This window comes from Bos javanicus, chromosome 18 (genome assembly GCF_032452875.1).
Source record: "Bos javanicus breed banteng chromosome 18, ARS-OSU_banteng_1.0, whole genome shotgun sequence".
NCBI classification, from domain to species: domain Eukaryota; kingdom Metazoa; phylum Chordata; class Mammalia; order Artiodactyla; family Bovidae; genus Bos; species Bos javanicus.
In genome coordinates, this window is record NC_083885.1 from 50,357,001 (window position 1) to 50,428,901 (window position 71,901).

The 71,901-nt window shown below is 45.7% G+C and overlaps 1 protein-coding gene and 1 long non-coding RNA gene across 2 annotated transcripts; both read right to left on the minus strand.

Moving 5' to 3' along the window:
- Positions 1-992: 992 nt before the first annotated feature.
- On the minus strand, positions 993-9,031 carry LOC133230631 (uncharacterized). The gene is made up of 3 exons (XR_009730907.1): positions 6,578-9,031; positions 6,340-6,488; positions 993-1,789 (listed from the first exon to the last, which is right to left on the minus strand). It is a non-coding gene; the product is annotated as an uncharacterized LOC133230631 (long non-coding RNA).
- A 1,750-nt stretch (positions 9,032-10,781) lies between these two features.
- Positions 10,782-27,898, minus strand: LOC133230630 (cytochrome P450 2B4). The gene is made up of 9 exons (XM_061388354.1): positions 27,622-27,898; positions 21,918-22,080; positions 21,620-21,769; positions 20,138-20,298; positions 18,509-18,685; positions 17,888-18,029; positions 16,167-16,354; positions 15,853-15,994; positions 10,782-11,875 (listed from the first exon to the last, which is right to left on the minus strand). The coding sequence occupies exons 1-9, from the start codon at positions 27,790-27,792 to the stop codon at positions 11,685-11,687; spliced, it is 1,485 nt and encodes a 494-aa protein (XP_061244338.1). The 5' UTR covers positions 27,793-27,898; the 3' UTR covers positions 10,782-11,684.
- Positions 27,899-71,901: the final 44,003 nt, after the last annotated feature.

The window sequence follows — 71,901 nt, forward strand, 5'->3', positions numbered from 1 at the left end:
CTAATAGGTCAGGTTTAGTGATGAATTATGGACGATTTTCACTTTTACTTCATACCTCATTTTTTGTATAAAAATGAGAGAAATGTCATTATTTAATTTTGAAAGAAAAATTATAAACACCTTTCCCCATTCTTGCCACATAGGAGGTGCTCAATATTGGATCATTTATTTGTCTGTTCTCTGTGTGCAAGTATGTTTCTCTGCCTCTCACTTTATCTCTATCACTGACTGAGTCTCCATCTTCCTTCCCCATCATACGTCATCCCTATCCTTCCCCCTCACACTATTCTTATCTCTGAAGATGTCTTGCTTTCTCTTCCCTTTAGACTCCTCATCTTCTCCCAAACTGTTCACACAGGGTTTGGAGTTGGATCAAGAGAGTCACATACAGAGTGGGAGTGAGCAGACATTCCCATGGGGGAGAAAGAACATGACTTACTTATGGAGAATGGAATGAAGACTTGTGGCTTCTTGAACTTCCCCTGAGCATCCAGGAAGTGGCCAGGGTAGAAGGCATCTGGCTTCTCAAAGTGGCGTGGGTCATGGACGGCGGAACTCAGGATGGGGTACACAGTAATGCCCTAAGAGGACGTCAAAGACAAATGGGCCCACATGGCCATCAACAAAGAGCGGCTGGATTTTCAGCAGATAAGGAGCTTCACTTACTGTGTGGCTCTATAGTTGGTGGCAGGAATGTTGAAATAATTCTGCCCTATTTGGTCAATAGTGTCCCATCCCTCCAGGTATCCTCACCAACCACCCTGATTCCTTATCCCCAAGACCCCTGGGTCTTCTTTATGATCTGTCGACTGAAAGGTTCACATCTGACTCAACAGAGCCCTGTAAGAAGCTGTCTCCAGGACTTCAGACTGGGGCCTGAATATAATCAGATGGGTGCTGTTCATTGGGCAATTTGATACTGTTCATTGGGCAAATTGATACATTATATCAACTTGATACACAAATATCAGGTGTATCTAGATGCACCTGATCACCTAGATATCTAGGTGATACACCTAGAAACACCAATACTCAGTAACATAATCAAGGATGAAGATAAGAGTTAGAACATAGGCATTGACCTGAAAAATATATCTACAGAGTATGGTTATATTTCAAAATGAAAGCCACACACACAAATTGCAAATTACATTGGTATGGACATAAAGACCAGAGGGGAAGGTGACATGAACGCTGGACACATAAATTGCATAGTAACAGATGCAGTAGGAACCAATCATTGTGTTTATAGGTATATATAAACATATGGGTTCATATAAAGGAGAGATTATAACACAGATTATAAAACCAGTCAACTGTATCAGAGCAGATCAGATCAGTCGCTCAGTCGTGTCTGACTCTTTGCGACCCCATGAATCGCAGCACGCCAGGTCTCCCTGTCCATCACCAACTCCCGGAGTTCACTCAGACTCAAGTCCATCGAGTCAGTGATGCCATCCAGCCATCTCATCCTCTGTTGTCCCCTTCTCCTCCTGCCCCCAATCCCTCCCAGCATCAGAGTCTTTTCCAATGAGTCAACTCTTCACATGAGGTGGCCAAAGTACTGCAGTTTCAGCTTTAGCATCATTCCTTCCAAAGAAATCCCAGGGCTGATCTCCTTCAGAATGGACTGGTTGGATCTCCTTGCAGTCCAAGGGACCCTCAAGAGTCTTCTCCAACACCACAGTTCAAAAGCATCAATTCTTCGGCGCTCAGCCTTCTTCACAGTCCAACTCTCACATCCATACATGACCACAGTCATAAGAAACGCTGGACTGGAAGAAACAAGCTGGAATCAAGATTGCCAGGAGAAATATCAATAACCTCAGATATGCAGATGACACCACCCTTATGGCAGAAACTGAAGAGGAACTAAGAAGCCTCTTGATGAAAGTGCAAGTGGAGAGTGAAAAAGTTGGCTTAAAGCTCAACATTCAGAAAACGAAGATCATGGCATCCGGTCCCATCACTTCATGGCGAATAGATGGGGAAACAGTGCAAACAGTGTCAGACTTTATTTTGGGGGGCTCCAAAATCACTGCAGATGGTGACTGCAGCCATGAAATTAAAATATGATTACTCCTTGGAAGGAAAGTTATGATCAACCTAGATAGCATATTCAAAAGCAGAGACGTACTTTGCCAACAAAGGTTCGTCTAGTCAAGGCTATGGTTTTTCCTGTGGTCAACTGTATAACAAGTTTCAATAAGTACATGGTACTTTTTTCAGCAAACATAACATCTTGTAAAGGTAAAAAAAGAAAAAAAATACAACAGAGCAAAAGGGAGAGGACTTTTCTCTTTCTAAAATCTCCCTCCCTCCCACAAAAATCTGGAAATAAGAATTCTTCTTGTAGTCACGAACCTGACACAAACCATAAGACTGGAGGTGGCCAACACCTTCCAACCAATAGTCTGTGGCCCTCTGGTTTCACATTATTATTTGAGACCAGATTATATAATATATATAATGAGAGATAATAATTATCTCTCATTATTTGGGAAATAATATCCCCGGAAGTGAGTGTCCCTGATGACAGAGTAGGGTAGGCCAAGTGGGACAGAGTCAATGAATCTGAATCTCATGGATGACAGCATCTGTATAAGGCATGTTTACCCGATCTTCCAGTGCTGGGAGATGGTGTGCACCAATTACTCTGTCGATTTCTGCCTGGACTTCCTCTAAGGATTGTTAGGATGGGAGGAGGGTATGTCAATAAATATCCATAACAGTGGACTCAACCAAGTGACCTAAATATGACCTGCAGCCTGATGGGAGGATCTTGTAAATTCTTTACTAAAGATGTTAGGCTACCATTCCTTCTTAATGAAAGCATCAAAAAGGAAGTTAGAAGCTTCTTTGAGGGAAGTCTTGTGTGATGTTTCCACTCTAGTTACAACATAAGGATAACTTGGATAAAGATGGGTGGGTGGAAATTCATTCAACACTTCAGGATGTGTTTTTTTCTTTTCAGCTAAAAATGAGTTGCAGGTAAAACTGGTGTCATCTCTTTTTGTCCCACTCACATGCTATGTAATTTTATATACGTCATTCCCCACTCTGGCCTTAAATTCATTCTTGTGAAATAACGGTGTCTGATCAGGTGAGAGCATCTCCAAGTCTGATCTGCAGACCATTAACTTGAATGGAGGGGCTCTTTAATTAATTGTAAATGGGCAATATACTTCAGAAAGTCAAGTTTTTTTGTCAAACTCAAAGAGTAGCTGTCAAAAACCATGTACTTTCGTAAACTGGCGTAATCCACTTCAAATGCTTTGTGCTTTTATTATAAGCCCAAATAGCAGTGATTTTTTATTTTTCAGACTACTCAGGACAAAACTTATTTGTCTTAGTTCATCAGACAACCACCTTCCAGTATGGCCTCAGGGACACTCAACCCTCCATCGTCCCCACCTCCCATAAGCCCAGCTCACCTAAAGACATCAGGATTTTTAAGGAGTAGAAACCCATAGCTGAGAGTGGCACTGGAGGTCTCTGTGCCAGCAATGAACAGTGAGAGCACTGTGTTAAGGAGATTTTTCTGGTGAAACTCACTCTCAGGATCTGAGTGCTCCTAGAGACAGTGATGGATGCTTCTTAATGTCTCGCCTTGCAAAGATTTCACTTTTTAGAGTCTTCTTCCCTCTCTACCAGCACCACATTCCTCTGTGCCCATCATTCTTTTTCCTGATCTGTTTTTCTCTAGCCAAGGCCAATAAGATACTAAAAGGGTGAGCTCTGGAGCCAAAGCTCTGGATTTAAAACACAGGTCCTACTGTGTGCCTTTATGCAAGAAATAAAAATTCTATGTGCTTAGTTTATCAGGTGGGTTGTCATGATATAATGTATAATAAGCTCAATGGGCTTCCCTAGTAGCTCAGATGGCAAAAAATCTGCCTGCAATGCAGAAGACCCAGGTTTGATCCCTGGGTCAGGAAGATCCTCTGGAGAAGGAAGTGGCAACCACTCCAGTATTCTTGCCTGGAGAATTCCAATCTGAGGAGCCTGGCAGGTTACAGTCCATGGGCTCACAAAGAGTTGGACACAACTGAACGACTAACACTTTTACTTTTCAAGCTCAATGAATGTAGAGTTTAAATTGTTGATATTGTTGTTCTCGTGTTGTTGTTTTTCTGTCTTTGGATGTCATTGCACTCCTGTTTGGCCCTTGCAGCTGACATTCCAAAGATGCGAATGAAGACATTTAACAACTGCCAAGCTTCCCTGGTAGCTCAGCTGGTAAAGAATCTGCCTGCAATGCAGGAGGCCCCACTTGGATTCCTGGGTAGGGAAGATTCCCTGGAGAAGGGATAGGTTCCCTAATCCAGTATTCTTGGGCTTTCATGGTGGCTCAGTCAGTAAAGAATCTGCCTGCAATGCTGGAGACCTGGGTTGGGAAGATTCCCGCTGGAGGAGGGCATGGCAACCCACCCCAGTATTCTTGCCTGGAGAAGCCCCATGGACAGAGGACCCTGGTGGGCTGCAGTCCATGGGGTCACAAAGGGTTGGATACCACAGAGCCACTAAACACAGCACAGCACACGGCACATGCCAGACCAAGCAGAACAGCCACTGGTCTCTATCAATCTGCATATACGTGGAGCCTGACCAATCAGAACAGACTTGACTCTGTCAGAACTGGGGAAGGAGTGAGCTGTGTCTCAGAGAGAGCTTACTGGACACATGTTAACTGCTTAATTACCAGCTCTTTAAAGGCTGCTGGGAGGAAGGCTTGGGGAGGCATAGGAAAAAATGGTGGGAGATTATGGACCTTGGCTTTCTTGCTAATCCTTAGGGAAATATTTCAACATTTAAAAAACATGTAATCACATCCAAAGATATTAGTTCAATGTCAGTACAGTTTCCATCACTCCGTTTCCCATCCCCAATGCCCATCTGGGGCAGGTCTTGTTTTGTCCATGCAAAGCAGGATGGAATCCTTGAAGTCCTTAGGGCCACTGGGATCCAGCATCTTCTGGTGCCTCTCCCTGTTCTCAGTGATAAAATATATCACTTCTTGAATCATGCTGTACAAGCACGTGTGTGTGCCAGGAAAGTGCTTTAAAATGCCCAGGGAGATTTCCAACACCTACAGGGTGCAGACAAGGTCCCAGAACCCATTATACTCGCTGGACTGGTTCTGTGAGTGTTGATGTTCTGAGCTGCACATGTAGCAACAACAACAAAGGCTATTATTTACCCTGCAGACTTGGAAGGTGTGCCTCCCACCTGAGCATACTCACTCACACACATACACTGACACTCACACACACATTCATACACACACAACAGTGCTGCATGGACATCTGCATCCAGCCCCAGTCACTGTCTCATCTGCTGAGGTTTCTTCTCTCGAAGCCCATCCTTGTCCAAGGCCTGATTCTGACACCCAGACTGACGGATGGCTTCACCTGGGAGGGGTCAGGGCTTGGAGTGTGCACATAAAACTGATCTCTCAATGCCTTCTGCCTTTGGTGATCAGGACAGAAAGCATCTGACCTCTTCCCAGGGTCTACCCACCCTGATTCCTGGCCCACCGTGGAATCTTTAGCCTCACCTGGCTATGGAAGGAGCTGATAATGACAGAGCCTTCATTCATTAAATGTAGGAGCTGTAATAATTGAGGGGCCTGGTAATTAAAGTGCTTGCCAAAGACAATGGAGGAGATGATGTTCGCAGGGATGGAGTTCAAGAAGAAGTGGGGATCCAGGTAGGTCCCTGAGGAGAAGAAGTCTGTCATGGGGGTGCCCTGTATTGTCCTTCCAGGAGACTGACCTGACTGGTGCCAGCCTAGCTTGTTTGATGGTTTTCCTCTTTTTTTCTTTGCTTTCATTGTTCCTCTCTGTCTCCTATTTTTCTTTCTGGGAATGTCCACATCTGTGTCTCTTGTCGTTTTTCTTGCTCTCTGTCTTGGGCCGACTTTCTCTGGTCTTATCTTTGACTCTTTATTTCAGGCTCACCCCTTCTTCTCCGTTCTCTCTCCAACTCCCCATCTACCCTTGACCTCACTGACACTCCATGTTCTTCTGACTCTGTATCTCTCTTTACCTTTATCTTTGTATGGCTTTTTCTTGCAGTTTCTGCTCCCAGATTCATTTTGCCAGTGTCCTCAGTATCTCTGTCTTTTGTTTTCTCTCTGTCTCTGGTCTCTTGTGCTTCTGGCTGCTTTCTCTGCCTGTTTCTCTCTCTGTCTCTGCTAGTCTCACTTTGTCTCTCTCTCTACCATTTTCTGTTTTTCTGTCTATGTCTCCTTCTCTCTATTCCTGAACCTGTCTCCGCATTTCTCTCTTCTTCTTTCTGTCCCCATCTCACCCCCACCTCCACCCAGCCTGCACTCACCCTGGGATTTCCGAAGCTCCTCCACCAGACACTGAGACTCCTCCTTGATTCATTCCTCAATACTGTGCTTCCCCATCCCAAAGTCCTTCATGGTGGTTACAGAGAATCACTGTAGAACCTTCCAAGACTTTCCATTGGCAAACCCACACCTGATGGTGGGGCATGAAAGAAAGGTTTTGAAGGCGCATGGGATGTTCCCTCCTCCCCTCCCTAATCCTCACCCTCGTCCCCCACTCACCTGATCCCTGGAAGACAGGGTCAAGGATGATGACTTGCACTCGGCCAGAGAACGCCTTGGCCTGATCCACCAGGGCCTCCCTCATCGCCTCGTACCCCTACAGGATGACAGCAGGCCGAAACCCCAGGTGAACGGTAAAGACATCCCCGTATTTCTCCTGGAGCTGTGAGGGCAGAGTCCAGAGTCCACTCTCTAACTCAAGAGACGGATCTCCACCTAACCCCTGGATCACACCTCCCAGTTAGCCTACCCTGCAGGCTGCAGCCCCATCAGGGAAGAGCAGAGACTGGAACTCTGTGGTCTCCTCTGAGCCTCACATATATTACCTGACCCCGAGTATCCTCCTCTCTTGGCTTTTCCAAGAGCCCTCCTAGCTTTGCTTTTAAGAATTACAGAGACTCCTACATCCAAGCTATAGAATCTCTCCTTCTCAACCCACACAGGACCACAGCTCAATGTCTCAAGTCTATCAGAATCTCTCTCTTCAAAGGAAACCCTCCTACACTGCTGATGTAGCCACTATGGTGCAGCCACTGTAGAGAACAGAATGGATGTTCCTCAGAAATACTAAAAATAGAGTTTCCATATGACCCCGCCATCCCACTCCTAGGCATATGTCTGGAGAAAACCATAATTCAAAAAGATACATGCAGTCCAGTGTTTACTGCGGCACTATTTACAATAGCCAGGCCACGGAAGCAATGTCCATCCATAGAGGAGTGGATAAAAAAAGTGTGGCACATATATTCAATGGACAATTACTCAGCCATAAAAGAGAATGAAGTAATGCCATTTGCACTGACACAGATGAACCTGGGATTGTCAAACTGAGTGAAGTAAGGCAGATAGAAAAGGCAAATATATGGTGTCACATATACGTGGAATCTAAAAAAAATGGTGCTAAAACACCTAGACACAGTAACTGAGTCACAGATGTAGAAAACAAACTTATGGTTACCTAGAGGGAAAGTGGGGAAGGATAACGTGGGAGACTGGTTTGACATATACTCAGGATAATATACAAAATAGGTAACTGATACGAACTTCCTGCATAACACAGAGAAGTCTACTCAGTTCTCTGTAATGACCTATATGGGAATGGAGTCTAAAAGAGAGTGGATATATATGTGTGTGTGTGTGTGGCTGATTCACTTTGCTGCACCAGAGACCAACACGCCATTAGAAATCAACTATTCTCCAATAAAAAATTAATTAAAATTGTGAAACAGAAATTGTCACACAAAAAACATACTTACAGTAACCAAGGATAAAAGAAGGGAGGGATTACTTGGGAGATTGGGATTAACACATATACATTAATAGACATAAAATAGATAACTAATAAGAATTTACTGTACAGCACAGGGAACTCTACTTAATACTCTATAGTGACTTATATGAGAAAAGATTCTTAAAAAGAGTGTGTGTGTGTTAGTCACTGAGTCGTGTCCAACTGTGATCCCATGGACTGTAGCCCACCAGGCTCCTCTGCCTGTGGGATTTTCCAGGCAAGAATATTGGAGTGGATTGCCATTCCCTTCTCCAGGGGATCTCTCAACCCAGAGATTAAACCTAGGTCTCCCACACTGCAGGCAGATTCTTTACTGTGTGAGCCATTAGGGAAGACCATAAGAAGAGTGGATGTATCTACATGTATAATTGATTCACTTTGCTAGACAGCAGAAACTAACAAAACATTCTAAATCAACTATACTCCAATATAAAGTGAATTAGAGAAATGATACAGGACTTCTCTGTGGTACAGTGGGTAAGAATCCTCCTGCCACTGCAGGGGACACGGGTTTGATCCCTGGCCCGAGAGGATTCCACGCGCTACAGAGTAGCTAAGTCCATGTACCACAACTACTGAAGTCCGTGTGCCTAGAGCCCGTTCTCCTCAACAAGAGAAGCCACCACAATGCGAAGCCCACACCCTCAACTAGAGAGTAGCCCCTGCTCTCTGCAACTAAAGAGAGCCCACAAGCAGCCTCAAAGACTCAGCTCGACCAAAAATTTTAAAAATTTTGTTTAAAAAAGAAGGCCTTAAGAAGCAACTCTTCCACTGCACCTTCCAAAGTACTAATGATCATTATCTATCCTTACTATGACTACTTTTTGAAAACCCATTTGGCACTTGTTATTAAACTGTACAGGGAACTGTGTTAAAAGTTTGTGTTTTTTTTTAAAGAAAAGATTCTGGCACCCTAATGTTGACTGCAGCACTCTTCACAATAAGGAAGAAACAGAAGCAAAGTACATGTCCATTGACAGAGGCTTGGGTAAGAAGATGTGGTGTATGTATACAGTGAAATATTACTTAGCCATAAAAAAGAACAAAATAATGCCATTTGCAGCAACGTGGATGGACCTAGATTATCAAATGAAGTGAAGTAAGAAAGAGAACAAGTGTCTTATGATGTTGTTAATATGTGGAATACAATTTTTTAAAATGATATAAATGAACTTATTTCCAAAATAGAAGAAACAGAGTCACAAATGTAGAAACAAATTTATGGTTACTGAAGAGAAAATATAAGGCAGAGAGGCAGGACAGGATAAATTAGGAGTTTGGGGTTAACATACACACCCATCTATGTATTAATATAAAACAGGTAATCAACAAGGACCTCTATATAGCAGGGAACTCTACTCAATATTCTGTAATAACCTATATGGGCAAAGAATTTGAAAAGAATGAATATATGTATATGTTTAACTGAATCACTTCTCTGTACATCTGAAACTAGCACAAGAGTGTAAATCCACTATACTCCAATAAACTATTTTAATTAAAAAAAACAAAGATACTTCTTTCTTAACTCAACCCATCCTCCACTCCTTCTCGTAGGAATTCTGGTAGCTTCTCTATCCCATATCTAGGGCCAGCTCATGGCTGGAAGAAGACAGCTCCCAAGGGAGTCTGGGGAACCCCATCCAAAGTTGACCTGCCTCCCTGAGCTCCCTTGCTAACTGGGAGCTCTTTCCCATTCATCCACCTCTTGCTTTCCACCCCCTGGTGCCCCTTCCATCTCACTGCCTACAATGACTTGAGTAAATCCTTGGGGTTCATTTGCAAAATGTTTCCCAGGACGGGCAGAGGCCAGGGTCCAGTGGGGAGGTGGCCCCGGGAGGCAGGGCAGCCCAAGAGGAGCAGGAGGCCAGTGAAGAGAATGAGAAGCAGGATGGCAGAGAGAGCCATAGTCCATGCCTACCTTCCATCCGACGTTCCTCTAAAAATGTAGATGTCTCTGTTCTTTGTTATTTTGCCCAATGGGTGTGGAGGTTGTGCCAGGATCCTGCCTTGGCAGAACTCCTGCTAACTCTCCAGAGACAAGATAGAGCCCAAAATTTGCAGGGGTTGCAGAGGCCATGAAGTTTTATCATCTCAGCAGATCCCAAGCCAGCTCCCCACGGGCCTTTGATGGGCTGGAGTTGTGGCCTGGTGGGCGATGCCATTGAACAGAGAGCACGTCCCCCACGGAAGAGGGGTGGTGCCAGCTGAAGGAATTTGTAGGGGCTGCACTTAGGGTGGTGGCCCTGCAAGGGTGGCTCTCAGACATTTTATCTGTGAGTTGCATTGGAACATAAGAGATTAAGCTTAGCTGGCCAGCAGAAGCGGGCCTCCTGTGCCCACTGGGGACAGGGGGTGTGTCTGCGCATCTGTGGAGCATGAGGTGTAGAGGAGGAGGCGGGGTCTGATGGAAGACCTAACTCCGTGTGGTCTGGGTTTAGGGGTTCATTGCTTTTTTCATTCATCCATCAGCAAATATTGTAGATACCTGTCTCTTACCACACACTGCCTCAAGTGCTGACGGTGGAGTGTTAAACAAGACAATAGGTTTTCCCTCAAGGAACAGGCATTGAGATGAAGCAGTTCTCACCTTCTGGAATGATCTCCAGTGATCTGACAATCAATGAGTCATCTTTAAGCTGGCAGGGATCACCACCAGACCCAGGGATGTCAGGCTTCTGATGTTTATTTGCAACTTGGGGCATTGGAGGGGGGATGTCAGGGAGTCCAAGACTCCTGTATAGAGCCACACAGCTCAGGGGCCGTGGGCTGAGGTCCTTCATGGGAGGAAGGGGGTGGAAGAAGCAGGAAGATAAATAAGAAGGAGGACCACTCTGTGTAATCCATGGTCTACAACATGGGTGTACCTCAAAAACACCACACTAAGTGAAAGAATCCAGACACGAAAGAACACACATTGCATGATCCATTTATATGAAATGTGCAGAATAGCAAATTCATGGAGACAGCAAGCATTTGATTTTGCCAGGGGTTGAGCACAAGGGAAAATGGGGAATGACTACTAAAGGGTACCAGGCTTTCCTCTGGGTGATGAAAATGTTTGAAACTAGATGATGGTGATGGCCAGGATTGTGAATGAACTAAGTGCCACCTTGTTACACACTTGAGATTGGTTAGTTACAAGATATGAACTTCATCTTCATTTTAAACTCTATCTCAGGGACAGAGAGGAGCTGTGTAAAGAGTTTGGGTTCAAGAGCCAGGGACCCAGAGTGTGAATCTCGCTTCTCCACTCATTAGCCAGGTCACCTCAGACTATGCTGGTCATTGCATGGCCTCTGTTTACTCATCTGTACAATGGGCATGATCATTGTACTCACTGCATAGGGCTACTGGAAGGACTCAAGTGAGCTCATGGATGCACAGATCATGGAGCCCAAGGTGTGGACAAAGGGAGGCTGTGGTTATTCTCAAGATGGGAATAGTCACTTGGGTAAGCTCTGGCCTCAGAGGCAGAAATGCCGAGAGATACTGAGGCAAGTTTTCATTCTTTGCCTCATTTATTTAGCCAAATATATATATATATATATATATATATGTATATGTATACATCACTTGTGTAATTCTATTAATAGGTGAAAGGAAGACACCTCCTTGAGTTTAGAAGAGCTGCAGAAGGACGGAAGGAGGTGAGATGCAGATGCGACTTTCCCATGGAGGTGGCATCCATGGAGGGGAGGGATGCTCGCTCAGAGCACAGCCTGTCCAGAGGCAGAAAGACAGAGAGAGAGTTCAGGAGCCACTCTCTCCAAAGGTGGGGACACACGTGACCCTGGTATCCTTGATCACCTTCCCTCAGCCTCTTTGACGGGGCAGGAACTGGATCCGATAGTTTGGGGGCACGTTGCCCACTCCACTCTCCTGGGGAGTAAGGTCGATGTCCTCAGGGGCCATGGGGCTGGCCACGGAGAAGTTCTGGAGGATGGTGGTGAAGAAGAGGAATAATTCGATGCGGGCAATGCCTTCACCAAGACAGATACGCTTCCCTGTGAGGACAGAACAGAGGTTCACAATGTGGACACAAGGCACAGAATCTCGGATCACAGTGTACATCGGGAGCAGATACACATACTTTGCCTTGTCACACCCCAAAGCCCAGACACCTGTGTTCATTGCAACAAAGTTGTGTGGGATTAGCCTTTAACCTGTAGTCACGGTAGACTCTTAAGGGATTTCAAAACTCTCTGAAAGCCAGTGACAACTGTGGGGTGAATGTACCTTGCTCATTTTTCTGGGACAGAGTTTGTAAGCTTCTGTTCAATTTCCGGAGAGTTCTGTGGCTCCAGAGAATGGAAGGATGCTTGACTGTATGTGTGTGTTCATCTGCCTGCACATACAGACTGGTGCATATTTCTGACTTAATATTTTTCATGTCTGTCATACCTAATATGGGAAGAATGGTACCTATCTAGTAGGGCTCTTTTGAAGATAAAGAAGTTAGTGTTTTCTAAAATTTTTAGAAGACCTGACCAGTTCAGTTCAGTTCAGTTCAGTCGCTCAGTCGTGTCCAGCTCTTTGCAACCCATAGACTGCAGCACGCCAGGCCTCCCTGTCCATCACCAAGTCCCGGAGTTTACCCAAACTCATGTCCATCGAGTCAGTGATGCAATCCAACCATCTCATCTTCTGTCATCCCCTTCTCCTCCCACCTTCAATCTTTCCCAGCATCAGGGTCTTTTCATATTAGTCAGTTCTTCTCATCATGTGGCCAAAGTATTGGAACTTCAGCTTCAGCATCACTCCTTCCAATGAATATTCAGGACTGATCTCCTTTAGGATGGACTGTTACTAAAGGCAAATGTAGTGAGTACCTGTGTTGGTTTCTGGGTGTGTGTAGTGGGGAGTTTGTATGCCAGGTGTGTCTCTGGCCCTATGTATATTTACATGTCTCTGTGTTTTCTCCTTATCTCAGCCTGGGAGCCATGGGCTCCAGGAGTTCTAAAAAAAAAAAAAAAGTATGTAACATTGTGTGCAGGACTGATGGTCATGGGATGTGAGTGGACAGCTTCCACGAGATTCTCAGAGGGATATGGATCCCCCCCACCACAGTCCTAAACCATGAACTTGGAGGGAAGTGAGAACGGAAGGAGCCAGAAGAAAGGCTGAGACCCTGACAGCCTCTCTCTTTTTAAAAAAATTTAATTTGATTTGATTTTTTTTGGCTGCACCGAGCGGCCTTTGAGAACCTCAGTTCCCTGACCAATGATCGAACCTTTAGTCCCTGCTGTGGAAGCCCAGAGTCAACCTCTGGATGACCAAGGAATTCCCCCTCAAGTCTTCCAAGTGGTTAGACTTTATGCCCATTGGAGGTAACTGGAGAAGGGTCTACATCTTCTAGGCTCATTTAGAAGTTAAGACACAGGAGCATAACAATACTCAGAGTGGTGCTCCCAGCTGATTCTTCTCCTGTAACTGGTTCTGCAACAACGCTCTTCCAAGAACAGTCTGACTCCTGCTCCCTCCAACCCACTCCTTCCCATTACTCAGGCTCTGCAACTGGACACCCTCTGGCTCTTTCTCTCTGCCCATGGCCGTCTGCCTCAGTCTTTTTCTCTGTCTATACCTTCTGCCAGGCACTGTATTTTTCTTTTTCTCTTCCCTGTTCCGCCTTCTTGAATCTTATGTAACTCCCTTTCTCTGTCTATTTGAGTCTGATTCTCCCTTCAGTGCCCTTGGTTTTTTCAGTCTCCCTGCACAATCTCTCCTTTCCTCTCCTTCAGTGTTTCTTCCTCGCTGCTTATGTCACTCTCTTTTCCTCTCTCTGTCTTACTCTTTCTCAGCCTCTTCTTTCTCCACCTCCCTCTATTACCTCATATTCACTCTAAGTCTCTTTCTAGTGTTATCTCTCCTGTCTTTCTCTGTCTCTCTCTCTCTCTGTTTCTCACTCACTCTATCTTTATCTGTCTGTCTGTCTCTGTTTTTGTTTGCCACATCCCTGCCTCTCTTAAAACTTAGGACAAGACTGTTTAATGGAGAAACTGACCCTCACCCACCGCCCAGACCCCACAGGTTCCCTGGCTCTCACTGAAGAAGAACTAAGGAGGGAGGGGCCACCCCTGCTGATCCAGTGGACAAGACTCCAAGCTCCCAATGCAGGGTAACTAGTTCGATCCCTGGTCGGGGAACTAGTAATAAGATTCCCACATACCGCAATCGAGCCTGTGCAGCAACTACTGAGTCCACATGCTCTAGAGCCCCTGCAACACAACACCCAGCGCAGCCAAAAATTTAGAAAGAAATGAGAGAGGAAGCCATTGCACTGGGCAGAGCTAGAGGCCCTGAGTCACTGGAGTCACCGGTGCGATTCAAAACTAGGGACTTGATGCTGGGGTCCACCTTCCTCCCCAAGGAGGAGAACCTGGGCATTGGGATTTCCTCTGGTTGGGGTCAAAGAGCAGAGAATAGGGAGAGAGTGAAATCAAAGCAGGTCAAGACCCTCCCTGGCTCCCTAGTTCCAGCAGAACAAATTCAGACTTCCAGTCCTCAAGGCCCCACCCAGCTGAGCTCTTCACCCTTCTTGTTCAGTTGCTAAGTCGTGTCCAGCTCTTTGCGACCCTACAGACTGCAGCATGCCAGGCTTCCCTATCCTTTACCATCACTGAGAGTTTGCTCAAACTCATGTCCATTGAGTCAGTGATACTATCCAACCATCTCATCCTCTGTCGCCCTCCTCTCCTCCTGCCCTCAGTCTTTCCCAACATCGGGGTCTTTTCAAATAAGTCAGTTCTTCTCATCAGGTGGCCAAAGTATTGGAGCTTCAGCATCAGCATCAGCCCTTCCAATGAATATTCAGGGTTGATTTCCTTTAGGATTGACTGGTTTGATCTACTTGCAGTCCAAGGGACTCTCAAGAGTCTTCTCTAGCATCAGAATTCAAAAGCATCCATTCTTCAGTGTTCAGCCTTCTTTATGGTCCATCTCTCACATCCATACATGACTAATGAAAAACCATAGCTTTGACTATATGGATCTTTGTCTGCAAAGTGATGTCTCTTATTTTTAATACACCGTCTAGGTTTGTCATGGCTTTTCTTCCAAGGAGCAAGCATCTTTTAATTTCATGGCTGCAATCATCATCTGCAGTGATTTTGGAGCCCAAGAAAATGAAATCTACCAGTTTCCACTTTCTCTCCATCTATTTGCCATGAAGTGATAGGACTGGATGCCATGATCTTCATATTTTAAATGTTCTTTCACCCTCATCAAGTGGCTCTTTAGTTCCTCTTCACTTATCTCTTCTTTGCCCTTCTCTTCTGTAACCTACATCCCAGTCTTCCTGAGTTCTTTTTCAGATGAGCCATGCCATCTCCACCTTCAGGCTCTGCCCTTGCTTCTCCCTCTGAGAGAACATGCCTTCCAGTGGCTGGTTGATACTCCCACATGATGTCATAGCTTAGAAGACACTGTTTAGGGTAAGCTTTTCCTCACAGACCCACCAGGAGTAGTCAGTATTCCCTATTTGATGTTCCCCAAACCCCCATTACAGCAGTTATCATAATTACGATTTGTTACATGAATAAGAGTTGACCTCTGAGCACTTACTTTAGTCAAGGAGTTCTAAGCCCACTGCAATATTTATTCATTTAATTATAGATTTTTCTGTAACCTTATGACCCATGCTTATCTCCTTTGTTGGACTGTAAACTTCCTGGGGCAGGAACTGTGTCTCTTCATGACTTGTCTGATGCGTTATCTTCAACCTCTGATGAAATGTTCCGTTCATAATGGTGCTCAACAGATTTGATGCCTGTGTGTAGAGAGGTGTAATTGTGTCCCTTACAGAGCTGTGCCTTTGGGATGTGATCTTGGTTCTCAAGCCCCCTCTAGTGTTGGTGTGAAGATGAGATGAGTTAATACAGGTAAAGCAACTGGCACAAAGAAACTGCTCAATGAACAAAGACCTCTCTTGGATTGTCTTCAAGAGGTCACGGCACCTGCAGTCTGGAATGCAGGCCCAGCTTACCTATGGAGAAGGGCATAAAAGCATCATTTTTCTTCACTACCCCATTGGCATCCAGAAAGTGGTCAGGGTTGAAGTCATCTGGTTTCTCAAAGTAACACGATTCATGGAGAGCAGAGCTCAGGACGGGATAGACTTCTGTGCCCTGAGGGAGGGTCACAAGATTGAAAGATATCGCCATTTCCTCCCCAACCCACCCCTACAGATAATAAACCAAGGGTGAGTGATAAAACCAAAAAGAGGTCAATGTTGGCAGATGAAGGAGAACCCAGGAGACCCACACAAGGTAGAGATGGGAGCCCAGTGAGGTGTTATACCTTGGGAAGGAGGTACCCTCGGAAATGAGTGTCTTTAGTGACCATGTGGGGCACACCAAGGGGGATGAGGTCCGCAAATCTCTGAATCTCATGGATGACTGCATCCGTGTATGGCATTTGGGCTCTGTCATCCAGGGCTGGAGGGCGATATGAGCCAATCACCTGGTCAATCTCCTTTTGGATTCTCTCTGCACAGAAGAATGGGACCAGTGAACCTCATTTATATTCCTATGTTGGAACACAGTTCAATGTTCTATGAGCATTGGTCTGTTCATTTCCAGGCCAATGAGCCCAGAAAACATATAGGAAATGGTTAGGTCATTGACACCCCTCTGAGTAACCAGCCTGGGGTGGGAGGAGCAATGGGAAAACTACAAGAATTTTCACTCTTTAATATCTAATGAATATTATGGATTTTCTCCCAACATACACAAGCAAACACACACACGTGAACCCCAGTTTTGCTCAGAATTTCAGACTAAAAACCCAAAGCTATGAACCTATCAAAGTTCCTCCTCTAAGATGAGTAGAAAATGAACTAATATTTATTGTGTGTATATTATAGATGAGGCACTGTGCTAGGTCCTCAGGAATATAATTGTAAAACACATCAGTGGATTAACCCATGAACAACTGGATAAATAAATAAATACATCAAGCAGTAGATCAATTCATGAATGGAAAGACTGGTAAATGGAAGAATGCTAATGAATGGATGTATTATTAACTTATCAAAGATTAATTTATTACTAAATGATCCATAGACAAATAAATAAATGAACTTGATGAACCAATAACTCATATGAGTGGTTGGATGGCTAAATTTATGGAAGAACATTGTGAATGAATACATTTAAAGGAACAGGTAAACAGAGGAATAAGTGGGTGGTTGGATGGACTGAATGATAGATGTATAAATCAAGGTGAATAAATGAGTGAATTATTAAATAAATAAATGAAAAGATAGATGGATGAAGGATGAAGTGAAAAACAAGCGATTGAAGGATTAAGGTAGGTAACCTAGTTGTAGAAAAACAGATGGATGGATGAATGAATGAAGGAACAGATGAATCAGTGACAAACAGTTCATTCAATGAATTGCTATTTCAAATGATCAACAGATGAATCAGTTTGTCCAAATAAAGCATGGATATATATATCCTAGATGAGTCATAGATGAAAGAATCTGAGTGCACAGGTTGATTGATGAGTTGAAAGGACAGATGGATAAATGATGGGTCAATCTTTAAATGATAGGAAAAACAGTGGGAAAACAGATTGACATTTTTTTTTTTTTTTGGTGATGCTGCACTACTTGCCAAATCTTAGTTTCCTGACCGGGGATTGAACCCAGGGCCATGGTAGTGAAAGCACTGAGTCCTAACCACTGGACCTCCAGGGAACTCCCCAAATTGACAGATTCTTCATTAATCCTTCTACCAACAGGGCTGGCTTAGTTGGGTAGATCATTCAAGACCTGCACTGCTCGGGGGACTTCCCTGGTGGTCCAGTGGTTAAGACTGCACACTGCCACAGCATGAGGTGCAAATTCCATCCCTGGTCAGGGGCCAAGTGAAAAACAAAAACCAAAACAACCCTCAGGGCTCCTGGTATAAGAGGGGGATGCTGCCTCTCTCATTCACCAAAGACCTCTAGCCCCATTTCTGTACCTGCAAAGGGGTCAGAACCCCCTCCCCAGTGTCTGCCCCCAGCTCGCCCACCTGTGATGTGGGGGTATTTGAGCATGAGCAGGAACCCATAGCGGAGCGTGGTGCTGGTTGTCTCTGTGCCAGCAAAGAAGAGAGACAGAACAGACATGATGAGGTTCTGATGATCGAACTGGCTTTGGGGGTTGGACTTATCCTGAAACCAGATGGGTGGGGTTCACATCAGGGGAGGCCGGGGGCCCTGCTGTCCACCCCTCTTCTCTCCGGGTCCCTCCACCTGGTTCTGGGTCTCACACCGTCTGGCCCTTCCCCCTTTCCTCTATGCTCTGTGTGTCCCACCATCTCTCTATCTCGGTCTCAATCACTCTTCGCTCTGTCTTGCTCTGTTTCAATCATCTTGCATCTCTTTGGTGTGTTTGTCCCCCTTCCTCTCCCAGTCTCTTTCTGCCTCTGTGACTTTTTCACCAGCTGCTGTAGTTTTCCCCCTTGTCCTGTATTTCCCGTACCTCTGTCTCCTCACTACCATCTCCCCGCTCTTTCCTCTCTCCCTCTGCTCCCTTCCGAATCTCCCCTTCCCTCTCCCTCCCGCCACTGCTCTACTCCTTTCCCGTCCCTTCTCACTCTGCATCTTTTGTTCTCCTCCCTTCCACCCCCATTGCCTCTCCCAAATCCCACTTTTTCCATGCGGAGCAGGTAGCAGTCAATGAAATCCCGGGGGGCATTGGGGTCGAGGGTCTCACGGTGCTGCTCCACACTGCGGCCAATGAAGACGTTGATTTCCTGCAGGTTTTTGTAGATTTGCCTGTGTGAGCCAGGAAAGTACTTCAAGAAGCTGGAGTAGAGCTCGAACAGCTGCAGGAGAGAAGGGGCTGTGAGGCCCTTGCCGGGTTGAGCTAGCCAGTCACAGGGAGGGACAGCCCTTCTGGCCCCCAGTACCTTCACAAGGATCTCTGTTTTCCTGTCTCTCTCTCCATCTCTCTCTGCCTCTCTGGGGTATCTTGGTCTCCCTGTCTCTGTCTCTCTCCACCTCTCAGCCTCTGTCTCCCTCTGGCTCTTACTCTGTATCTGAGCCCCTCACTCACTGCTTCTGTGTCTCCTTTGTGTAAGAGATCACATTTTTCTCTTTCTGCATCCTTCCCCCTCTCCTTGTGTCTTCTTGTTAGTCTCTCGCCCACCTGTCTCTCTCTCCTTTCTACCTCTCCTCATCTCCATGGGTCTCCTGCTCATCCACCCTCTGGCCTGTCCCTGCCTACCCCAGCCATTTTATCTGTTCTGCTCAAACCTCTCTCTGTCTCTTTCCACCTGTTGCATCATCCTTGCTGTGTCAGGCGTTGATATCATGATGCTTACACAGAATGAAGCTGCTGACTATTTGGGAGCATATGTCTATTGCTTTGCCTAACGAGAAATGTAACATCTAACTTGTTGCCAACAATTGCAAAAAATGCAGGATAGTATAAATTATAATGTGGACTTCCTCCTTCACCTATCCTTCTAGAGATAACATGGTTAACTGTTCGGCAGATCTCCTTTCAGACTTTTCCCCTCTCTGTGGTTCTCTGTGAGAGGAGAAAATTGAAACCCCATGTTGGACTTGTGCAAGTACTCATCTGAAGCTCCTTCCAGATTTTCCAGGCCTGACTCTCCACTAGGAGGTCATGGGAATTTGTATTTTTGATATTCGTTCCTGTGACTCTGACCTGCACTTTTGGTTGAGAACAACAGCCAGGCAGACTTTTCTGAAGTTTCACTTTTTAACTTAACATACAATAGGGGTGGGGCTTCCCTGGTGGCCCAGAAGGTAAAGAATCTGCTTACAATCTGTCTGGGTTAGATCCCTGGGTCGGGAAGATCCCCTGGAGGAGGAAATGCAACCCCTTCCAGCATTCATGCCTGGAGAACTGCACGGACAGAGGAGCCTGGCAGGCTACAGTCCTTGCGATCACAGAGTCAGACACGACTGAGGTACTAACACTTTCACTTTTCACAATAGGGGTGTTTCTAGGTTAATTGGGAAAGACAAACTTTTTCATTTTGTTTTAAAAGAGGAGCATGTTCATGTGTGTGTCTTTGATTCCTCTGTCTGTTTCTCCCTCCTCCATTACTCCCTTTTCTTCCTCTTACTCTCTCAGTTCTTGTCTCACCATCTCTCCCTTCCCCCAGGTCTCTGTGTCCCTGTCTCTCTCTCTCTCTCTATGTGTTGTCTTTGCCCCTCTTCTGGCTGGAAGCTGCATTTCCGGTTCACAAAAACAAATCACCCCTCTCCCCTGCCTGGATGTCCACTCGAGCTCTGCCCTCTCAGACCTGGCTGGACAGGGAGCTGATGAGCACGAAAGATTGGAATAACAACTCCAGCAGCCTCAGGAACTCAGGATCTCTGTAGTCAAAGCGTTTTCCAAAGACAGTGGAGCAGATGATGTTGGCGGTGATGGAGTGGAAGTAGAAGACAGGATCCTGGAGGGCTCCTAGAGGGAAAGGAGTGGGTGACAGGGCACAGACTCAAATGCCTGGGGAGCTGTCTCTGTGTGACTCTCCTCTGTCACTCAGTCACAATGAATAAAGGGAAAAAAAAAAAACAAAAACACACACACATCATAACAGCCAACACTCGCTAGCCTGGAAGTTGTGCCAGGCCCTATTCTAAGCACTTCACATATTATTGTATTAAATTCTCATCTCAGTCCTGTGAAGAAGGTGCAGAGCAGATGTTCAATCAATTGCATGTGCCATTTACAAAGCTCTGTTCTCCTGGTTCCTTAAATGTCCACCCTGCGCCCCACCCCCTGCCATCTTTTTTGTCCACCTCTAGAGTTCTCTGGTCTTTTAGGAACTGTTCTGCACTTGATTGTTGATCTTTAGATGTGCCAAGCTCACCCCAGTCAGAGGGAGGGTGGGCTGTGCACCCAGGAGTGTCAGGTCAGTGCAGTCTCTCTCCCTGGGTCTCGCCTGGCCATCATCTCTTGTTCCCTTGCACACCCTTTCCTGAGCCTGTCTGTCTCTCTCTAACCTTCGTGCCTCAGTTTCTCTCTGCCGTTGCTCCTTCCTGCCTCTCTGAGTCTCTTCTCTTTTTGGCTCAGTCCCTCCATCTCTCTCTTTCTTCCTCTCTGTGTCTCCATCCGAATCCCTCTGTCTCCTCTGGTCTCCCTTCTGAGTCCCTCCGTCCTTATACCTCTATAGCTCCCTGTGGCTCTGCCTCTTCTTCCCAAACTCTCCATTTATGTCTCAAAATCTCTTAAGAAAGCATCTTGTCACCTCTATGTCTCAGACACACGTTTCTGAGGAATCCTAAACCCACCGGAAGTGCCCACCTGACTTCCTAAGAGCAGAAAACCCTGACTGCCCCCCTTGCTCACTGCCAGTTGTTCACCCAAAGAAAGGAAAACACAGTTTGTCCTTTAAAAAAAAAAATCTGTAGTTTTCTCTTTTTCTCTCTTTACTGTCTTTTTACTGAAGTCACATTTTGGCCCTTGACAGATACAATCAGACCATGAACTGGTTCCCTTGAACACAGGCAATTAACGTGCTATTTACTGTCTGAGTCGTCTTCGAGTTCCTCTTGACACTACACTTCTGTATCTCTCCTGCCCCTGCATTTCTCACCTACCCACCTCTGCCCCTTCTCTCTGCCCCTCTCTCTGTCCCTGCTCCTCTGACGGTCTCCCAAGCTCTGTCTCCTCTCTGTCTCTACATCTCTCTCTCTGCCCAACTATACCCTCTCTCTTTGGGCTACAGTCCTCTCGCAGCTTCCCGTGTTTCTCTCCTGCCCACCCCCGCCCCAGGGCTCACCCTGGGATTTCCGAAGCTCCTCCACCAGACACTGAGCCTCGTCCTGAATCCGCTCCTCCACGCTCTGCTTTCCCATCCCGAAGTCCCTCATGGTGGCCAGAGAGAATCGCCGAAGGGCCTTCCAACGTTCCCCATTGGCAAAGATAACACCTGGGGTTTAGGAGAGGCTTGGGTTGCAGAGGAATTTTCAAGGAGACTCTGGGTCCCGCTCCACCCTTTCCCTTCCCTTCCCAGCCTCATGCACCCCAATCCCCATCCTCCATCCCCTGTCCCTTCCCAGTGGCCCTGAGGTCCTTACCATATCCCTGGAAAATTGGGTCAACAACGGCGATCTTCGCTCGGCCAGAGAAGACCTCGGCCTGGTCCACCAGGGCCTCCCGAATGGCCTCTGTCCCACATATTATGACCACTGGCCTTGGCCCCAGGTACACCGTGAAGACATCCCCATATTTCTGTTGGAACTGCCAAGCACACCCACAGCCAGTGTTGCTATTAGTCAGTATGCACCTCTGTCACCATCTCCAGTTTTAAACCAGTAAAACACTTGTGTGTGTGTGTGTGTTGGTCAGTTGTTTCTGACTCTTTGTGACCCCATAGACTGTAGCCCACCAGACTTCTCTATCCATGGAATTCTCCAGGCAAGAATACTGGAGTGGGTTGCCATGACCTTCTCCAGGGGATCTTCCCAACCCAGGGATCAAACCTGGGTCTCCTGTATTGCAAGCAAACTCTTTACCATCTGAGCCACCAAGGAAGCCCTAAAACACTTATATATAGATTGGTAATTAAACACTTGCATATAGATTAATAACTAGCCACTGCCCCAAGACCTTACACCCTAGTCTGCCTTTTTGCTTCCCAGAACCCAGCGATTAAAAGATTAACCCATGATCCAGCCCAGTCCACAGTGTTCGGCTTGGTTGGTGTCTTAAGCAGCGTGTGTGTGCTAAGTCACTTCAGTTGTGTCCAACTCTTTACGATCCTATGGACCATAGTCCGCCAGACTCCTCTATCCATAGGATTCTTGAGGCAAGAATACTGGGGTGGGTTCCATGCTCTCCTCCAGGGGATCTTTCTGACCCAGGGATCGAACCAACGTCTCTTACATCTCCTGCATTGACAAGTGGGTTCTTTACCACTAGCACCACCTGGAAAGCCCCCTAAGAAGCACAGATGGTTAAATATTCCTATTTAATTTCACCCAAGCCCAGGTGGAGAAGGCAATGGCACCCCACTCCAGTACTCTTGCCTGGAAAATCCCATGGACGGAGGAGCCTGGTGGGCTGCAGTCCATGGGGTGGCTGAGAGTTGGACAGGACTGAGCAACTTCTCTTTCACTTTTCACTTTCATGCATTGGAGAAGGAAATGGCAACCCACTCCAGTGTTCTTGCCTGGAGAATCCCAGGGACGAGGGAGCCTGGTGGGCCGCCGTCTATGGGGTCGCACAGAGTCAGACACGACTGAAGTGACTTAGCAGCAGCAGGTGATATTAGTTGAATCTGGTGAGATCTCCCTGGCATCTCAACTAAAGAATCATCCTTCTTGGAATTTCCCTGGTGGTCCACTGGCTAAGACTCCGAGCTCCCGATGCAGGGGCCCATGTTCAATCCCTGCTCAGGGAACTGGATCCCACTAAGCATTTGCATGCTGCAGTGAAAAGCAGCTAAGACCTAGCACAAGCAAAATAAATAAAATATTTTTTAAAAAACCATCCTTCTTGTGACCCACCTTCAACCCCCATCTGCCTCCTGGCAATTTGCCCAGAGAACCACCCAACCACTTGGGAGGCATGAAGGTAAAGTGATGGCCTTCTGGGGGTTATCATGAAATTTGAAAAAGTCATAACATCAAGTCTTGCCACTGGGCCAACAGCTCAACAGTATTTATTGAAGCTGGAGGCATGTATGCTGAGTAACTCAGCCACTTCATTCCCAGAAACACACTCAACTAAAATGCATACAAGTGCTCAGCAAAATAAAACACAAGGAGATTCATAGATGCCTTATAATAAAATGCTCTGCAACATAGGGAATAAACAACTAGTGATGAATTCATATCGTGGACTACTATGCAACCATGAAAATGAACAAACCACTGCTGCAAGCAACAAGAATGAAACTCACAGATGTAATGTGGAGTGAAAGCAACTAGACCCAGAAGAGTTCCTATGCCATAATTGTATTTATATGAAATTCAGAAACAGATAACAGGAACTTATGGTGTCAGAATAATAGGAGGGTAGTGACTGGAAGGGGGACTGAAGAAGGTTTCTGGGCATGCGCCAAGTTCTTACGTATCTGTACGTCAACTCTATTAGTATCTTCATTTGAGAAAATTCACTGAACTGAGCACTCAGGATTTGTGTACTTTACCCTAAAGGTTAAACTTCAATTACAAATTGACTTACAGAAGAAGAAAGACAAACAGCATATGATATCACTTATATGTGGAATCTAAACTATGACACAGTCAGGGAACTAAGACTCTGCATGCTGCACAACGTGGCCAAAGAAATAATAATTAAATTAAGGTAACAGTGTAAAAAAGAAAGAAAAAGTGACACAAATGAAACAAATATGACACAAATGAACATCCCTAGGAAACAGAAACAGTTGTTGTCGAGGGGGAGGCCATGTGAATGGAGTGGGAGGTGGGGCATAGCAGATGTAAGCTTTTACATATGGAATGGATAGACAATCAAGTCCTATTGTATAGCACAGGGAACTATATTCAATATCCTGAGATAAATCATAATGGAAAAGAAGATTTTTAAAAAGGAATGCATATATATGTGCAACTGAATCACTTTGCTCTACAGCAGAAATCAGCAAAACTTGGTAAATCAACGATACTGCCATTTCAAAAATTGATTTAAAAAGTTGACTTAAAATTATAAAAAGGTTAAGTGTATTGAAAACTCTCTCACAGTGATCTCTGCAAACTTCCTTTCCTGTGTTACCCACAATCCTTTCACTACACACCCCACCCTATCTTGAAACCAGAGCTGTCTGATTAAAAGGTAAATTGATTAATATCCCTAACCTGTGTCAAACCATCTAGCACTCCTACTACCCTGAAAGTAAGACCTGAAGTTTCCCCATAGTGGACAGAGCCCCCATGATGTTGCCCCATTACCCCTCTGATATCTCCACCCACACACACACAGATCCTTTGATTGCACAGATCCAGGTTCCCTGTGGCTCCCCAAACATGCTGAGCTTGCTCCTGCTTCTGAGTTTTGGAACTGATACCTGTCGCTCATTGATATCTTCCACAGGCATCTTTCACGGTGTCTGATCAGCAACAAGGCAAGATGGAGCCTTTCCTTCGCCACTCATTCTAAAGTAGCTTCAAGGAACTCCTGTCACTTTTAAAATATATATATTTATTTTTAATCAGAGGATAATGACTTTACAACATTATGTTGATTTCTGCCATATGTCAACATGAATCAGTTGTAGGTACACCTATGTCCCCTCCCTCTTGAACCTCCTTCCCACCTCCCGCCCCACCCCACTGCTCCAGGTTGTCACAGAGCCCTGGTTTGTAGCTCCCGCCACTCTTGAGAATATCACCTTGCTTTATTTTAATCACAGTTCTTACCAACCTAATATGTCCTTCTCTGTTTGTGTGCCCTAATGCCACGCCACCAATGCCCAGAACATTTTCTGGCACACAGAAGGTGCCCAGTAAGTTACCATTGAATGAATGAATAGATTGAGTATTAATGAGCACTTGCTGTATACCAAGCTCTATGCACTGTCTAGTCCTCACAACTCTCTTATGAGGCAGGCATTCTTATCATCACGACCTCATCTTGCTGAAGAGAAGCTAAGATTCAATGAGTAAGAGTTAAATCTGGTACACAAACCCTCATCTGTCTGACTCCAGAGGATTTGGAAATAAATCATGACACCTACTAACCTACGACCTCTTTCTCTCCCTCCCTCCATCTGTCTCTCTCAACCTCTCTCTCTCTCTCCAAAGATGCAATGAGAATGGAGGATCACGGGGAAATTCCCTGGTGGCCCAGTGGTTGGAATTCCAAGCTCCCACTGTAGGGGGTACGAGTTCAATCCCTGGTTGGGGAATTAAGATCCCACATGCCCACATGACAGGACTGGGAAAAAAGAGGATCACGGACACATAGAGGATCCTTTCGAGGACTATAGAAGAGATTTAGGGGGTCTGGAGCTAGCAAAAATTTATGCAAAATATCTGTGAATATTTGTGGGGGAGGGGATCCATCGTGCCTTAAAGTCCCAAAGGATTTAGTGATCCCCAAGTTGTCAGGAGACCCAGGAGAAGGGGTTTTGATCCCTGGGTGGGGAAGATCCCCTGGAGTAGAACATGGCAACCCACACCAGTATTCCTGCCTGGAGAATCCCATGGACAGAGCAGCCTGCCAGTCTACAGTCCATGGGGTCACAAAGAGTCGGACACAACTGAGTATGCATGTGATAACAATAAATAAAATAACAAAGTGTTAGGCACTTCCGTCTATGAAGGAGAAGAAAAGGCCTCCATGCTGGACTCGCACATCCCCTCTGTGAAGTCCCAGGGTATAAGTACGGACCAGTGCCTTCCCTGGGCTGCCCTCACTATCTATTTCTCTAAGGTGAGGGCGACATCTCTTCTGGTCCACGAGGTGCTGTAACCGAGACCTGATGAATTCCCTCCACGATACAAATAAATCATAGCCACATAGTTCTGAGTGAAGAAAGTAAGTCCAGGTGTTTCCACAAAAGTCGTGGTGTTTACCCTTGTGATGAAAATGAAATAATACCCACTTGGGGGCTCCACGTCTGTGATAAAACACTCTCCTTTAAAATCAAAGGGTGGTCCAGTGGTTAAAAATCCAGTTTCCAATGCAGAGGACACAGTTTCGATCCCTGGTCGGGAAACTAAGATCCCACATGCCACAGAGGAACTAAACTGGAGGGCTGCAACTAGAGAGCGCTTGAGCTCTGAGCCTGCACACTCTAGAGCCCATGGGCTACAGCAAGTGAACCTGGCACACCACAACTAGAAGAAGTTTGCACACCACAACAAAGAACCAGCGGAGCTCAGCAACAACAAAAATTAAACAGATGACAAGCCCAAGACTCAGGAGTGTGGTCACTGCAGGGTTGGGGGGAGGGGACAGAGGCACCTGGGGCTGCTGGAAGTTACTGTCAAGTGTTCCCTAAGCCTAACCTGTTGGGATGTGGGCTCACAGGTGTAGATTACATGGTGCATGTGCTCGGTTGCTCGGTCACATCTGACTCCTTGCAGCCCCATGGACTGTAGCCCCTCAGGCTCCTCTGTCCATGGAATTTTCCAGGCAAGACTACTGGAGTGGGTTGCCATTTCCTACTCCAAGGGATATTCCCAACCGAGGATTCGAACCCACTGACAGGCAGATTCTTTACCACTGCACCACCTGGGAAGCCCATGGATTACATTATTAATACGTAAATAGATCATCAATCAGGAAATCATGCCTAGAGAGCAGTGAAACAGGACCTGGTAAACACTCCAGTGTCAGCTACTCATTGCACATTAATGTTTATGATTAGTAAGAACTTTGGACTTGGCCTCTCGTTCCATTCTCCCTCCCTCCTCCTCTTTGTCTGGCGCTGGCTGGGACTAATCTTTGTCAGCTTTTGTTGCCAGAGGAGAAACCTATTGACAGGTACTACCACCTCTTTTCTCCCTCTCTCCCAAGTCTCTGCCTTGGGAGAAGGGGACAGAGGAGCAGGGATTTCTATACCCCTGGCTCACACCCAGACACCTCTTCATGCCCGCCTACCCTCTCCAGGGACAGTGCCCACACACTTCCATATGAGCAAGGGACACCTCTGACTGCCTGATCCACCACACTTCAGCTCCACATCCCTTCCTCACCGAACTTCCCACAGCCCACCCCTGAGCCTAGAAGGATGCCTCACATCTGCTGGTGAATGATCCCCAAGGACGGAGGCAAGGAGCCACCCTCAGATCCCGCCCACCTGAGTCTCACCCTCAGGAAGGATTTGAGCAGGCCTTTTCTGTCCATCTGCAGAAGGTTCCCCAGGAAGGGCAGAGGACGGGGGCCAGGCGGGAGGCGGCCATGGGCCTTTGGGCGGCCTCTGGCCAGGAGGACCAAGAGTCCGGTGAGCAGAGCAAAGAGAAGGAGCACGCTGAGCTCCATGGCTGAAGTCCGACGGTCTTCCAACCTGCTGGGCTTCTGGCTGAGCCTTTTATACTAAGCCTGCGCCAACACCCAGTTACGTAACACCATCCATTCCCTGGTGTCCTTCGAGAGTCTGAACTCAAAAGAGAAGGAGCACACACCTCCTGCTCTGACAGTCAGCTGACCTTCTCCCCTGATACCTCTACAGCCCTTCCCTAGATGCTGGCAGAGACACCATGGTAGCAATAACAAGGTCCGCATAAGCCTGTTTACTTTGTGGGTATGGAGAGAACTCGTTGTCTCCTTGCTTTAGCTGTGTTAGTGGGTTTGTGTTTACATACTTTGGTACATACCTGCTTGCGTGATTCTTACACATGAAAGAGGGTTTGTATTTATGTGAACATGCCCATGTGTGTTTCTGTACATGAGTGTGAGTGTGCTTACTCATGTGTCTCTGCACGTGTGTGGACTTGTATGTATTTGTGTGTGTCTGTGTTTTCATGGTGGTAGTGGTGGGGTGGGTCCGTGTGTGTGAGTCTGTGTGTATGTGTGTGTGTGTGTCCGCATCAGACAGTCCCTGTCACTACAGGGCTTGCAGACACTCAGCCTTTACCTCTCCAGCCCCGCTTCCTTCACCCTCCCTTCTGTGAGAGCCGTAGATGGGAGAGGCAGGAGAGGAAAAACAATAGGGGGTGAGAGACAGTTCTGGAGTCTTCAGATCTCTGATTGCCCTGAGTTTTCTCCCTGCCTCCTGCTCTGTCTTCACAGTTGCAGAACTTTTTTCTGTCCCTCGATGATAGTCTATATGTGTGTGTGTGTCTCTCTCTCCTGCTATCTCTCTCTGTCTCTGTGTCTCTGTTTCATTCCTTAAACTCTGAGCTCCAGGAGCACAGAGACTTCGTGCAGTTTGATCAATGCCCACTGAGCTTGCCTGTCTCCAGAATTCCCCTGAGCTTTTGGTAGGCTCCATTCGTATTTACCAAATATGCTAATGATTGTGTCTGTGTCCACTTGTCGTGGCCTGGGTCTGGGTTTCCACCTCTCTCTGTCTCTCCTCTTTCGACGGAGGGTGGCAGTCTCTTTCTTGCAATGTTAGGCAAACTTCTTGAGGAACCAAAACTCTGATCCCAGCAGTTGAGTCAGACTCCTCCAACCCGGTGTCCCTTGATCTCTTGAAGAGATGGGACCTGTACTTTCCTGACCTTGGAGAGAGGCCACCATGAACTTTCCTCAACCCAGGTCCTGGGTTCTGCTGTGCTGTGTGAACTGGCAGTGAACTTGGGTCCTTATTCCAGGCCTAGGAATCACTGATGGGGAGACACGAAATGCTTTACATAGAGGAAATCACCTGATCCTCACTCCGTTCATGCAGTGAATCACAGAGAGGTTAAGATCTTGCCCAAAGTCACACAGCCATCCTGTGGTAGCCTCAGGAGTCAAACCCAGACAGTCTAGCTCCAGAGTCTGTTCTTCCAACCATTTGACTAGGCTGCCTTTCTGAGACAGAGGCAGAGATGCAGAGCAAGATAACAGACAGAGAGAAGCAGAAGGAAAAAGAAACAGAAAGGGTGAGAGGCAGAAGAGGGCAGTACGTTCTAAGGGAAAAAGTTCTCTGGGTAAGTAAGCAAGGGAAAAGCTTGGTTAAACAAACTGCTTTCTTTCCTACAGGACTTCTCAGAGCCCTTAGATTGCTAACATGAGCTGTCAATAACTCATCAAGAGGGGAGGGGACTTGACAGGAGCTCCCAGTCTATTTGGAGGACACATCACAATCTCTTGGGCAAGTGTTTGCTCATCAGGGAAATGTGGATACCTAGCCTATAGGATATTTATGATAATGAAAATGAGACCCAATGTGCAGGGGGCCTGGCCCATAGTAAGTGTTCTATGAATGCGCTGTAGCCGCAGCGAGAGACACAGAGACTGATGAGACCAAGACTGAGGAAGGTAGAGAGACAGACCCAGAAAGAGAGACTTGAGACATGACTGAGAGAGACACCCAAGACAAGGCTATGGTAAGACCTCAAAGGACACAGCAAACATTTACTCACTCACTCAGTAAGCCATTATTGGGTACCTACTGTGTGCCAGGCCCTGTTTTAGGCACTGGGGACACAGCAGTGAACAAAACATGGATATCTTCGCTCTCACAGAGCTTACATTCTAGCAGGAGGATCAGATAACAATAAAATGGTGATACAGTCAGCAAATTCACATAGTGACAGGCAATACACAGGCATCAAGCCCTGGGCTGTCCTTCCTGGTTGTCTTATCACCTGTGCGCATTCTGTTTGATCAGCATCCACCTCCACTGGGTAGATTATCTACACTGGGTAGATAATCACCCTGGGAGTGTGACAAGTTTTATTGTCAGGAAAGAGGCACACAGGTGGAAATGCTTATACCTGAGATTGTGAAACAACAGGTGTGGCCAAGAGGCAGGCACAGAGATAATGAGACATGATGAGGGAAACACAGAAGCCCAGAGACAGAAGGACAGAAAGACAGACATGAACATGGGAGAAATGAAGGCACTTGTTGCTGTAGCTGTTTAGCTCCTGAGTCATGTCCACCTCCTTGCGACCCCATAGGCTCTAGCCCTCCAGAGTTCTCTGTCCATGGGATTCTCCAGGTAAGAACACTGGAGTGGGTTGCCATCCCCTTCTCCAGGGGATCTTCCCGGCAAAGGGATCAAACCCATGTCTCCCGCATTGACAGGCGGGTTCTTTACCACAGAGCCGCCAGGGAAGCCCTAAATGAAGGCACACTAAGAGACAGCAAAGGACAGACGTGTATCCTGAGAGAACTGGTGAGAAGCTGAGGGAACTAGAGAGGGGGCCAGCGAGGGGACTAGTGGCAGGACTAGTGAGGGGCTGAAGAAGGGGCTCTGGGCTGAGGGAACCCACAAGGGGCTCGGAGAACTAGTGAGGAGCTGATGGAACTGGTGAGATTCTGAAGGGAAGTCAGGGGCCACCTGAGGCAGACTGAGAGGCTGAGGGTAAAGCAAGGTGACACTCAGGATCAGAGACATAGAAACACAGAGACACGGAGAGACCCAGAAAAGAGGGCAACACTGTGCAATGGGGACCCAGGGCAGCCGCAGCGACAACTGCCTGTCCAGAGACCACGATGGACAGACACATGGGTGGTGGTCTCTCGGGCCACCCCCTGTCACCACAGCTGAGGGCCTGGCAGGGGCCAGTGTTCACGGGGCTCCTGGGCCCAATGCCCACGGTCATTGCTGTATGGCTACCAGGCAGTGTGAGGCCCTGCTGGAGAGGTGGATGCCTTCACTGGGCACACTGGGCACAGCCATCGCCCAGAGGACCCCATGGGTTGGTGGTGAGGTGGGGGTGCCCGGCTCAGGGGTCACTTCACACCCAGCAGACCGCCTGCAAGATGCAGCTCAGCCCAGTCGTTAAGTTAGGGCTCAGGCCCTAGAGTCAGAGGTTGTCATTGTTTAGTCGCTCAATCGTGTTCAACTCTTTACGGCCCCCAAGACTGAGGCATGCCAGGCTTCCCTGTCCTTCACCATCTCCCAGAGTTTGCTCAAACTCACGTCCATTGACTCGGTGATGCCATCCAACCGTCTCATCCTCTGTCATCCCCTTCTCCTCCTGGCTTCAGTCTTTCCTAGAATCAGGGTGTTTTCTAATGAGTTGGCTCTTCATGTCAGGAGCCAGAGGACCCGAGTTCAAACCCCAGCCCCACCAGCACTGTCTATATGCTGGCTGGTTCTCGAACCCCTCTGTGCCTCTCTTCCCTCACCTGTAAAATGCGGATAATGTCCAACCCCATCCCCAGGGATGTTGTGAGAGTTCGGTCAGGTGTTATACCTACACTTGGTATATACCCTGGTGGTCCAGTGGCTAAGACTCTGCGCTGCCAATGCAGGGGGCCCAGGTTCCATCCCTGGTCAGGGAACGAGATCCCACATATCGCAACTAATGATCCCCCATGCTGCAAACTAAAGATTCTGCATGCCACCACTAAGACCCAGAACAGCCAAATAAATAAAAAGTAGAAATAATTTTTAAAAAAGAAAAAGCAACTTAGATAGATTCTAGCACGTAATACCCATTACACACTTGTTTTCCTGCTAACGTCAATTGAAACATCGAGAGGTTTGCTCCAAATCCTCTTTTGCCCATTCACACGTGGAGGTGCACAATGGTTTCAGAATAATGCTTTTAACTGCATAAGGTTAAATTCCTTAAAGAAGTCAAGCACACGGTGTGGCTGAGTCCCTTTGCTGTTCACCTGTTAAATTATTATTAACAACATCGTTGTTAATCGGCTATGTGCTATGCTTAGTTGCTCAGTCGTGTCCGACTCTTTGTGACCCCGTGGACAGTAGCCTGCCAGGCTCCTCTGTCCATGGGGATTCTCCAGGGAAGAATACTGAAATGGGTTTCCATGCCCTCCTGGTTTTTTGGCTATATCCCAATACAAAATAAAGTTCAAAAGAAAAAAAAAGGCACTTTTTAGGATATCTAATATTCTTTGTATACCATTATAAAGTCTTTTTAGCATAAATAAATGTCAAACCAGAAAAAGAAGAAGTCAATCACACAAAGTCACACATTGCACATGATTCCATTTACATGAAATATCCGGAACTGGCAAATCTGTGGACACAGAAAGCAGATCAGTGGTTGGCAGAGACTATGGGAGGGGAGAATGGGCTGTGCCTACCTAATATATACAGGGTTTTCCTTTGGGGTGATGAGAAGTTTCTGGAACTAGACAGTGGTATGGTTTTACATCGTGTGTGTACTTAATGCACTCAATTGTACTTTTAAAAATAGTAAACCTCATGTTGTATTTGCTTTACCATGATAAAAAAAAAACACCTTAATTCATAAGATCCCCACAAAAATCAATTTTATTAAAAGTCAAAAATAAACCAAATGTGTGATATAGTGCATTCTTCTCAGAAACGTGTTCAAAAACAAGGTCTAGGGGCATCATCTTAGACTGGTGACAAGTCTAAATGATATTTCCAGAGCTGCAATTGAAACGTGCTGTGAAAATATCTGTGGTTTCTGGGGACTTCCCTGATGGTCCAGTGGTTAGCACTGCAGCAGGAATGCAGCAGGACTGAATGGGTTCCATTCCAGGTCGGGGAAATAAGATCCCAAATGTTGCAGGGTGTGGCCAAAAAGAAAAGAAAATGTCTGGTTTCCATTAGTGACAAAGCCACTGTTACTGCTGACATGACTGCAGTCTGCCTTCATAATTGGGAAAAAGGCTAAATTTCAGAATGAGTTTAGTGAAAAAGATGCAATTTTTGTTTTCCATCCAAGTTCCTGGGGCCCCTGAAATCTAGGGGTGCCTGGACGTCAATTAAAGACCTCCAGGTCTAGAGGCTTCAAATCTAGACCCTGGAGTCCTGTAAGCCTGGATTTCAACATTGTCTCTGGCACATATTAGCTTTGACAAGTGACTGTCCTCCCTAGGCCTCCATTTTGTCATCTGTAAAATGGGGAGTTTTTATTTTTTTCTCATCATTTTTAAAATTCATTTATTTTCAATGGAAGGATAATCGCTTTACAATATTGTGTTGATTTCCACCATACATCAACATGAATCAGCCATAGGTATACCTATGTCCCCTCCCGCTTGAACCTCCCTCCCACCTCCCACCCCCATCTCACCCCTCTAGGTTGTTACAGAGCCCAGGTTTGAGTTCCCCGAGTCATAGAGCAAATTCCCAATGGCTATCTATTTTACATGTGGTAGTGTATATTCTTCCTTGCTACTCTCTCCATTCACCCCACCCTCACCTTTCTCTTCCCACCCCCACGTCCCCAAGTCCATTTCTATGTCTGCATCACCACTGCTGCCCTACAGATAGATTCATCAGTACCATCTTTCTAGATTCCATATATATGCGCCAGTATGCGACATTTGTTTTTCTCTTTCTGACTTACTTCACTCTGTATAATAGGCTCTAAGTTCATCCACCTCATTAGAACTGACTCAAATGCATTCCTTTTATGAGTGAGTAATATTCCTAAAATGGGGCATTTTAAAATTGTTCATACACACTGCATCAAGAATGTGGCTACTCAGTGAATCACACAGGTCACACAGCACAGTAGGAACCATGACCTGGGGTCAGGAAAGTCCATGGTGGCACCTCTCCAAGGTCAGGAAAGTGCATGTTTCACCCCTGTGTTCAAATGCACCACAATAAGACCAACAGGAAACAAAGGTCAGGAAGCAGAAGAGTTTACGATATGTAACTCCCAGTCCCTGTAGGGCACAGATTGAATGTGTCTGGTGTTTCCAGTGCCCAGTTGGATGTTTGGGTCATGGCAGGGGCCCAGAAGAATATTGTGACATGAATAACAATTTTCTGGGGTTTAACTGTGTCACCCCCAAAATTGATACATTGAAGTCCGACTCAATGGACATGAGTTTGAGTAAATGGGAGCTAGTGATGGACAGGGAGACCTGGTGTGCTGCGGTCCATGGGGTCGCAAAGAGTCGGACATGACTGAGAGATCGAACTGAACTGAATTGAAGCCTTAACCCCCAGTACCTCAGCATGTGACCTTATTTGAAGATGCATTCATTCATTGCAAATGTAATCAAGTTAAAAAGAGGTCCTTAGTGTGGGCCCCAATCTGGTTCAACTGGTGTCTTTAAGAAAGGGGTAGTTCAGGACACAGACACATCCCAGGGAAAATACCATGGGAAGATGAAGGCAGAGATCAGGATGATGCTTCTAGAAGCCAGGGAACATCAAAGATGGCCAGCAAACCACCAGACATGAGGGGAGAGGCCTGGAATAGATTCTTTCCCATGGCTTTTAGAAAGAATCAACTCTGATGACTCCATGATCCTTGTTACAGCAGACTTAGAAAACTAATATAGACTGGGATGACCCCAGATGGAAAGTCACATGATATATCAGTTTCCTACGGCTGATATAAAAAACGATCACAAACTCAGTGCCTTCAAATAACACAAACATACTACCTTACAGCTTATTTATTTAGCTGTATCATCTTACAACTTTTTTATTTATTCTTATTATCTTACACGTCTTCAGTTTCTAGATGCTGCATCTCTTGGTTCATAGCCCCTTCCTCAGTCTTCAAAGCCAGGAGCGTAGCATCTTCTTTCTTCTCTGACCTCTGCCACTGTCCTTAAATCTTCTCTGTGTCTGATCTTTCTGCCTCTTTCCTTTTTTTTTTTCCCCAGGGGGACACACCATATGGCTTGCAGGATCTTAGTTTCCCAACCAGGGATAGAACCTGTGCCTCCTGCAGTGGAAGCATGGAGTCCCAGCCACTGGACCACCAGGGAATTTGCTCTGCCTCCCTCTTATAAAAACTCTTAATGTTACCTTGGGTCCATCCAGATAACCCAGGTTAATCTCCCCACCTCAAGATCCTTAATGTCATCCCATCTGCAAAGCCCCCTATGCAATGAAAGATATTTTAACATATTCTCAGGTTGTAAAGGTTAGGATACAGAGATCCTTGGCACAAGGTGGGGAGATACTACACAGGACTTTGCAGGCTGGGTCCATGGGAAGTGACCCTGAGATGGACATTCATGCATAAGACCCCTGTTGGTTCTCATCACCAACTCAATGGACGTGAATGCGAGCGAACTCCAGGAGACAGTGAAAGACAGGGAAGCCTGGCATGCTGCAGTCCACAGGGTCACAAAGAGTCAGACACAACTCAGCGACTGAACAACAACAAATTCCTGAGGAAGGTCCTAGGAGCCATGGAATGGCTTTGAGCAGGAGAGTGAGATGGTCAGATGTGTGCTTGGAAGGGATCATGCTCTGGCTACCAAGTGGAGAGTGGCTGGGAGAACAGCTAGCCTCTCTTGACCTTGGCACAGATACATCCTTTCACCCCACCTTCCTGATATGCTGCTTGGTCTCCAACATCATCTGTTCCATGATCTTTGACCATTGTTTTGACTCCCAGGATGAAGACTTCCTAGGGCTGCTTGCTGAAAACCTGCAGAAGGTGGACAATTTTGGGGTGAAGGTGCCTGCTGAAGCCACCCCAACCCCACTCGCACAGCCCTTCCTCCAAAGTCTCTTTTTTCAGTTCAAACATCTGCCAACATAAATAAGCCTGTATGCATGTTCAGCTCTTGGTTGGATACTGGTGACACACCAGGAGCCAAGATATACCTAGCTGTGTCATCATGGGGCCACAGTCCAGCGGGGTAGACAGACATGTCACCAAACCTGATAGCCCAGAGGGATCAGGACCATGACAGATTTAACAATCATTCAGTCCATGCTCACTGAACCTGCTATCCTGTGCCAACCTGCACTGACCAACCTGCAGAAGACAAAAGGGTGGCCCAGATAGCCATAGTGGCCCTGACCGGTAACCTTGAACTTTTTTTTTTTTTTTATTGTTGTAGATGGTTTATTAGTTGACTATACACATACAAGTTTGTTAAGTAAAATGAATGATACTGTATTTTTTTGTGACAACATAATAAAAAAGTATATCTTGACATAGAAAATCCAGCCAGTCATCAGTTTTTTGTTTTTTGGTTTTTTTTGCTACATTGATAGAACCTTGAACTTTTTAATCAATATAAATTGACTAGAGACCAGAGGAGAATTTCAGGCAAGGCTTTTTGGGGGGCTTAGGCTGCAATTGTTGCGGTAGTTTGAGCATTCTTTGGCATTGCCTTTCTTTGGGATTGGAATGAAAACTGACCTTTTCCAGTCCTGTGGCCACTGCTGAGTTTTCCAAATTTGCTGGCATATTGAGTGCAGCACTTTCACGGCATCATCTTTCAGGATTTGAAAGAGCTCAACTGGAATTCCATCACCTCCACTAGCTTTGTTCGTAGTGATGCTTTCTAAATGTTCCCTTGATATCTCTAATTTTCTTGAAGAGATCTCTAGCCTTTCCCATTCTGTTGTTTTCCTCTATTTCTTTGAATTGATTGCTGAGGAAGGCTTTCTTATCTCTTCTTGCTATTCTTTGGAACTCTGCATTCAGATGCTTATATCTTTCCTTTTCTCCTTTGCTTTTCGCTTCTCTTCTTTTCACAGCCATTTATAAGGCCTTCCCAGACAGCCATTCTGCTTTTTTGCATTTCTTTTCCATAGGGATGGTCTTGATCCCTGTCTCCTGTACGATGTCATGAAGCTCATTCCATAGTTCATCAGGCACTCTCTCTATCAGATCTAGGCCCTTAAATCTATTTCTCCCTTCCACTGTATAATCATAAGGGATTTGATTTAGGTCATACCTGAATGGTCTAGTGGTTTTCCCTACTTTCTTCAATTTAAGTCTGAATTTGGTAATAAGGAGTTCATGATCTGAGCCACAGTCAGCTCCTGGTCTTGTTTTTGTTGACTGTATAGAGCTTCTCCATCTTTGGCTGCAAAGAATATAATCAATCTGATTTCGGTGTTGACCATCTGGTGATGTCCATGTGTAGAGTCTTCTCTTGTGTTGTTGGAAGAGGGTGTTTGCTATGACCAGTGCATTTTCTTGGCAAACTCTATTAGTCTTTGCCCTGCTTCATTCCATATTCCAAGTCCAAATTTGCACAATTGCACTCATTTCACATACTAGTAAAATAATACTCAAAATTCTCCAAGCCAGGCTTCAGCAATATGTGAACCGTGAACTTCCTGATGTTCAAGCTGGTTTTAGAAAAGGCAGAGGAACCAGAGATCAAATTGCCAACATCCACTGAATCATGGAAAAAGCAAGAGAGTTCCAGAAAGACATCTATTTCTGCTTTATTGACTATGCCAAAGCCTTTGACTGTGTGGATCACAATAAACTGTGGAAAATTGTGAAAGAGATGGGAATACCAGACCACCTGACCTTCCTCTTGAGAAATCTGTATGCAGGTCAGGAAGCAACAGTTAGAACTGGACATGGAACAACAGACTGGTTCCAAATAGGAAAAGGAGTACGTCAAGGCTGTATATTGTCACCCTGATTATTTAACTTATATGCAGAGTACATCATGAGAAACGCTGGACTGGAAGAAACACAAGCTGGAATCAAGATTGCTGGGAGAAATATCAATAACCTCAGATATGCAGATGGCACCACCCTTATGGCAGAAAGTGAAGAGGAACTCAAAAGCCTCTTGATGAAAGTAAAAGAGGAGAGTGAAAAAGTTGGCTTAAAGCTCAACATTTAGAAAACGAAGATCATGGCATCTGGTCCCATCACTTCATGGGAAATAGATGGGGAAACAGTGGAAACAGTGTCAGACTTTATTTTTGGGGGCTCCAAAATCACTGCAGATGGTGATTGCAGCCATGAAATTAAAAGACGCTTACTCCTTGGAAGGAAAGTTATGACCAACCTAGTTAGCATATTCAAAAGCAGAGATATTACTTTGCCAACAAAGGTCCGTCTAGTCAAGGCTATGGTTTTTCCTGTGGTCATGTATGGATGTGAAAGTTGGACTGTGAAGAAGGCCAAGTGCCGAAGAATTGATGCTTTTGAACTGTGGTGTTGGAGAAGACTCTTGCGAGCCCCTGGACGGCAAGGAGATCCAACCAGTCCATTCTGAAGGAGATCAGCCCTGGGATTTCTTTGGAAGGGATAATGCTAAAGCTGAAACTGCAGTTCTTTGGCCACCTCATGTGAAGGGTTGACTCATTGGAAAAGACTCTGATGCTGGGAGGGATTGGGGGCAGGAGGAGAAGGGGACGACAGAGGATGAGATGGCTGGATGGCATCACTGACTTGATGGACTTAGGTCTGAGTGAACTCTGGGAGTTGGTGATGGACAGGGAGGCCTGGCGTGCTGTGGTTCATGGGGTCACAAAGAGTCGGACACAACTGACCGACTGAACTGAACTGAACTGAACTAGGCTGCAATACCAAACAGTGAAAATAGGAAACAAGTTCCTTTGCTCTCTCCAAGGTGCGGCAAGCTGGTTTCTTAAACGGGGTGAGGATAGGGGTGGATAGGTGGATTGGGCAAGAGGTATAGCTTAGGTGGTCTACCCACTCCCTTGGTGGTGCTGTGGGCAGGACGGATCATGCACAGTACCCTGCTGTGCGCCTCAGAAGTGGACCTTGGTTTGTGGCCTCTCTGTATCTTTTTCTTCCTAATTGCCCCAACTGCACATGCGTTCAGTTATTTTCAGCAGCTGCTAGTTTCTTTGTTTTCTGTTGCTCCCGGAGATGTTTGTCCAACAGCTAGCACTCCAGTAAAGAAAGGGTCCAAGATCCCAGCCAATCTCACTGGGACGTGCCCTCACAGAACTCTCATCCCAGAGGGGGAGACAGAACAGTAACCAGACAGTGACATGTCAGAGTGTAGGGGGCGGGGGGAGCTGATGCTCACGCAGCCGTGGCAGCACAGAGAAACTGCTTGTTATTGTCTGGAGGTCAGGGAAGGCTTTCTGGAGGAGATCACATCCAACATGAAACCTCAGTGATGAACAGGAGTAAGCCAGCAAGAGTGAGAGGAAGGATGGGGAACAGGATTTCAGGCAGAGGGAATAGCATGTGCCAAGACACATTCTCTCCAGGGCCTCTTTTCCCCCCAAGATATGTAGCCTTTTCCCTGCTTTTCTGAGCCACTTTCCTGGTCCACACAGCTGTCTCTTTGAGGTCTTTGAGAAACAGAAGGAGCTTGTGGCTGGAGAATTGAGGAAGCATGAGGTCTCCTTGGACCCAGCTCAGTCCCCGGGATTTCATGGATGCCTTCCTCACTCGCATGCAGTAGGTGAGACTTGGAGCAAGATGCAGTGCATTCTGGGATCTAATGGAGCTAAGGGTCTTGGGGTCTGAGGGTCTCATCTTTGGATGAGACTCAAGAGACTTGGTTCCTGGATTTCCCACTCTGCCTTTCAGTTTACTGTGTGAGAGGGTACAATTCCCCCCACATCTCTGAGCCTCTGGTTTTCCATGAGTAAAATAGAAGTTCTGATGAGGCAGCCTTTGTTCTAGGTCTGGAACTATAAACGGCTTTATTTTGGGTGTCAACTTTGTTCATCTGAGAAGGATTCTGAGGTTTAGTATCAAAGAGTTCTGTGATTCATTGGTGATGCCTGCTGTGGTCAGAGAGTCAGGAAGAAGTGTAATCAGGGATCTGAATAGATCTTTTGGCTATCTGAAAAGTCTCTTTTGGCTCCTCTCTAATTCCAGCATTCTGTGTTTTTGCATGTAGGAGGAAAGGGAGCCCCCCACTCAGAATTTAGTGAAAAGAATTTGCTCAATTGTGCTCTCAACATCTTTTTTGCCAGGGTGGAGACAACCAGCACCACCCTCAGATATGGGCTCCTGGTCCTCCTGAAGTACCTACCGGTTACAGGTTAGGACCAGCCCTTTCTCTTCTGATGTTGTCAAGCTGGATCAATTTCTAATAACACCTTGCTTGGAGGCTGGGGGAGTGGGGTGGAGTGGAGTACCCATTTTTTAAATTTACTTTTGGCTGCCCTGGGTCTTCCTTGCTATGCATAGGTTTTCTCTAATTCCAGCAAGCAGGGGCTCCTTTTTCTTGCAGTGTGCGGGCTTCTCTTTTTGGTGGCTTCTTTTGTTGCCAAGCATGGGCTCTAGGTAGTAGTTGTGGTGCACAGGCTTAGTTGCCTGTGTCATTTGGAATCTTCTTGGACCAGGAAAATCAAACCCATGTCCCCTGCATTGGCAGGTGGATTATTAACCACTGGACCCCCAGGGAAGACTGGATATCCATTTTAGAGCATGCAAGATGACTGCCATTAATGCAATCCTGGGCTTGAAGCCTGGGAAGTTGAGGGTAGGGGTGGGTGCCCAGGATGACAAGTCTTCCCAAGGTCAGGACTTCCTTTTTCCCACCCTTTTCTAAATGGAGCAGAACTCATACAGCAAGAGATTGACCATGTGGTGGGGCCAGAGAGGTGGCCCTGCCAGGGGTACATGGCCCAGATGCCACTCACAGATGCTGTCCTCCATGAGATCCTGAGGTTTGCTGTCATCTTACCTCTGGGCATGCCCCGTGCCACCACCCAGGACACCCAGTTCTGGAGATACCGTATGTCCAAGGTACAGACTGAGTATGAATCCTCTGGGTTCAGCTGGTGTTTCCAGTCTCGTAGGTAGAGATGCAAGACTGGGCCTCTCAGTATAAGGTTCCTGGATCCATCCACAGCTTGACCTCCCACCCCAACCCAAGGGGATCTGGGATTGCCAGCTCCCTGATGGAACACCAAAGCACAACCGTTGAGAACTAGGCCTCTGGAGTCACCTAGAATCCCTGCACCTCCACTGCCCAGCTGTGCAATTCTGGGAAAGTGACTCAACCTCTCTGAGCCTCAGTCTGCTCTATGATCCAATGGATATAATAATACTACCACAATACTCTGTATGGTTGTGAGGCTTCAGTGAATTGATGGTACATAGTAAATGCTCAAACATGTTTGCTATTTTGGTTATTTTTCCATCTATCGTCAACACCAAAGCCAGAGTAGCCTAATAAGTTCAGTTCAGTTCAGTCACTCAGTCGTGTCCAACTCTTTACGACTCCATGAATCGCAGCACACCAGGCCTCCCTGTCCATCAGCAACTCCCGGAGTTCACTCAAACTCACGTCCATCAAGTCGGTAATGCCACCCAGCCATCTTATCCTCTGTCGTCCCCTTCTCCTCTTGCCCCCAACCCCTCCCAGCATCAGAGTCTTTTCCAATGAGTCAACTCTTCGCATGAGGTAGCCAAAGTACTGCAGTTTCAGCTTTAGCATCATTCCTTCCAAAGAACACCCAGGACCGATCTCCTCTAGAATGGAATGGTTGGATCTCCTTGCAGTCCAAGGGACTCTCAAGAGTCTTCTCTAACACCACAGTTCAAAATCATCCATTCTTTGGTGCTCAGCTTTCTTCACAGTCCAACGCTCACATCCATACATGACCACTGGAAAAACCATAGCCTTGACTAGATAGACCTTTGTTGGCAAAGTAATGACTCTGCTTTGCAATATGCTATCTAGGTTGGTCATAACTTTCCTTCCAAGGAGTAAGCATCTTTTAATTTCATGGCTGCAGTCACCATCTGAAGTGATTTTGGAGCCCCAAAAAATAAAGTCTGACACTGTTTCCACTGTTTCCCCATCTATTTCCCATGAAGTGATGGGACCAGATGCCGTGATCTTCGTTTTCTGAATGTTGAGCTTTAAGCCAACTTTTTCACTCTCCTCTTTCACTTTCATAACTCCTGTTAAGTCATATCCCTCCTCTGCTTAGAGAGCTTCCCTGATGGCTCAGTGTGTAAAAAGAATCCCACCTACAATGCAAGAGCCACAGGAGACTCGAGTTCAATCCTTGGGTCAGGAAGATACCCTGGAGAAAGAAATGGTAGCCCACTCCAGTATTCTTGCCTGGGAAATCCCATGGACAGAGGAGCCTGGTGGACTATAGTCCAAAGGGTTGCAAAGAGTTGGACACAACTGAGTGATGAAGCACTCCTCTGCTTAAAACTCCCCCATGGCTCCCATCTCTAAGCAAAAACCAAGTGACCCTGCATTGGATGCCCTCCAGTCCCCTCTGTAAGCTCACCTCCTGCATTGTCTTCCTAGCTAACTCCAGCCCACTTGGCCTCCTCATTGTCCTTGCATATTCCGGGGCTTCTCTCATTTCAGGGCTTTGCACCGGGGAAATGCCCTTCACTTAGAGACCCTCATGGCTCACTCTCTCCTCTCCTAGAACTTGCTAGAAGTTACCTTCTCCAGAAGGCCTTCCCTGGCCCTCAGATGAACAAGCGCACAGTGTAGAGAGAAGTGTCTGTCTGATCTCATCCACACGGCGCATTTGCCTCAGTCACTGTGAAGGAGAGAGGAGGCTCATGGGAAGTTGTGTTTTGCCCTGGAATTGCCTGGAGTGAGAAGTCCCAGGTATACGCCTACTCTTGTTGCTGAAACTCAGCCTGTGTTCACCAGTGCCGAATAGAAACATGGAGACGGAATTTGGAGGGAAGTAGAAAAGAGTAGCTTCAATTTCTTTGCCAGACAAAGGGGTCCACAGTGGGCTAATGCCCTGAAGACCATGTGGCCCACCCTGGAGCGGGTAGTAAGGAGTTTTATAGTGTTCAGGGAGCAGGATGTGATCAACTCATGGCCAGTTCTTGGATTGGTTGGCATCAAGGTAAGTTTCAAGCATCATCAACCTTCTGGTTTCAGCCAGTCTAGGGTCCATGTTCTTGTGGTCGGCAGTTTTCATCTGGGCGGAGGGTCTTCTTTTTCATTTGGGGTGGGGGGAGGTCTTCTTCCTGTAAAAACAGAAACAACATATGAATGTGTGTCAGGCTTTATCTATGTCTTTCAGAGAACCGGGAGTTCGGTGACTCTCTTACACGGCTGAGTTACCATCTAAATTGTTACAGTTCCTTAGCCCAACAGCTGTCCTTTGTTTCTACAGCTTCACTTTTCCCAATCATTAACTCTTGGGTCAGTATTTTGCTTCAAAAGACAAGGGCACCAGGGTCTTGAAGACAGTTTCACTGTTGTGAGCACAGCGTGTCTGATGTTGGTTTCCTAGAAATAGACGGCAAGATGGAGATATGCATGCAGGAGTTTCACCAGGGAAGCCTCCAGGGAGTGACCCCCCTGGGGAAGCTGGGGTTGCAGGATGGGGAGCAGGTGGTATTGGACTGGGACACAGCTGCATAGAGGCCCCGGTCAGTCCCATCGGGGGCTCTGGGACTGTGGGGCCCACAGAGCTGTCCCAAACCAGAGCAAGGGGCTGGCTTCATACTCCTGCATCAACAGCGGCTGGCCATGGCTTTCTGCGGGGAGGGGCTCTGACCAGGGCAAGGTAAGCTCCCTTTGTCAAAGGCAATTCTTGGAAAGGAATCAGGTCTGAGTTGTTAGCAGCAGATGTCCCCAGGAGCTAGAACTAAATGCTTCAGTCCTGAAGGAGATGTGGGTGGCCACCATAGTGTCCACTACGTGGGGCAGGACACCAGGGGAGGTCCAACCTTCTCTAAGTATGTGGAGATGAACTAACAACCATCAGGTAAAGCATGCTTCCTCCTCCTTCCCTTACAGAGAGAACTCCCCAGTGACGTGAAAAGCAACGTTTTATCTGGATATTCTCAGACTTCCTCAAAGGAATGTGACAGTTCCGGGGAGAGCTAACTCTGGCCCCAGACCCCCACCTACCTCCTTTCCTTCCCACTTACAGCTCCATCGTACACCCCAGCCTGAGTGAGCCAAGCTCCATCCACACCCATATCCAGCCACCCCTTTATTGAAACCCTTTATCCTTGCTTCTCTTTTATGGTTATTTGTTTTGTTTAGTCACTAAGTTGTGTCTGACTCTTTTGTAACCCACCAGGCTCCGCTGTTTGTGGGATTTCCCAGACAAGAATACTGTAATGGGTTGCCATTTTCTTCTCCAGGGGATCCTCCCAACCCAGGGGTTGAACCCAAGTCCTGCTTGGCAGGCAGATTCTTTGCCGCTGAACCACCTGGAAAGGTTATATGTCCCTAATAATTATCCCATCTGTCTGATGGTTAAAAAAAGAAAATGAAAAATGACAAAGAACTAAAACAACTAAGGCACAAAGGCAAACTTCATTAACATTCTAGTAAAAAGTTTACTACGTCAATAGTAAAAGAATTAGATAAAATTAGGATTTAATGGCTTCAATGATCCTTTCAATTTTATTATTTTTAGGCATCGAGATTACTGTATTTTTTTAGAAGGAGAAATTTGCTTTAGGAAAATTGGGCACTGGCTGGTATAGACCATTATGTTCAAGCTAGACTGGGTCTTGTTCTAAAATCAATTATCTGTGTTCAACTTACCATCTTATTAAGTTGCTTTAAGTCTCAGTTGCTTCATTCGTCACACATGGATAACAAATTATTTCAAAATATTGTTGTAGGAACTAAATAACTTTATGTATAACCTACTTAGCTTGCAGTTTCTGTCATGTATTACAACAGTTCAGAGCCAGATGCCTGCATCTGAACCCTGGCCATGACTCAGAATATTCATAACATTGGAACAGTTACATAATATAGTTGAGCCTGAATTATTTTGTGTGTATAAAAGTGAGGACAATAGTATATGCTTCTTGGAGTTTTTATGATATTAAGTAGGGTATAAATAAAATATTTAAAATAGAGTCTAAAACAAGGTAACAATAAGGAAACGCTAAGCACTTTTTTATAGGTAGTAATATCAATAAGTGTTTCTCTTTACTTCCTCCTTGTATAAAAAATAGAGTTTTAGAAAACAAGGGTGGTCAGAAATCATAGAGTTCCCAGGTGACTCAGTGGTACAGAATCTGCCTGCCAGTGGAGGAGACTTGGGTTCAATCCCTTAGTTGGGAAGATCCCCTGGAGGAAGAAATGGCAATCCATGCCATTATTCTTGCCTGGGAAATTTCATGGACAGAGAGCCTGCTGGGCTGCAGTCCATAGGGTCACAAAGAGTCAGACACATCTGAGGGAGTTGGACATCAAATCAGAAACCAGTGCCTCGTCCACCTTTTCTATTTTAGGGCCACTGCTGCTAAGTTGCTGCTAAGTCACTTCAGTCGTGTCCGACTCTGTGTGACCCCATAGACGGCAGCCCACCAGGCTCCCCTGTCCCTGGGATTCTCCAGGCAAGAACAATGGAGTGAGTTGCCATTTCCTTCTCTAATGCAGGAAAGTGAAAAGTGAAAGTGAAGTTGCTCAGTCATCTCCCACCCTCAGTAACCCCATGGACTGCAGCCCACCAGGCTCCTCCGTCCATGGGATTTTCCAGGCAAGAGTACTGGAGTGGGGTGCCATTGCCATAAGCTATCACTAATAAGTGTTAAATAAATAAGTAGGGGCTTCCCTGACAGTCCATTGGTTAAGACTTTGCCGTTCAGTGCATGGGATGCAGGTTGAATTCCTGGTCAGGGAGTTAAGATCTCACATGCCTTGTGGCCAAAAAAAAAAGAAAAAGAAAACAAAATAGAAGCAATAGTGGCTTCCCTGGTGGCTCAGGAGTAAAGAATCTGCCTGCCAATGTAGGAGACATGGGTTTTGGTCCCTGATCCAGGAAGATCCCACATACCTCGGAGCAACTAAGCCTGTATACCACAACTATTAAGCCTGTGCTCTAGAGCCCGGGAGCCACAACTCCTGAAGCCCGCATTCCCTAAGTAGAGCCTGTGCTCTGCAAACAAGAGAAGACACTGCAATGAGAAGCCCTTGCACTGCAGCTAGAGAACAGCCCTCACTCTCCCCACCTAGAGAATGCCCACAGGCAGCAATGAAAACCCAGCACAGCCTAAAACAATAAATACAAAAATTTTAAAATAGAAGAAATAATGTAACAAATTCAATCGACTTTCAAAATTCAAACATAGACTTAAAAAAAAAAAAACTGTAAAATAAATAAATAAAACTATTCCTGAAAATAAATCTCCCTAAATCTGAGGATAGATCTACCTGCATACACCACTTTTTATGTATGGAATGGAGACTTTCTTCCCCCTTCAATAGCAAGTGGTGAGTAGTGCTAAGGAGGAGAGAGGCTGCCAGGGGAGTGCCTGAACCTTGGTCCTCAATGGCCTGAAAGTTACCGAATGTTGTTGACTGGAATGTTTGCTTCTTTGCTTGAATTAATGACACATGTACTCTTGGGTGGAGAGGTTAAGAAATCTATGACGTTGCTCAAAAGCCATCAGAATAGCTAAATACAATCTGAAACACGTGAGTATTCTCACCAGAAGCTGAAATCTGTTTTTGTGGTCAGAAACCATATAAGTAACACCAGATGAGCCACCAGCTTTTATAGTGCATCTTTGTGATAATTAAAAAAAAAAAAAAAATCTTCTCTGAGCAAGTGGCCTGTGGATTGCATGGTATGAAGAAAAAGGGCCCGTCTGGGATTTCAGTCCTGCTGTGGTGATACCCATGTGATTGTTGTTGTTTAGTCGCTGCTAAGTTGCATCCAATTCTTTTGCAACCCCATTGACTGTGGCCCACCAGACTCCTCTGTCTGTGGGATTTCCCTGACAAGAATACAGGCACAGGAGTGAGTTGCCATTTCCTTCCCCAGGGGATCTTCCCCACCCAGGGATCAAACCCAGGTCTCCTGCTTTGGCAGGCAGATTCTTTTCCACTGAGGTACCAGGAGAGCCCAGTCCATGTGATAGCCCTGAGTAATAATAGTCATTTATTGAAGATTTAGCATGTGCCAACTGATTTCTCACTATTTCATGGACTCTTGTGAACAGGTGCTATTCTTATGCCCATTTTGCAGATGGAGATACTGAGGTTCAGGGAGAAGTTGCTTGCTGGGTCTCCCAGGTGGGAAGTGACAGAGCTGGGATTCGAGCCCAGGTCTGCTGACTGTTGTAGCAGTCTGATGGCAGGTTGGAAAAGACTGTCCAGACATGGAGCATTTCAGAAAGGAGTGAGTTTATTAAGGACAAAGAACAGAGATAATGAGAGCACTGCAAGCACAGCAGACCATCCTTCTGACAGACAGAGAGAGCCAACACTGGGCCAGCTCAAGGGAAGAGTCGATGCCTTTCGTGAGCTATCAGCCAGTTTTTATAGCCTCAAGATAAAGAAAACTCCTGCTGGAAGGGTGGCATTAGGTGATTGATTGGGGCACTATAGGATGAGAACAGGGATGGGCATTTTACCTAATATGAGGTCAGGAAGCTGGCCAGTAAGGATTGGGAGGGCTTTTGGCAACCATTACAATGGGGTTCAGTCAGGCAGGACTCCACATCTATGGTCTTGGTGCAAGGTCTCGCACCTGTGACCTTGGTTTTGGGCTCCACAGACCCCAAAGTCCACAGTCTCCCCACCCTGCTATTCCCCAGGGCTGAGTAGACCAGGGGTTTGGGGTCAACATGTGAGAAGCCCACCTCTGGTTGCTTTTCTGGGTATGGCAGCCATGAACATCTGGACAGACTCCCTTCACAGGGCACCACGGTGTTCCCACTGCTCCACTCCATTCTCCACAACCCTGACCAGTTCCAGGATCCCTCTTCCTTCCAGCCCGAGAGGTTTCTGGATGCCAACGGAGCTTTTCAGAAGAGCCCCGCCTTTCTGCCCTTCTCTGCAGGTCAGTGTCTATGACTTTGTCCAGGTCAGGGGCTGCTGTGTGATTCCAGGGAGAATCCCTTCTCTCTCTGCACCTCCCTCTTTAACACTAACCAGTAATTTTGTGATTGCTGGTGTCAACTTAAACACAACCTAAAAGTTGTAACACACCCTATAAAGTTGTATAGACACAACCTAAAAGTTGAGAGTTATGTTTTATTTGGCAGAAATTTTTAGTACTTAAGCCCGACAGACAGCATCTCAAGTAACCCAGAGAACTGCTCATAGGAAGCTAGGGGAAGAGCCGGATTATATAGAAGTTTTACAACAAAGGGCAGGTAGCCTGAACAGTAAGAGATTATTGTTAATTAAAGGAAACCAGATATCCGAAGTTAAAGAATTTAGTGCTTTTCTATGTATGGGAAAGTGCAAGAGTCTGGGCTCACCGAAATCATTCCTTTCATATGCATCTCCCCTATTGGGGGCCAGTATCTTGTGTTTATTCACATCCTGAGTTCCTCGGAGTTTACCATAGGGAGTGGCTGCAGCCTAATGGCTGTGGGATCGCTGGTATTGTTCTCCTTCCTGGGTCTCCTCAGGGCTCAGAAGTTCACATTTGGAGGGCTGCAATTGCTGATGACTGTGACATCCTTGTTTGCCAATTTGGCAAGAAAGTACTCCATTTCTCATTGGTTTGGAAAACACATACTGGAGACCAGGCTCAGGCAAGAAGGGTAGATGGGAAGCACAGAGATACCCTAGCCACGGTTAATCCTGAGGTCAGTTCTCACTCAGGAACTATAGATTGTGCCAAGCCTGTGGAAAACAACCGAAAGGTTTTTTTTTTTTTTTCCCATTTGCTAAATAATAATAATAATAAAAACTAATTAAACATAATCTTCTGCCGGGGTCCAGCTCTGGCTGATCCAGGGAATTAGAAGGGGAGACAGTGTCGGCAATTAATTTAAATATTCATCAAAGATATAAAGAGTAATAGAATGACGATAGCTCAGTAGGAAAATTCAGCGGAGAAAAGAGGCTGAGTAGCTTGGTTTACTCGGAAAATCAATATAACCTGTGACATCAGGTTAGCTCTGACCACGGAGGCCGCAGGCGCCCTCTCGAATACCAGAAGGTGCCCCACCTTAGGCACCTTCTCGAGTGGGTCTTACAAGCCCAGGCAAATAAATAGTTGCAGAGAACCTCCGCGCTCCAGATGGAGACTCAGCCAGAATGTGAAAGAAAGAATGACATGGGGAGACCAAGCTTCGGTGAGCAAGGCCCGTAGCTTTATTTTCAACAGGGGCTTTTATACCGTAAGTTGTACATAGAGGATAATAGGGGGTGTGAAATCATGCAAAATCAGCAGTCTTTGATCCTTATCAAAACCAGGGTTTCTTTCCTGCAAATTTATCATATACAAATGGTTTAGGTGATTTACATCATTTTCTGGCCAGAAGGCCTATTAACATTTTATGACTCTTGACAAAAGTTTGTCAATCCATAAGACTTATTTTCTCTAAGAGTAATTATTTTAAGGTTTGGCGCCATCCTCCGAAGGTGTTAGATAAAGTTGCATTCCTATAGGGCAGAAGTGCAGTGGGTTTACAACAAAGGAAAGAATTTATTACCTTAAGGGTCTAAAGTTGCTAACACCAAGGCCACTACTTATTTTTTCTACATACCAACTATATTAATTAATACACATTCAAGGATACAATACAGGGGATATGGAAACTTGGCAGCAAGCATTGGCTCATCAATGAAATACTAGTTTTATTCTGACAGTTTCTAACTCTCTGAGAGGCTCTAAGCTATTTGAATATCTTAAGCTTCCCGTGCCTCTCGAGGCTGGGAGACTGTAAACAATTGTATGCATAGCTTTAGGAGTCCAGGTAAACTTGTCAGGCGAGTTAGAGAGCTATCTGAGGGGTTTGGATTTAAACACTCCTAATGCCCAGGAACTTTATTAACTGGAGCTGTAAGTTAACTCTTTATCAGAGAGAGCAAGATGGTGGTGGGGGACAGCCCAAGTAAAGTCAGAGGTGAGAGCACAAAGCAGTAAAGTAGGCAGACTGTGGTTTTTGGGGGTAGATGCTCAAGAATATCCAGGGGGACTCCTGAGGCTCGATCCCGCCTTTGCGTATGCCGAGCCTCCTTCCTCATGACCTTTGCCACGGGCGGAGCTCCTCACTCTGGCTCCCGGCAATCCTCCAACTTCTTGGTAAAATAAACAGCACATTTAATTCAAAATACAAAATGCTTTTAAAATGATCAGTTTTGTTAGAGTTATCTAAAAATTATACAGCTTTGTAAACACTGGCTAATCATTTTATTTAAACTACTTTTTAATTATACATGTAAAGTGAAAGTCACTCAGTTGTGTCCGACTCTTTGCGACCCCATGGCCTATACCGTCCATGGAATTCTCCAGGCAAGAATACTGGAGTGGGTAGCCTTTCCCTTCTCCAGGGATCCCAGGGATCCCGACCCAGGGATCAAACCCAGGTCTCCCACATTGCAGGCAGATTCTTTGCCAGCTGAGCCACAGGGGAAACCCAAGAATACTGGAGTGGGTAGTCTATCCCTTCTCCAGCAGAACTTCAATCCAGCAGATCGAACCAGGGTCTCCTGCATTGCAGGCGGATTCTTTACCAACTGAGCTATGAAGGTAAAGCAAACACTTAATAAAAAATTAATCCTGCAGAATGAGAGTATATAAAGTGAGAGTATGGCAGTTCCCCTGGCAGTCCTATGGTAAGGACTTGGCACCTTCACTGCCAGGGCCCAGGTTCTGGAATCCCTGGTCTCGAAACTAAGCTTCTGCAAGACATGAGACATGGTCTAATTAATTAATTATGAATTAATAATAAAATGAAAATAAAGTCCTCCTCCCCATCGTATTCCTAGATCACAAGCTATAAACTTAGTGACAAGCATGGCTGATGATTTCTTACACATCCTTCAAATTTTGTTTGTTCAAATGCACACATAAATATGAATCTATGTATATGTTTTACAAAAATAAGTGCTCTTAGCATCCCATTGTGGACTTTCTTTAGCCATCCATCTCGGTTATTGTACCTTTGCAGCATGCAGAGTTCTAACTCTTTCTTCTTAATGTTTGTGTGGCTTCTATTGTTGAGACACCATGATGTATTCACTCATTCCCATATTGATGTGGATTGTTTCAAGTTTTTTTTTTTTTTTAGTTTGCTCTTTTTTAAATTTATTTATTTTTAACTGAAGGATAATTGCTTTACAATATTGGTTTGATTTCTGCCAAACATCAACATGATGTTTCGAGTTTTTCTGTTTGTTGTAGTGTATACTGTTCTACATGGGTCTCCAGACTGCCCAGAGAGTGTTACTGAAGGAGCAGTCCCTAGGAGCAAACTCTTGAGTCACACACATTCATTGAAGAAGCTACTGCTTTCAATTTCTGTACAGCTGAAACTAACACAAACCATAAATCAACTACAGTTCAATAACAGAAGCTATCACCTGGGCTTCCCTGGTGGCTTAGTGGTAAAGATTCTGCCTGCCAATGCAGGAGACACAGCTTCAAGCCCTAGTCCAGGAAGATCCCACATGCCAAGGAGCAGCTAAACCCGTGTGCCACAACTATTGAGCCTGTGCTCTAGAGCCCAGAAGCCACAACCACTGAGCCCCCGGGCTGCAGCTATTGAAGCCCATGCACCCTAGAGTCCATGCTCTGCAGCAAGAGAAGCCACCGCAATGAGAAGCCCGAGCACCTCAACTGGAGAGTAGCCTCCTCTCGCTGCAACTAGAGAAACAGTAACAAAGACCTGCCCAGTAACAAAGACCCAGCACAGCCAAAAATAAATAGATAAAATTATTGCTTTTAAAAAAGAAGTAATTGCCTGATTCTTTGGGCTGCTCAGTTCAGTTCAGTTCAGTCGCTCAGTTGTGTCTGACTCTTTGCAACCCCATGAATCACAGCACGCCAGGCCTCTCTGTCCATCACCAACTCCCAGAGTTCACCCAGACTCACGTCCATCGAGTCAGTGATGCCATCCAGCCATCTCATCCTCTGTCGTCCCCTTCTCCTCCTGCCCCCAATCCCTCCCAGCATCAGAGTCTTTTCCAATGAGTCAACTCTTCACATGAGGTGGCCAAAGTACTGGAGTTTCAGCTTCAGCATCATTCCCTCCAAAGAAATCCCAGGGCTGATCTCCTTCAGAATGGACTGGTTGGTTCTCCTTGACGAAAGGATGCAGACCCAAGGATGATTTTAAGCAGGGCTAATCCATCATTTTCCCACCCGACTTTTCAGTGTATTTGAAACATGGTTGATTCCTGGGGTCTTTGAAAGTCCCACAACTTCACTTTCCCAGTATCTCTGGGAAGATACTGAAATGCCTCAGTCTATCTTCTCCCCAAACCCAGGGGCAACTTTGCTTCTCAGATGGAGCTGTCCACACTCATTGAGGTGATCACCTGGGATGTACCTGCCTTCACGGGTAGACGAGAGTATGTGACATCTTGGCTTATGGGAGAATGAAGTTTCAATGTTCAAGGAGGAAATCAGGAAAGATTTCTGAGCTGAAATCCCAATCTTAAACCATCAGTGGCTCAGACAGTGGCTCAGAGGTCATCTCTGACCTGTCTCTCTCTCCAGGTCTCCTGTTACCTCTAATCTGTGCTTCCCACCCACTTCTCTCTGTCTCTCCCTCCTCATCTCTGACCTCAGTCTCCCTGCTCCCCTTGGGTGCTGAGTATACCCCAGAGAGTTTCTGGCGGGGACTGAGCTCTTTCTCCACCTGACGTGGCTGGTACAGCTCTTCTCACCCACCTCTCCACTGCCTCCTGTGGTTCTGGACCTGTGGACCCAGCACAGCTTTCCAGCTCATCCTACAACCAGGACAGCTCTTGCAGAGCCAAGCCCACTTCCAACACTGAGCCCCTGTCCCCTGGCTGGGACCCTGTGCCTTCCTTCCATTGTCTGGCCTCAGTTCCCCTACATGCACAACACTAGTGTCCACAAAGAGGCTCTGGGGTCTGACACCCTGGTTTGGGGCTCCCTTCAATCACTGGGAGTGCTATCCCCAGCTCCCAGAATGGCAGCTGGCATACAGTAGGTGCTCAATAAACATTTGCTGCATTAATGCAGGGGGGTTTTGCTTTGCTTTTGCATTTTTAAAATCTACTTTATTCAAGTGTAGTTGATTTACAATGTTGTGTTAATTTCTTCTGTACTTCAAAGTGATTCCGTTATACATACCTTCTTTTCAATTATGGCTGATCAAAGAATATTGAATGTAATTCCCTGTACTATTCAGGAGGGCCTTGTTGTTTATCCATTCCATGTATAATAGTTTGCATCTGTTAACCCCAAACTCCCACTCCTTTCCTCCCCCACCTTCCTTTCTTTGGCAACAGCAAGTCTGCTTTCTGTGTCTGTGAATCTGTTTCTGTTTTGAAGTAAGTTCATTTGTGGTCATATTTTAGATCTTCCCTGGTGGCTCAGACGGTAAAGCATCTGCCTGCAATGCGGGAGACCTGGGTTTAATCCCTGGGTTGGGAAGATCCTCTGGAGAAGGAAATGGCAACCCACTCCAGTACTCTTGCCTGGAAAATCCCATGGATGAAGGAGCCTGGTGGGCTACAGTCCATGGGGTCGCAAAGAGTCGGACACGACTTCACTTTCACTTTCTTTCTGTAAGTGATACATGGTTTTGTCTTTCTCTGTCTGACTTAACCCACTTAGAATAACAATCTCTAGGTTCATCCCTGTTTCTATAAATGGCATTATTTCCTTCTTTCTATGGCTGAGTAATATTCCATTGTATGTATGTACCACATCTTTATCCTGAATGAATATGTTTCTTAAATAAGTCCCAGCTCTGACACTTTCTCTACTGTGTGACCTTGGTCAAGTGATTTTCCACCTCACAGCCTCAGTTTCCTCACCTGTAAAGTGGGGTAATAAAAATACTTACCTCACAGACCATTCAACAAATTATTTATCAAACATCTACTACATTCTCAGCTCTGTGCTAGGTGCTGAGAATACCACAGTGGACAAACAGGAAAAGGTACTTACATTTGTGGAGTTGACATTTATGTGTGTTGAGGGAGGGAGAGGGGATAGATAATAATTAAGAGACAAGAAATAACTAAATGGTATAGGATGCTTTCGAATTGTGGTGCTAGAGAAGACTCTTGAGAGTCCCTTGGACTGCAAGTAGATCAAACCAGTCAATCCTAAAGGCAATCATCCCTGAATACTCATTGGAAGGACTGATGCTGAAGCTGCAGCTCTAATACTTTGACAACCTGATGCAAAGATCTGACTCATTAGAAAAGATGCTGAATCTGGAAAAGATTGAAGGCAAAAGAAGGGGATGACAGAGGATGAGATGGTTAGATAGCATCACTGAGTCAATGGGCATGAATTTGAGCAAAATCCAGGAGATAGTGGAAGACAGAGAACCCTGGCGTGCTGCAGTCCATGCAGTCACAAAGAGTCAGACATGACTTGGTGAATGAACGACAGCAACACGGAATGTTTGAAGGTGATGTAAAAAGCTGTGGGAGAATAAATTAGAGGGGCAGGAGTAGTTGATGGGGCCAGCTGTGGTTTTCAACTCAGTGATCTGGAAGACCATGCTAAGAAGGGGACTTCGGAAGAGAAATTTGAAGGAAACGAGAAAGCACTGATGCAGATATCCGAGTGAAGAGTTTCAGGCCGTGGGAACAGCCAGTGAAAAGGCCCTGGGGCAGGAATGTGCCTGGAGTTTGGAGAAGCAACCAGGCGGCCAGTGTGGCTGACAGGATGAGTGAGCTTGCCAGTTACAGGAAAGGTGATAGGATTGATGGCAGAGGACTTTGGTTTTTTCCATGAAAGATATGGAAGCCGTGGAAGGTTTTTGAGCAGAGGAGGGAATGTGGTCTGACATATTTTAAAGAATCCCACTCGCTGCACACCTGTATGTCCTCAGAGTGCCATCTCCTCTGAGGCATGTGCAGATAGAGGCAGGGCCCTGGCAATCCTTTTCTCCAACTCCCAGCCAACACCCAGACTCAGCAGGGGCTGGGCCCCAGGGCTGGGTTCCCACTGTGTTCTTGCCTCTGAGCCACAGCCTGTACTGGGGAGAGGGCTCATGTGCTTCCACCAGTCTTTGGCTTAACTCTCAGTCCTTGAGTAACTGAGGATGCAAAGAAAACTTGCCAGGTGGGTGAACCAGTGAGCCCTGTTTGGTAACATCACTCAAGAGACATGCTCTCTGCTGCCTTCTGTGGAGGGATGTTATGCAAGGATGACTCTTGCCCAGGATGGGCTGGGGATAGTCCGGCTAACTGCCTCTTGTCCTGGCTTAATTATTCTTTGAATTAATTCATTCTTTTTTTTGGCCGTGGCATGTTCTTTGGCCATTCTCGGTTCCCCGGCCAGGAATGGAACCTGTGCCCCCTGCACTGGGAGCCTGGAGTCCGAACCACTGGACCACCAGGGAAGTCCCTGGCTCAGTTACTAATATCACCTCTTGCACGCTCAAAGAAATTTGGGTGTAGCAATAAATTATAGGGTCTCTAGTTTAAGTGATTCTACAGCCCAGTTATCTGGCGGTGGAGGGTGAATTTAGGGGCTATAGAAATAAAGAAATAATATTTATTTTTATCATATTTATCATAAATAAATGTTGGAATCATGAGTTCTTCAAACAACAAGAATAGCTGGCCTTTATTAACCACTCCCTCTGTGCCAGACATGTTGTAAATATTTTACAGTTATTAAGTCATTTCATCCTCTCATGACCTCAAGAATAGGTACTGTTATCTCCATGTTACAGTGGAGGAAACTGAGCCACTGTGGTAGCCAGCTGGTAGGTGGGAAAACCAGGACTTGCCATGTCCCACATCACAGTGCTATGCTGTTTCTCTCATCACAGAGCCACCACAATTTAGAATTCTCCAGCCATGAGAACCACAACCTTTATTTATCTGCTGCTCACATGGACCATCTTACTGAAGCTTTACCACAAGCCTGTGAAGTAGATATCATGAGCCCCCTATCAGGTTTTTTCAAATTATTGATTAATTTATTTTTAATTGCGATAAAATATGCATACCATAAAATTTACCACTTGGAAGTGGTATAACATAAAATTAACCGTTTTTAAGAGTGAAGTTCAGTGGCATTAAGTACATTCATGTTGTTGGTGCACCCGTCACCACCATGTATCTGCAAAGGTGTTTTTCATCTTGCAAAACTGTATCCATTAAAAAAACAAATCCCCATCCTCCATTCCCCCCAGCCCCTGGCAACCACCTTTCCACTTCCTGTCTCTATGAATTTGGCTGCTCTGGGTACCTTATATAAGAGGAATCATGTAGCATTTGTCCTTTTGTGACTGGCTTACTTCATTTAGGGCTTCCCTGGTGGCTCAGCTGGAAAAGAATCTGCCTGTAATGTGGGAGACCTGGGATTTGATCCCTGGGTTGGGAAGATCCCCTGGAGGAGGGCATGGCAACCCTCTCTGGTATTCTGGTCTGGAGAATTCCATGACCTGTGTAGTCCATGGGGTCGCAGAGAGTCGGACACAACTGAGTGACTTTCACTTTCACCTTTTACTTCACTTACCATAATGTCCTCAAGGTACATCTATGGTATGCTGCTAAGTCACTTCAGTCGTGTCCGACTCTCTGCGACCCCATGGACGTCAGCCCACCAGGCTCCACCGCCCCTGGGATTCTCCAGGCAAGAACACTGGAGTGGGTTGCCATTTCCTTCTCCAGTGCATACAAGTGAAAAGTGAAAGTGAAGTCGCTCAGTCAACCCCATGGACTGCAGCCTACTAGACTCCTCTGTCCATGGGATTTTCCAGGCAAGAGTACTGGAGTGGGCTACCATACCCTCCTCCAGGGGATCTTCCTCACCGAGGGGTCAAAACTGTGTCTCCTATGTCTCCTTTATTGGCAAGTGGGTTCTTTACCACTTGTGCCAGCTGGTTGGTCACTCACAATCTTTGCAATCCCATGGGCTGTAGTACTCCAGACTCCTCTGTCCATGGAATTCTCCAGGCCAGAATGCTGGAGTGGGTTTCCATTTCCTTCTCCAGGGGATCTTCTTGACTCAGGGATAACCCAGATCTTCTGCACTGTAGGTGGATTCTTTACCATCTGTGCCACCTGGGAAGCCAGATATATATATATATATCTGAATCCCCTTGCTGTACAGTAGAAACTAATACAACACTGCAGATCAAGTATACTTAAAATTTAAAAATACAAATCAAAAATATATGGTGTATCAGATGGTGATAAGTGCTGTGGTCAAAAATAGAGCAGAGAGAGGACAAAGCAAATGCTAGGCAGAGGGGGTGGTAATTTTAAATAAGTGAGGAGAGGCTGCCCTGAGAAGGAGAGTCTTTGAGCAAAGACCTAGATGGGATGAGAGTGGGAGCCATCTGGATATACTGGGGGAGAGCATTCCCAGCAGAAGAACCAGTGAATGCAAAGCCCCTGAGGTTGATGGGCCTACTGTGTTCAGAAACAGAGAGGGAGCCAGTGAGTTTGGAGCAAAGTGAAATATCAATAACCTCAGATATGCAGATGACACCACCCTTATGGCAGAAAGTGAAAAGGAACTAAAGAGTCTCTTGATGAAAGTGAAAGAGGAAAGGGAAAAAGTTGGCTTAAAACTCAACATTCAGAAAACTAAGACCATGGCATCCGGTCCCATCACTTCATGGCAAATAGATGGGGAAACAGTGGAAACAGTGGCTGATTTTATGTTTCTGTGCTCTAAAATCACTGCAGATGGTGACTGCAGCCATGAAATTAAAAGACACTTACTCCTTGGAAGGAAAGTTATGACCAACCGAGACAGCATATTAAAAAGCAGAGACAGGCCTTAGGTGTTGCGGGCCTCTAGCGCCCGCCGCTTTCCGCCGGGCCGGCGGGGCGACGGCTCTGAGCGCGGGCTCCGGCGCCGGCTCTCACCTTCACCTACTGCGGGCGAGCCGCTGCAGAGGGAGCGCCAGGCCCTGGCGGAGTGCGGGCTCTCGCAGCAAGTGAGCGCCGAGGTCGCGAAATGGGTCCGAGTGAACCGGAGACCCCGAAAACGGAAACGAAAGGACAGAGAAGAAGTGTTTGAGAAGCTTCTTCCAGACCAACTGGTCTTGCTTCTGGAGCATCTGTTGGAGCAGAAGACTGTGACTCCACGAACTCTGCAGAGCCTTGAGAGGATATACCGCCTCTCGGAGCAGGATGCCGAGGTTCGCCATCGCTGGTGTGAACTCATTGTTAAGCACAAATACACAAAAGCGTACAGAGACGTGGAGAGGTTCCTTCAGGAGGATCAGGCCATGGGCATCTACCTCTACGGGGAGCTGATGCTGAGTGAGGATCCACGGCAGCAGCATCTCGCCCGCAGGTGCTTTGAGCTGAGCAGGGAGCAGATGGACAAATCCTCAGCCGAGGTGGTGGCTGAGATGTTATTTTAAAGAGGAAAGATCACAGCGAGAATCTTTTTCATGCATCTGCTCGTAGCCCCGGTGGGCCCAGGCTTGCATGGACCCTGGACATCAAAGGAAGAGCGATGGGGCTGCTGAAGCCGGCAGTCAGTGGCCGCCCACGCCTTGTGGGGTGACCTCCCCAAAGGGCCTCACCGCAGAGCTGGTGTCAAGAGGCGCACCCTCATCAGCAGTCTCCATGGGGCCGTGTGACGCCTTCGTGCCCGTCCTGGATGAACCATCTCAAGATCCTGAATGTTAATTGAGTCTCCCCTTTGAGTTCAAGTCAGTTCTTCCATCCAAACATGGAAGGTCCCCGAGGCACATGGGAAAACCCACTGCACCTCCTCCACCCGTCCCTCAGCATGTGGATCTGCATTTCTGCACTCCCGGAAAGCCAGAGCTTGTCTGCCAGGCCCAAGGAGCTGCTGCTCCCCACCTCCACAGAATTACATTGATTGATCTGTCCATTATTTAGATTTTCCAGAGTTTTAGTAACTTTTGGTAGAAGTGCAAGATAAGATTCTTTAAGATTTGTTCATAATGTAATGGATTCATGGGGTTTTTTTTCCTTTCTGTTTACTTCTGAATTTAATACTTAAAAAAAGAGAGAGAAAAGGGTGTAGTGTCCACATTCTTGTCTCCTTTTCTTACCTCCATGGTTCCTCTAGTGTTCACAGTGGTGCTGATACTCTGGGGGAGGGGGGCGTGTGCCTCCTGCGCGTGATAAAGGCATGTCGGGCACCGTGGGAACCTGTGGCCACGGTGCTCCTCTTTCCCACAAACGTTTGAAGTTAAGAATAGAAGCTAAGCTTCTAATCCCTCTGGGATTGCCCAGAGGGAAGGGTGGCACCACCCTGGTTGGTGCAGCACTTGGCCTTAAAACACCTCAGAAGCCACCCTGGTTGGTGCAGCACGTGATGGATGCGTGAGGCTCAGCTGAGCAGGCGTGGACCCGCCCGCCTGCACCAGTGGCGCCTCGGGCCAGCCTGGGGGCGATGGGCAGCTCAGCACAGCCCTTCATTAGAAGCTCCTGACCTCAGAATTATGCACCAGTGACTTTCCGTTTTAGAAAGTCTCCCGGGGGTTGCTGCTTCGCTCTCACGTGTGCTTTGCATGTGTTGCTTCTGTGTGCTTTGTTTACCATGATGATATAATAAAAATGTGATTTTTGAAAAAAAAAAAAAAAGCAGAGACATTACTAGACGGACAAAGGTCTGTCTAGTCAAGGCTATGGTTTCTCAAGTAGTCATGTATGGATGTGAGAGTTGGACACCTGTACACCCATGGCAGATTCATGTTGATGTATGGCGAAACCAACACAATACTGTAAAGTTTAAAAAAAAAAAAAAAGAAAGAATGACAATTTCATAAATAAATATCCCAAGAAAATAGAAAAAGAAAAAGAAAGCTGAGCGCCAAAGAATGGATGCTCTTGAACTGTGGTGTTGGAGAAGACTCTTGAGAGTCCCTTGGACTGCAAGGAGATCCAACCAGTTCATTCTGAAGGACATCAGCCCTGGGATTTCTTTGGAAGGAATGATGCTAAAACTGAAACTCCAGTACTTTGGCCACCTCATGTGAAGAGTTGACTCATTGGAAAAGACTCTGATGCTGGGAGGGACTGGGGGCAGGAGGAGAAGGGGACGACAGAGGATGAGATGGCTGGATGGCATTACCGACTCGATAGACATGGGTTTGGGTAAACTCCGGGAGTTGGTGATGGACAGGGAGGCCTGGCGTGCTGCAGTTCATGGGGTCACAAAGATTCGGACACGACTGAGCGACTGAACTGAACTGAGGAAGAGAGAGAGAGGGAGCCGAGGGAAGAGAGACTTTGCAAAGTGGCAAAAGGCCATTCTCAAGGTCACAGCTAGTAGGTGGCTGGCCTGCCACTTAAACAGGATCTGCTGATTTCAGAGCTTGAGTTCTTAACCATGGCATTGTTTTCTTCACAGATTTGTTGTTGCTATTCAGTTGCTAAATCGTGTCTGACTCTTTGCAATCCCATGGACTGCAGCACACCAGGCTTCCCTGTCCTTCACTATCTTCCAGAGTAGACACAAACTCATGTCCTTTGAGTCAGTGATGCAATCCAACCATCTCATCCTCTGTTGCCCCCTTCTCCTTCTGCCCTCAGTCTTTCCCAACATCCGGGTCTTTTGCAATAAGTTGGCTCTTCACATCAGGTGGCCAAAGTATTGGAGCTTCAGCTTCAGCATCAGCCCTTCCAATGAACATTCAGGGTTGATTTCCTTTAGGATTGACTGGTTTGATCTCCTTGCTGTCCAAGGGACTCTTAAGAGTCTTCTCTAGCACCATAATTCAAAAGTATCAATTCTTCAGTGCTCAGCCTTCTTTATGGTCCAACTCTCACAACCATACATGACTACTGGAAAAACCATAGCTTTGACTATACAGATCTTTGTTGACAAAGTGATGTCTCTGATTTTTAATACTCTCTCAGGTTTGTCATGGCTTTTCTTCCAAGGAGCAAGCATATTTTAATTTCATGGCTGCAGTCACCATCTGCAGTGACTTTGGAGCCCAAGAAAATAAAATCTGCCACTGTTTCCATTTCTTCCCTATCTATTTGCCATAAAGTGAAGGGACTGGATGCCATGATCTTCATTTTTGGAATGTTGAGTTTTAAACCAGGTTTTTCACTCTCCTCTTTCACCTTCATCAAGAGGCTCTTTAATTCTTCGCTTTCTGCCATGAGGGTTATATCATCTGCATTTCTGAGGTGGTTGATATTTCTCCCAGTAATCTTGACTCTAGCTTGAGCTTCATTCAGCCTGGCATTTCACATGATGTACTCTGCATAGAAGTTAAATAAGCAGGGTGACCATATACAGCCTTGATGCATTCCTTTCCCAAATGTAAACCAGTCCATTGTTGCGTATCTGGTTATAACTTGCTTCTTAACCCACATACAGCTTTCTCAGGAGGCAGATAAGGTGGTCTGGTATTCCCATCTCTTTAAGAATTTCCCATAGTTTGTTGTGATCTATACAGTCAAAGGCTTTAGCATAGTCAATGAAACAGAAGTAGATGTTTGTTTGGAATTCTCTTGCTTTTTCTGTGATCCAATGGATGTTGGCAATTTGATCTCTGGTTCCTCTGCCTTTTCTAAATCCCCAGTGTTTTTCTGGCCTCAGGCTATCAATAAGCAGTGCTTGTGGTTGGACTGGCCCTTGGTGTTTTTATTATGATTGCAAGATGCCCTTCAGCAATAACCATCAGGAAACTTTGAGGAAAAAAAATAGAGATTTATTATTTACAAGACCTAAAAATTACATAGCACAGCTGGAGCCTCTCAGTGACGTCTCTGGTATAGATGAGGTGGCAGGGTGGGGAGTGCAGAGGGGTGGGGGGCAAACCTGGGATTCTGCTTTTATTGGTGTCAAGAATGGGCACCTAGGGTTTCACTGGCCCACTCCTCACTGGTGAACTCAAAACAGAAGAGCATGAATTTAAAGTGTGGGAAGACAGGGGACTTCCCAGGTGGTCCAGTGGCTAAGACTCTGCGCTCCCAATGCAGGGAGCCTGGGTTCGATCTCTGGTCAGGGAACTAGATCCTACAGGCCGTAACTAAAGATCTCAAGTGCCGCAACTAAGATCTGGTGCTGCCAAGTTAATTGATTTAAAAATCAAATGAAAATAAAGTGTGGAAAAATAAATGAAGTGTAAGAAGAGAAAAAAGCAAGCAACCCAAATGATCTAAAGTTATCGATGTCAACCAAGAGCTCTAAAACAAAGGGCCTCAGTGGGAGAAATGGGTTGGCTCTTCACCTAGTCCTGTAGCCAGTAATGTGTTTATTTGAGAAAGGCACCTTCGAAGCAGATACCTCTGAAATGGATGCCTCTGACAATCAAAGCTTATGTCAAGCAATTGCATTACAAAAAGAAAAAAGCAAACAAAACAACTGTCAAGGTTTACACTAAACCCAGGAACAATCTCCAAGAAGTGATATTTGTTTGGGCTAATCCTGGGCTCATATCTTATAGGTATTGTCTCATTTTACACACGGCAAAACAGAGGCTCCAAGAGATGTAGGAACTGGCAGGGGCAGAATTAAAGACAGGTCTCTGATTATGATGAATGATTATGCTTAATCATTCAGTCATGTGACTCTTTGCAACCCCATGGACTCTAGCCCTCCAGGCGCCTCTGTCCATGGAGATTCTCCAGGCAAGAATACTAGAGTGGGTTGCCATTTCCTCCTCTAGGGAATCTTCCCAACCCAAGGATTGAACCCAGGTCTCCTGCATTGCAGGCAGATTCTTACGAGCTACCAGGGAAGCCCAGGAATATTGGAGTTGGTAGTCTATCCCTTCTCCAGGGGAATCTTCTCAACCCAGGAATCGAACCAGGGTCTCCTACATTGCAGGCAGATTCTTTACCAGCTGAGCTACCAGGGAAGCCCCATAAAGACAGGTCTAGCTGAAGCTTAAGTCCATGCTCTTCCCTGCTGCTATCACACTGACACATGGAGCTGGAGTTCTTAAATTAGAGACCTTTAGCATTTTAGTATCTTGGGGCCAGGACTGACAAGGCTATAATATTGATAAAATATCTAAATACTTCCTGGACTTCATGGTAAATAGCCACTGCCCTGAGGGTCTCCTCTACTGCTCCCACGTGGCCTTGGCCACCCCAGAATCCCCCGATCTCCCCAGAAAACAGCACCTAAAGAGTTAATGCTGGACTCAGCAATGAGCCTCCCTACCTTGCTCCTGCCATATATCAGGTGTCTATTCTTATTGTGTAAGTGTAAGAGCCTTGTTGGAACTATAATGCAACATTCCTGGGAGGAGGTGGAGTCTTCAGCTCAGAGAATTCACATCCAGTTAATCCAGCAAGGATATGGAGAAAGAGGGCAACGGTGGGGTAGTTTGGGGAGGGGGTAAGGGTGGGGGTTTTCTCAGTTGACATTTCTGAGCACTGGCCTCATTTGAACCTGCCTCTAGCACTTCCCAGGTTGCTCAGTGGTAAAGAATCTGCTTGCCAATGCATGAGACATGAGTTCGATCCCTCGGTCTGAAAGATCCCCTGCAGGGGGATATGGCAGCCCACTCCATTATTCTTGCCTGAGAAATTCCAAGCACAGAGGATCCTGGCCAACTCCAGTCCACGGGGTCACAAAGAGTCAGACGCAACTTACACAACTTAGTGACTGAACATGCACTCACTAAAAGCAAATACATACCACAGGCAGTAAGCCCTCAATCGCCAGAAGAATTCTTTCTGGAACAATAGCCTAAGATGAGAGACCATGTGCTCCACCTTCAGTTAAACTTTTGTTATAATGTGATATGCTTCCTTTCAAGAATATGAGTTCATATAATCCATCATCCAATCTCATTAGTTTCCCTGTGATGATCTCTAAAGGAAACCAGTGATGTTTCTATCAAAGGGTGTAGATCTGAGGTTGAGAAGGGTCAGTGGAATGGACTTAGCATCTACAGTTTTAGCCAATTGGGTTTTAATTGTTCCAGCTGGTTCCATTAACCCAAAAGACTGAGGAAAATCACCATGGAAATGCTCCATAGTTGGCCAAATCTTAAAATATTCTTAAACAATTTGTCCAGTAAAATGAGTTCCTCTATCACTATGTATGTTTTTTTTTTTTTAATGGCTATGTATTTCTGAGGGAAGAGGGTGCTTCCCTGGTGGCTCAGATGGTAAAGAATCTGCCCACAGTGCCGGAGACCCAGGTTCAATCTCTGGGTTGGGAAGATCCCCTGGAGGAGGAAATGGCAACCCACTCCAGTACTCTTGCCTGGAGAATTCCATGGACAGAGGAGCCTGGCAGGCTCCATGAGGTCACAAAGAGTCAGACATGACTGAGTGACTATCACATTTCTGAGGGGACTCCCCGAAAGAGGGTCACCCTTTTGAAAATGAGTTTCCCTACTGATTGTGCTGTAGGCTGTCTGCATGAGAATGCTTCAACCCAATGTGAAATATACAAATCATAACAAGAGTGTGTTGTTTACCTTGAGAGGGAGACATTTGTATAAAATCCAGCTGCCAAATTTCAAAGGGACCTGCAGGTAAAGGAAAATGTCCTTGAGAACCATACAATGGCTTCCATGAGTAACATTTTGGGCAAATGGTACATATTTGAAGAATAAGCCTTCTGAGCTGTTGTAAAGGATGCCTTCTGTTGGAGTTTTCTCTCGGGACTTGGAAACGGCGAACCTGAAAGAACAATGCTTGGACAGTCTCTGCTGCTGCTGCTGCTGCTAAGTCGCTTCAGTCGTGTCCAACTCTGTGCGACACCATAGACCGCAGCCCACCAGGCTCCCCTGTCCCCAGGGTTCTCCAGGCAAGAACACTGGAGTGGGTTGCCATTTCCTTCTCCAATGCATGAAAGTGAAAAGTGAAAGTGAGGTCGCTCAGTCGTGTCCGACTCTTAGCGACCCCATGGACTGCAGCCTACCAGGTTCCTCTGTCCATGGAATTTTCCAGGCAAGAGTACTGGAGTGGGGTGCCATTGCCTTCTCCGCTAGGACTGACAAGTTTATTTCTGCAGTCAAGCCTTTTAATAGGAGCAAGGAACAAAGAGCTTAGAACATATGGCCAGCAGAACACGTACAAGGCTAGGATATAATCAGTAAAAGATACTTCAAGGAACAGCGCATTCTTAACAACCCATGTATTTATCCACGACCCATTTTCTCAAGCAACGTCTTTAATGTTTAATTGTTAAATCTAGGTGCCGAGCATAGCCAAAGGCAGGAAATGTTCTTCAGCAACCAGTACACAATGCCTGGGTACTTCTGGCACTTGGCCATTTCCCCCCCATGGACCTTCTCCTTCAAGGCTATTTTGCACTGTGCCTCCCAACAGCCTTCCAAAATTATTGTTTACCTCATAATACCATCTTGTCTGGGTTCCAATGAGCTAGCTCATGAATATATTATAAAATAAAGTATTGAGCTCCAGACAGAAGGATGAGCTTCCTGTTTGGTCCTATCCAAAGCTCTTCGTTGGGATCAAATCTCCTTTTTTGACTCCCAGGAGTCTTTTTCTTTTCTTGTGCCATGCCACCAGAATATGTGTGTGCCAGGGCAGGGTGGAGGGTAGTGGCACAAGAAATTCTGGAGGGATTTTGGAGGGATCCCACCAGAAGGGATCAGGTAGAAAGAAAAAGATAAATGTTTTGGGAATTCTCTGCTGGTCCAGTGGTTAGGACTTGGCACTTTTACTGCCCGGATTCAAGTTTGATCTCCGATTAGGGCTTCCCTGATAGCTCAGTTGGTCAAGAATCCTCCTGCAATGCAGGAGACCCTGGTTTGAATCCTGGGTTGGGAAGACCACCTGGAGAAGGAAAAGGTACCCACTCCAGTATTCTTGGGCTTCCCTTGTGGTTCAGTTGGTAAAGAATCTGCCTGCAATGCAGGAGACCTGGGTTGGGAAGATCCCCTAAAGAACAGAAAGGCTACCCACTCCAGCATTCTTTTTTTGTTTTTGTTTTTGTTTTTTTTTCCACTCCAGTATTCTTGCCTGGAGAATTCCATGGACTGTATAGTTCATAGGGTTGCAAAGAGCAGGACATGCCTGAGCGACTTTCACTTTCAGGAAACTAAGACCCTGAAAGCCATGCAGCAAAAAATAAATAAATAAATAAATGTTTCATCTTTATTTACAAAGATATCGAATTGTTGCAAGTTCTAGTTACCTCGAGAGGAAAGATTCCTTATGTCTGGAAAACAAAGATTAAAAAAAAATTAGTAATATTTCAGACAAAAAGCCACAAAAATTATAATCATTCCTCAGTCCATTCAGTCTTATGTAACTAATTCTTGATCTTTGGTTAGTAGTTTTATGAAGCCATCGGTTTCTTCATTAGAGTTCTGTAAATTCGTACCCAGCTCAAAGGTATGGTCTGAAAGTTTATCAGCAGTTTGTTCTTGTCAAAAAGTCCTTCCTATGAACTTTCTTGAAGATGTAGCATTTTTTCAAATGCATGAGAGTAAAATGTTAACTGTCTGTAAATGACAAAAGACTTAAAATGGCATGGTAAAGATCTGACTATAATGTAATTGACAAAGAAAACTTGGTTATTTCTGTGATACACATTTTAATGTAATAACTAGAATTATGAATGATGACATTAATACTAACATATAACAGATTTTAGGAATTCCATATAATTTTAGAACACACATTATTAACATTTACCCATGCAATATGACCTAAGTAGGTTATCACTTATTTGACAATGGTTCCCATGTAATTTTATGTACCAAATAAGCCAATTAATTTAATATCTCTCTGAGATGTTTCAGGGGCCCTCTGAAAATCTCAAGGTTACTTAGATAATAAGGGGATTTCATTTAGAATTTTATTTGAGAAAGTTTGATGGATATATCAAAAGGTTTTAAAACACTTGGTCAAGTTGAATCATAGGTCACTGTGAAACAATGCTAATTTGCTTAACCAACATGACAATCAGTTCAGTTCAGTTCAGTTCAGTGGCTCAGTCATGTCTGACTCTTTGCAACCCCATGGGCTGCAGCACACCAGGTTTCTCCGTCCTTCGGTATCTCCCAGAGTTTGCCTGAACTCACTGTTGAGTCAGTGATGCAATCCAACCATCTCATCCTCTGTTGCCCCCTTCTCCTCCTGCCTTCAATCTTTCCCAGCATCAGGGTATTTTGCAATGAGTCGGCTCTTCACATCAGGCGGTCAAAGTATTGGAGCTAGCTTCAGTTTTAGTATTAGTCCCTCCAATGAATATTCAGGACTGATCTCCTTTAGGATTGACTAGTTTGATCTCCTTGCAGTCCAAGGGACTCTCAAAAGTCTTCTCCAACACCACAGTTCAAAAGCATCAATTCTTCGGCAAACATGACAATAAAATATTTCAAAAGCAAATACAGGAAGTTACAACAGATTACTTAAAAGGTTAAAAAAAACAACAACTTCACAATCTGTTATCAAAAGCAGATCAATACTCAAGAAAACTTTGTCCTCTTAACAGAGCAAAAAGACAAAGTTTAATTTTGCATTAGCTTACTCGTTAACTTAAATTCATTTTCATCTTAGCCAGTCCTGGCCACACTTAAAATTCCTTTCTAAAGATTCCTTTTTTCTCACAAAAACAAACCTTTTACATCTTTCTATGTCCATTTTAGTTTATCCTTTATTTTCTTTCTCATTTAGAAATAACCAGCTTTAGGACAAAATTACTTTCTTTCCCTTAACAAATTCCATTTCCATTCTTTGTACTTTTTTTTTGGTCTTACACATGAAGATGTTTTCTTTATTAACTTTGTAGTAATTTTAATTGCATATGTTAATTAGAATCCTTGACCTTTAAGATACTTAAATTCTAGTGCAAATTAAGAAGTAAGCAATTTTACATTAAGAAGTAAGCTAATTTTACATTCAGTTCAGTTCAGTTCAGTCACTCAGTCGTGTCCGACTCTTTGTGACCCCATGAATCGCAGCACGCCAGGACTCCCTGTCCATCACCAACCCCAGAGTTCACTCAGACCCAAGTCCATCGAGTCAGTGATGCCATCCAGCCATCTCATCCTCTGTCGTCCCCTTCTCCTCCTGCCCCCAATCCCTCCCAGCATCAGAGTCTTTTCCAATGAGTCAACTCTTCGCATGAGGTGGCCAAAATACTGCAGTTTCAGCTTTAGCATCATTCCTTCCAAAGAAATCCCAGGGCTGATCTCCTTCAGAATGGACTGGTTGGATCTCCTTGCAGTCCAAGGGACTCTCAAGAGTCTTCTCCAACACCACAGTTCAAAAGCATCAATTCTTCGGCGCTCAGCCTTCTTCACAGTCCAACTCTCACATCCATACATGACCACTGGAAAAACCATAGCCTTGACTAGACGAACCTTTGTTGGCAAAGTAATGTCTCTGCTTTTGAATATGCTATCTAGGTTGGTCATAACTTTCCTTCCAAGGAATAAGTGTCTTTTAATTCATGGCTGCAGTCACCATCTGCAGTGATTTTGGAGCCCAGAAAAATAAAGTCTGACACTGTTTCCACTGTTTCCCCATCTATTTCCCATGAAGTGATGGGACCGGATGCCATGATCTTCATTTTCTGAATGTTGAGCTTTAAGCCAACTTTTTCACTCTCCACTTTCACTTTCATCAAGAGACTTTTGAGTTCCTCTTCACTTTCTGCCATAAGGGTGGTGTCATCTGCATATTTGAGATTATTGATATTTCTCCCAGCAATCTTGATTCCAGCTTGTGCTTCTTCCAGTCCAGCGTTTCTCATGATGTACTCTGCATATAAGTTAAATAAACAGGGTGACAATATACAGCCTTGACGTACTCCTTTTCCTATTTGGAACCAGTCTGTTGTTCCATGTCCAGTTCTAACTGTTGCTTCCTGACCTGCATACAAATTTCTCAAGAGGCAGATCAGGTGTTCTGGTATTCCCATCTCTTTCAGAATTTTCCACAGTTTATTGTGATCCACATAGTCAGAGGCTTTGGCATAGTCAATAAAGCAGAAATAGATGTTTTTCTGGAACTCTCTTGCTTTTTCCATGATCCAGCAGATGTTGGCAATTTGATGTCTGGTTCCTCTGCCTTTTCTAAAACCAGCTTGAACATCAGGAAGTTCACGGTTCACATATTGCTGAAGCCTGGCTTGGAGAATTTTGAGCATTACTTTACTAGCATTTGACATGAGTGCAATTGTGTGGTAGTTTGAGCATTCTTTGGCATTGCCTTTCTTTGGGATTGGAATGAAAACTGACCTTTTCCAGTCCTGTGGCCACTGCTGAGTTTTCCAAATTTGCTGGCATGTTGAGTGCAGCACTTTCATAGCATCATCTTTCAGGATTTGGAATAGCTCAACTGGAATTCCATCACCCCACTAGCTTTGTTCGTAGTGATGCTTTCTAAGGCCCACTTGACTTCACATTCCAGGATGTCTGGCTCTAGGTCAGTGACACACCATCATGATTATCTGGGTCATGAAGATCTTTTTTGTACAGTTCTTCTGTGTATTCTTGCCATCTCTTCTTAATATCTTCTGCTTCTGTTAGATCCATACCATTTCTGTCTTTTATCGAGCTCATCTTTGCATGAAATGTTCCTTTGGTATCTCTGATTTTCTTGAAGAGATCCCTAGTCTTTCCCATTCTGTTGTTTTCCTCTATTTCTTTGCATTGATCGCTGAAGAAAGCTTTCTTATCTCTTCTTGAGATATGTTAGGTTTGCTCACTCTGAAGGCTAAAGTCATGTACTGTTTTGTGGAGAAGACACTTAAAATTTTGAGTTTTAAAAGGTCTATTTTTTCAGTTTTAAGAATTATCTCTCTTATTAAAAAAAAAGTCTTTATTTATTTGACTGTGCTGTACGCAGGATCTTTGCTGCAGCAGGCAGGATCTTCAGTTTAGTTGCAACATGTGGGATATAGTTCTTTGACTAAGGATGGAACCTGGACTCCCTGCATTGGAAGCACAGTCTTAACCATGGGACCACCAGGGAAGTCCTGGAATTATCACTTACATAAAAGTTCCTTGAGAAAAGCAGGCAGAACATTTACATCCCAAAGGCACCTGAAGAGGAATGCAAGCTCCTCTTAGGATTCTTATGGAGTCCAAGCTCACTCTGCTTGCCACAATAGGCCAACGAATCCAAGAGACACAGTGTTGAGGCAAGGAATAGGACTTTATTCAGAAAGCTGGCTGACCAAGAAGACAGCAGACTGACATCTCAAAATAACCATCCTGTCAGGGTCTGGATGCCAGGTTTGTTTATGAATTAGAAGATGGGGCGGGGAGGTGAGGAAACAAAGTGGAAAAGGCCATTAGTCTTGCAAATATCTCCTAGTGTTAGTCACTCAGTTGTGTCTTGACTCCCTGTGACCCTGTGGACTGCAGCCTGCCTGGCTCCTCTGTCCATGGAATTCTCCAGGCAAGAACACTGGAGTGGGTAGCCATTCCCTTCCTCAGGGGATCTTCCTGACCCTGGGATCAAACCTGAGTCAGGTTAGGTTTTAGGTGTCCAACTCTTTGCATTCCCATGGACTGTAGCCTGCCAAGCTTCTCTGTCCATGGAATTCTCCAGGCAAGAATACTGGAGTGGGTAGCTGTTCCCTTCTCCAGGGGACCTTCCCAACCCAGGAATCGAACTGGGGTCTCCTGCATTTCAGGGGGATTCTTTACCAGCTAAGTACCAGGGAAGCCCTGGTAAAGAATACCAGGGTCAGGGTTAAGTCAAAGAGACAGATCTAGCATGGAAAAGTCAATACTGACTCTTCCATCTTACAGGACTTCTGTTCCCTTAGAGTCAGAATTTTGCGGGAGGCGGGGGAATAGTTTTTTCAAGCGGGCTTTCTCTAGAGTTTACACAGAACAAACAATCTTAGAATGACAAAAGAGCCCCATCTTGGCCATTTCACAGTGAGATCTCCTATAACATAGCATTCTCATTTAAGCAAGTACTTTCAAGTATAAGCTCCACGTTTGTGCATGTACCTGGCTGGAGTGTTATTAATAGCTATGAAGGTTGACTCTCTGGTGCCCTTTTTTTTAATGATTTGGAGGCCTTGTTTCCTATTTCAGGGTCAGTTTGTCAGGAAAAGAATACTATTGCAAATGGTGTGATGGGCCAGTGTGTTGTTTGTGAACTTAACCCCTCTTACGCAAGTCACCCTGGAGTTGTTTCAACTCTTTTTTTTTTTTTTTTGGTGAGTTCCTCTATTGACTTCTTACTATGTCTCAGACATTCAGCTTCGACCCCTGGGGGGTGCTTCAATTCTTGGGAAGGAAATCAAGTCCCCCTAAAACTGATTCCCTTACCACATTTATGATTTAATTCCTCTTTCCAAGACTTTCTTCCCTTGCGTGTCTCCTCAAGCCTCAGTCCCATCCTCACCCCCTCTAACCTCAATCCTGTGCTGTTGTTGCTGTTCCATTGCCAAGTCGTGTCTGACTCTTTGCGACCCCATGGGCTGGAGTGCACCAGGGCTCTCTGTCCCTCCCCATCTCCCAGAGTCTGCCTGACTGAACACTGCTGCTGCTACTGCTAAGTCACTTCAGTCGTGTCTGACTCTGTGCGACCCCAGAGATGGTAGCCAACCAGGCTCCCCCGTCCCTGGGATTCTCCAGGCAAGAACACTGGACTGGGTTGCCATTTCCTCCTCCAATGCATGAAAGTGAGAAGTGAAAGTGAAGTCGCTCAGTTGTGTCCAACTGTTAGCGACCCCATGGTCTGCAGCCCACCAGGCTCCTCCATCCATGGGATTTTCCAGGCAAGAGTACTGGAGTGGGGTGCCATTGCCTTCTCCAACACTACTTCACCACAATCAGATGACTAAGATTGCTGTTGTCATATCATTAGTGCACTAAAACTGCTCTTAAAGATATACTATAAGCTCAGGTGGTTTCCCCAGGGCAAAATGAACTCAGGGATCCCTAAGCCATGGGCTACTTGGCCAAATAATTGTTAACTGAAGACATCCTGATTCCTGGAACTATGATTAAGAAAGATCAGAAGATGATGCTCAATCTTTTCTGTCAATCTTCCTCTTTAAAATATCCTTAACTTGAAGACCAGGTTCAAGTGGATCTGAGGTTTGTCTCCCAGTTCCTTGCTTGCTGTCCTACAAATGCATGCATGTTAAGTCTCTCAGTCATGCCTGACTCTTTGCGACCC

Bases quoted from the DNA above. Each gene is read 5' to 3' on its own strand.
- LOC133230630 (XM_061388354.1), bottom strand. From the start codon at position 27,792: ATGGAGCTCAGCGTGCTCCTTCTCTTTGCTCTGCTCACCGGACTCTTG. The intron at 15,995-16,166 runs GTATAACACCTC...ACCCTCCCTCAG, and splicing joins GAGGGTACCTCCTTCCCAAG to GGCACAGAAGTCTATCCCGT. The intron at 11,876-15,852 runs GTAAGCTGGGCC...CTGTCCTCACAG, and splicing joins TTTTATGCCCTTCTCCATAG to GGAAGCGTATCTGTCTTGGT.